This window comes from Gopherus evgoodei, chromosome 8 (genome assembly GCF_007399415.2).
Source record: "Gopherus evgoodei ecotype Sinaloan lineage chromosome 8, rGopEvg1_v1.p, whole genome shotgun sequence".
NCBI classification, from domain to species: Eukaryota; Metazoa; Chordata; order Testudines; family Testudinidae; genus Gopherus; species Gopherus evgoodei.
In genome coordinates, this window is record NC_044329.1 from 38,688,585 (window position 1) to 38,760,673 (window position 72,089).

The 72,089-nt window shown below is 41.0% G+C and overlaps 4 protein-coding genes across 4 annotated transcripts; all 4 read left to right on the plus strand.

Moving 5' to 3' along the window:
- The first annotated feature begins 251 nt into the window (after positions 1-251).
- On the plus strand, positions 252-1,734 carry LOC115655813 (protocadherin beta-15-like). The gene has a single exon (XM_030571695.1). It carries the CDS (start codon positions 294-296, stop codon positions 1,203-1,205), a length of 912 nt encoding a protein of 303 aa, XP_030427555.1. The 5' UTR covers positions 252-293; the 3' UTR covers positions 1,206-1,734.
- A 10,178-nt stretch (positions 1,735-11,912) lies between these two features.
- On the plus strand, positions 11,913-14,417 carry LOC115656169 (protocadherin beta-1-like). Its single transcript, XM_030572557.1, has one exon. The coding sequence runs from the start codon at positions 11,913-11,915 to the stop codon at positions 14,415-14,417; it is 2,505 nt and encodes an 834-aa protein (XP_030428417.1).
- A 6,808-nt stretch (positions 14,418-21,225) lies between these two features.
- On the plus strand, positions 21,226-23,667 carry LOC115656170 (protocadherin gamma-A10-like). The gene has a single exon (XM_030572558.1). It carries the CDS (start codon positions 21,226-21,228, stop codon positions 23,665-23,667), a length of 2,442 nt encoding a protein of 813 aa, XP_030428418.1.
- A 19,996-nt stretch (positions 23,668-43,663) lies between these two features.
- LOC115656172 (protocadherin gamma-B1-like) lies at positions 43,664-46,139 on the plus strand. The gene is given in 3 exon segments (XM_030572561.1): positions 43,664-45,119; positions 45,122-45,199; positions 45,202-46,139. Coding segments are annotated over 3 exon segments (2,472 nt in total).
- Positions 46,140-72,089: the final 25,950 nt, after the last annotated feature.

Sequence of the window (72,089 nt, forward strand, 5' to 3'; positions counted from 1 at the left end):
ACCGAGCTGAGGTAAGCGTTTATGATATAAATGATCATTCTCCGGTGTTCTTAAATAATGAATTTATCCTAAAGATATCGGAAAGTACTATGCCTGGAAACCGGTTTTTACTGGAGAGTGCCCAGGATTTAGATGTGAGCAACAACAGTCTCCAGAATTACAGCATTAGCTCTAATGACTTTTTTCAGATTTATACTCGGGATCGCAGTGACAGTAAAAAGTAGGCAGAGCTGGTGCTGGATAAACCCCGGGACCGTGAGGAGAAGCTGGAGATCAGTTTCACACTCATCGCTATGGATGGTGGTTCCCCACCGCGGTCGGGTACAGCCCGAATTCGAGTTATGGTTCTGGATATAAACGACAATAATCCGGTGTTTTCTCAGTTTCTTTATAAAGTCCAGATTTTGGAAAATACACTTGAAGATTATTTGCTAGCTACAGTCTCTGCTATCGATTTAGACGAAGGAATTAATGGGGAAATATCCTATTCCATTATTCAAAATTCAGAGGAAAATCGCCAAACTTTTAAGGTAAATACCGTCACCGGGGAAATTCGACTCAGGCGGCCATTGGATTTTGAAGACAGAGAAAACTATGAGATAGACATACAGGGCATGGACGGCGGGGGTCTGTCTGCAAACTGCAAAGTCCTGATGAAGTTGCTGGATATGAATGACAATGCTCCGGAGGTGACCATAACATCCCTTACCAGCCCTATCCCCGAGAACTCCCAGCAGGGGAGAGTAATGGCCCTGTTCAGTGTCAGGGACCGGGACTCCGGGGATAATGGGAAAACGGTCTGCTCCATAGAGGACGAGCTGCCCTTTACTGTCAGAAAAATATCAAAAAAATCCTACTCTCTGGTGACTGAAGGTGCACTGGATTGTGAGAGACCATCGGAGTACAACATAACAATCACTGCTCAGGATTTGGGATCTCCCAGTCTCGCTAGTGCAGTGACAATCACCGTGAAAATATCAGATATTAATGACAATTCTCCCGTGTTTAAGGAAGTGTCATACACTATTTATATAAGAGAAAACAACGGCACAGGGATAAATTTTGGCAAAGTCAGTGCTATTGATTCGGACTTAGAGCAGAATGCCAAAGTGACCTACTCTCTGTTGCCTGCTGAGGTAGGTGGCCTTCCACTTCTCTCTTATATCTCCATAAACTCGGAAAATGGGAGTGTGTATGCTCTGTGATCCATGGATTATGAACAGATAAGAGAGTTCCAAGTCACAGTGAAAGCTGCAGATGGCGGGTCCCCTCCACTAAGCTCTGAAGTCATTGTCCGGGTTGTGATAACTGATGAAAATGACAATGCCCCCTTCATTTTATACCCTCTGCAGAAGAGCAGCTCCCAGGCTAATGACCTGGTTCCCAGGTCTGCGAAGGCGAGTTACCTGGTGACAAAGGTGGTGGCTGTGGATGGAGATTCCGGTCAGAATTCCTGGCTTTTCTACTAGCTGCTGAAGGCCACAGACCCAAGTCTTTTCGTTATGGGTTTCCAAAATGGTGAAATATGGACCACTAGGCCATTAAATGAATGAGACAACTTCAAGCAGAAACGTCCCCTATCAACCACAACAACGCTAAATTTTCTTGTGGTGGATGGATTTTCAGACTCGTTTTTGCAGGTTTTTGAGGTACCCAGCAAAGAAGAGAAGGATGGCACATTGACTACATATTAAGTGTTAGCGCTGGCTATGATGTCATTCATTTTTTTATTTTCGATAGTAGTATTTGTAATTATTAAGGGATGTAAAAGGCAAAATTTTAGTGAAAAATATAACTCGGTTTGTGGAATTTTTATGGTGCTAACGACTTCCCCGGTGATTTAGTAGGTGCCAGTGGACCCAGAATCCTACCCCAGCCATGCCATATGAAATCTGTTTGACAAATGGATCGAGTAACAGTGAGTTTAAATTTCTCAGACCAATAACACTGGTCTACAATTATTGAGAAGTCATCTGCTTCAGAGATAAAATGTGCTATTTATTATGTATTTTGATGTGCTGAATTCAAATATGACAATTAAAACAACTGATTGGCTACTGTCTCTAAGGTATTTAAGTTTTTACATTTTATGTCTATGTATGTTGTGTAGATAGTAGAGTTTTAATCATAAATTGTAAACCTAGGTCTTTTCATGTGTTTATGGTTGCTTTACATGATAATATTTCACCTGTCCTGTTTATGTAACACTTTAAAAATCAGCAAAAGGGTTATATACATAAAATTTATTATGAAACAAAAGGCAAAAAACTATTATGTACATAGTTCTTGGCTTGTCTCTTTTATTCATTAAATGGAGCATCTCTTGTCACTGTCCAGCAATAGTTTGCAAGCATTGATGGGCTCCATCTGCCTGATAGCCTGCCAGGAGATTCCACTGCTGTAGTCTGGAGCCCAACAGCTCTGCCTTACTCTTGGGTAGTTTCAAATCCCTGACAAGGTCATTCAGTTCACCTTGTGTTATGAGGTGTGATTCAGAGGAGGAGGATGGGAGAAAATGTGGGTCCTGTGACATTGATGGTTCAGGACCAGAAGTTTCATCCTCTTCCTCTTCCTCATCTTACTCAAGTGAGAATGATTCTGGTGCATCAGGAACCGGCAGTCCTTCTCCGTGGGGGTAGTGGGCATATAGCTGATGGAATGTTTGGATAATGCACAGTCCACTTTTTCTTCTTTGACACACCTTTCCCAACTGGAAGCACCATGCAGAAGTAACAATTGCTGGTATGATCTGTTGGCTCTCTCCAACTCATTGGCACTGCAAAAGGCATAGATTTCCTTTTTCTGTTCAACCACTGGCGAAGATTTGTTGCACAAGTGTTGCAGCATATTTGTGGGGCCCACCTCTTATCCTGATCTCCAATTTTGCAGCCAAAATAAAAGTGATAGGCTTTATTAACCATAGTGGTTATACTGTGCTTTTGTGATGCAAAAGTCACTTCACCACAAACATAGCAGAAGTTATCTGCGCTGTTCACACAAGTACGAGGCATCTCTGCTCACTTTGGCTAAACAGAAATGTGTCCCTTTGCAAAATCAAACACTGAAAAATAAGAGAGCACGACACTGTATGATTTCTAGGGCTGATATAGGGCAATTTGTTCAGCAGAGTGAGGTAAGCTTCGTTATGATTGCATCATCCATGACTTTTAGGAATAACATGATGCAATTCATATCATGTATGATGCAATACCAGCTTCAGATTGCATCATTCATTGTTTTGCCTTAAAAGCAAGTACTGTCCAAACCCAGTCATAGATTTATTCATAGATCCAGTGAAAGATGTATTTTAGTCATTTCTGGTTTAAATTGAGATCCCTTCTCTTTATAACTCACTTATCCTCCACCATTCCCAAGTCAAGGGTTGTATATACTGACCCAATAGCATATCTTGAAAACTAGCGCCAATCAACAATTTTAAGCATCATTTTCGTTCTCAGTGACTCAGAATTAGTAAAGTTGGACTACATGTATTTCAGAAGCATTTTGGCTGTAGAGCAGTGTAATCCCTAGTTTTATTGCTCAGAATTCTGAAATAGACAAAGTCAGAGGCAATGATTTTCTTGATAGTTCCCTTGCGGGTAGTTAGATAGAATCAGTGAGTCAGGACAGAATATATGCTTGTGTTGATTAATATTTAATTTCCCAAATTTGCTTTGATGCTTATTAGTAAGAGTTTAACAGAATTTTAAGCAAATTCAGTGTACATAGTAATAATTTAGCCATATATATCCCTACTGGTCAATCTTCACACCTTTGCTTTGTGCTTATGAATATTCCTCTTCTCATAGAAATCCATTGATGATGATGATGATGATGATGATGTCCTTGTGTGTACAGATATTATTTTAGATTAGATTTTTGGTTAAATTTTCGAGAGCGACATAAATGCCTAAATCATTTTTGAAAGTGGGACTTCGTTCTAAATCACTTAGTCACTTTTGAAAATTTTAGCCTTTGTTGCAAAACTGTAGTATTGTGTGGGATGAAGAACATGGAGCTCTGTCAGCTCTACTGAAGTCTCGATAAAATTATTCCACTTTGAACTCTGCTTGATAAGGTTCATGAGGTCACTTAGTTCCATGAGTTAACATATAATGCAACATACATGTAAAATCTTTTCATGTAGAAAAAGATGAGGCAAATTCCTGACTGATTTCCTTTAGGACTGGAATGTAGGGATCGCTTTTAGCTGGAAAGACTGGAAGTGCCATTTCTTAGCTTATCCACCGGCATTGTGGAAGTCATGGAACAACACTGTTCCCCAGATATAGAATGTATCGTATATGTCTGGATCAAAATTTTCCAGATGGGGGCCTAAACACAGGCAAGAAAATGCATATTCAGGCACCTGAATAAAAGTAGGGTTTTTTTTCTGGGCTTCCATTTTCTTCAATGGGAGTTGAAAGAACGTTGTAACTTGGAAAGTTAGACCATGCCTCTAAGGTGCCTAACTTTAAACACTGATTTTGCAGACCCTTACCCTCGCCTTTAATTTCAAATTTCTTCATATTATTTTGATTAAAAACAAATCTGACCTTTAACATATGTTCTTCGATATGGGTCATACCCCTAACATGTTTATATTCACACCAGAGGTATGACCCTTTCCAGGTTTAGCTGTGGCCCTCACAATTATTCACTTTTTAACTTGGTTCATCAAACGCTGAGGGAGACTTACCCGCCAGATATCTCTAGCTAATATCATGGTCACTGACCACTAGCACTTTTAGCACTGAAATTATGGCATATAATCCCAACAATCATGTCTTGTGTGTGTGTTTATCTCTTGCTTAAATGTTGTAGTTGTTTACTTCATTATTCACTCAAATTAAACGTTTCTGTGTTAAATTAGCACATATCAGGAGTAAGATTAAGTAATTTGAAGTGAAATAACTGGAATGTATTGTGACTGCCTGTTCTGTTCCTTAAACTCAAATAAAATCTATATTTCCCTTGCTTCAAGTTAATAATACCACTACTTCTCGCTCGCTGTTTCCTGCTTAATTATGCAGCTGCTTCTATATCATATTTTTAGGGAATAATACATAGTTACCACTACTTCCCTGTCTTTTATTTTCTCTTTGCTCTGGACCTCTCTTGTTGAGGCTGATTTTCCAACCTCTGTTCATTTTCTGCTCTCCCTTGAATGCTCCACCTAAACCAAAGTGGAACCAGACTGCCGGCAGGAAACATTAAAAAGGTTGTAGAGCAGTTTTTAAACTAAGAGATGGGGGAAAGCAGACTGCTGCAGAGGAACATGTGGATCGAGCAGAGACTTCTCTTAGGGGAGAGTCTAATGATAGAGAATCTCCAGGTTATAGTCAGGAGCAGAGGATGGAAGAGGATAATGTAAGGGCTAGATCAGATGATAAACATTCACATAAAAAAGATTCTGACACATCAGAAAAGGGCAGACAAATAAACAGTGACAAGCTTTTAAAGTGCTTGTACACAAATATTAGAAGTCTAAATAATAAAATGGGTGAACTAGAGTGCCTTGTGATAAAGGAGGATATTGATATAATAGGCATCACAGAAACCTGGTGGACTGAGAGCAATCAATGGGACACAATCGTTCTGGGGTACAAAATATATTGGAAGGACAGAACAGGTCATGTAGGGGGCGGGGAGTGGCACTATATGTGAAAGAAAATGTAGAATCAAATGAAGTAAAAATCTTAAATGAATCCACATGTTCCATAGAATCTCTATGGATAGAAATTTCATACTCTAATAAGAATATAACATTAGGGATCTATTATTGACCACCTGACCAGGACATGATAATGATGATGAAATGCTAAGGGAAATTAGAGAGGCTATCAAAATTAAGAACTCAATAATAATAGGGGATTTCAATTATTCCCATATTGACTGGGAACATTTCACTTCAGGAGGAAATGCAGAGATAAAATTTATTGATATTTTAAATGACTGCTTCATGGAGCAGCTGGTACAGGAATCCACAAGGGGAAAGGCAACTCTAGATTTAGGCATGAGTGGAGCGCAGGAGCTGGTCCAAGAGGTAACTATAACAGGACCGCTTGGAAATAGTGACCATAATACAATAGCATTCAACATCCCTGTGGTGGGAAGAACATCTCAACAGCCCAACACCGTGGCATTTAACTTCAAAAGGGGGAACTATGCAAAAATGAGGAGGTTAGTTAAACAGAAGTTAAAAAGTACAGTGACTAAAGTGAAATCCCTGCAAGCTGCATGGGCGCTTTTTAAAGACACCATAATAGAGGCCCAACTTCAATGTATACCCCAAATTAAGAAACACAGTAAAAGAACTAAAAAAGAGCCACCATGGTGTAACAACTATGTAAAAGAAGCAGTGAGAGATAAAAAGACTTCCTTCTAAAAGTGGAAGTCAAATCCTAGTGAGGCAAATAGAAAGGAGCATAAACTCTGCCAAATTAAGTGCAAGAAAGTAATAAGAAAAGCCAAAGAGGAGTTTGAAGAACGGCTAGCCAAAAACTCCAAAGGTAATAGCAAAATGTTTTTTAAGTACATCAGAAGCAGCAAGCCTGCTAAACAACCAGTGGGGCTCCTTGATGATCAAGATACAAAAGGAGCGCTTAAAGATGATAAAGTCATTGCGGAGAAACTAAATTGATTCTTTGCTTTAGTCTTCATGGCTGAGGGTGTTAGGGAGATTCCCAAACCTAAGCCGGCTTTTGTAGGTGACAAATCTGAGGAACTGTCACAGATGGAAGTGTCACTAGAGGAGGTTTTGGAATTAATTGATAAACTTAACATTAACAAGTCACTGGGACCAGATGGCATTCACCCAAGAGTTCTGGAAGAACTCAAATGTGAAGTTGCAGAACTATTAACTAAGGTTTGTATCCTTTAAATTGGCTTCCCTACCCAATAACTGGAAGTTAGCTAATGTAACACCAATATTTAATAAGGGCTCTAGAGCTGTTCCTGACGATTACAGACCAGTAATTCTAACGTTGGAACCAGGCAAATTAGCTGAAATAATAATTAAGAATAAAATTGTCAGACTAGACAAACATAAACTGTTGATCAATAGTCAACATGGTTTCTGTAAAGGGAAATCATGTCTTACTAATCTATTACAGTTCTTTGAAGGGGTCAACAAACATGTGGACAAGGGGGATCCAGTGGACATAATATATTTAGATTTCCAGAAAGCCTTTGACAAGGTCTCTCACCAAAGGCTTTTATGTAAATTAAGCTGTCATGGGATAAAAGGGAAGGTCCTTTCATGGACTGAGAACTGGTTAAAAGAGAGGGAACAAAGTGTAGGAATAAATGGTAAATTTTCAGAATGGAGAGGGGTAACTAGTGGGTTCCCCAAGGGTCAGTCCTCAAACCAATCCTATTCAACTTATTCATAAATGATCTGGATAAAGGGGTAAAAGTGAGGTGTCAAAGTTTGCAGATGATACTAAACTGCTCAAGATAATTAAGACCAAAGCAGATTGTGAAGAACTTCAAAAAGATCTCACAAAACTAAGTGATTGGGCAACAAAATGGCAAATGAAATTGAATGTGGATAAATATAAAGTAATGCACATTGGAAAAAATAGCCCTAACTATACATGCAATCTGATGGGGGCTAATTTAGCTACAACAAGTCAGGAAAAAAGATCTTGAAATTATCGTGGATAGTTCTCTGAAGATGTCTACGCAATGTGCAGAGGTGGTGAAAAAAGCGAATAGGATGTTAGGAATACTTAAAAAGGGGATAGAGAATAAGACTGAGAATATATTATTGCCCTTATATAAATTGATGGTACGCCCATATCTTGAATACTGTGTACAGATGTGGTCTCCTCACCTCAAAAAAGATATACTGGCACTAGAAAAGGTTCAGAAAAGGGCACCTAACATGATTAGGGGGTTGTAACGGGTCCCATATGAGGAGAGATTAAAGAGGCTAGGACTCTACAGCTTGGAAAAGAGGAGACTAAGGGGGGATATGATAGAGGTCTATAAAATCATGAGTGAATCAAGAACTAGGGATCACCAAATGAAATTAATAGGCAGCAGGTTTAAAACAAATACAAGGAAGTTCTTCTTCATGCAGCGCACAGTCAACTTGTGGAACTCCTTACCTGAGGAGGTTGTGAAGGCTAGGACTTGAACAGCATTTAAAACAGAACTGGATAAATTCATGGTGGTTAAGTCCATTAATGGCTATTAGCCACGATGGGGAAGGAATGGTGTCCCTAGCCTCTGTAGGTCAGAGGGTGGAGATGGATGGCAGGAGATGGATCACTTGATCATTGCCTGTTAGGTCCACTCCCTCTGGGGCACCTGGCATTGGCCACTGTGGGTAGACAGGATACTGGGCTAGATGGACCTTTGATCTGACCCAGTACGGCCATTCTTATGTTATGTTCTCCAATTGATTTTTTTAAAAAAAAAACAAATGAACAATCAAAAAACCACAGTGACCAAAAATGGATATCTGAAGTCTAAGCAGGGTTGAAAATCCTTACAGATGAAAATCCCATGAATACTAACAGTATGGCACTTGCTCTATGTGTGTTGACATTACAAAAATGTCGACTGAGACTCAAGTTAATTCCTACACTAATCCAGATAGTTTTTGCTACGATGGCTAAGCTCATCCCATTTAATACTCTAATTAGATTGTTCTTCTTACCATAACCATGTTATATTTATTTTTGCTTAATACCCAATTATTGATTATTCTCCAGTTTATGAAGTTATACTATGTACTCCAAACTAGATAGGATTATGCTTAGTTATATATTATTCACACTTTTTTATTTTTTATTTATTCTTCACTTTTTCCTCCATCTCTTTCTTGAATATTATCTGAACCAGAATGCACTATGTGCAGCTCTCTCAAGACCTACTCCTAGTGGGATTATGAGCTATAAATAATTCTCTTGTGTATTTGATTATTTAAAGCAAGTCTGACTCCCGATGGCCCACATGCCTGTAGTTTATCTACAATAATATGGAGTGGAACTCTGTTAGGCACAGATTCAATAGAATGACCATCGTGCATTGACCTGATCCTGCTACCCTGACTCCACTTCCGTGGACTTTAAAGGGCCTGGTGGAGGCTTTGCTGAGGACCCACAACACATGTGGATGTCATTGCTCAGCAGCACTGAGTCATTCACACAACAAAGTGGACAATGAGATAAATGCTTCTTCAGTGGTGACAGGGTATCACATTGTTTTCACTGAATATATTAGACGTTCTAATAATAATACTGTAAACTGATAAATATACGAGAGGGGAAAATTTAGGCAACAAAAACAAAGGTCCTTTTAATTAAAGCATTTGTTCTGGTCTTTATAGTAGCAAATGGTGACACATTTAGGAAGTGGGGGACAATAAAATTATTACTATAACTTCAGAAACTCATTTATGAAAATCATGTCAAGTGATACCACTCAGAAAGGTTCAAAGTGTTAATAATAATTGTGAGTCTCCCTTTGTGGAATTTAATTTGAAATCAGTTTGAATACTAGAATTATAGACATATAGGGCTAGAAGGGACCTTGAGAAATCATGAAGTCCAACCCCCTGCACTGTGGCAGGACCAAGTAAACCTAGACCTAGACCATTCCTGATGAGTGTTTGTCCAACCTGTTCTTAAAAACCTCCAGTGACAGCATTCTACAACCTCCCTTGGAAGCCTATTCGGGAGCATAACTACCCTTGTAGTTAGAAAGTTTTTCCTAATATCTAAACTTAATCTCCTTTGCTACAAATTAAGTCCATTACCTCTTGTCCTCTCTTCAGTGGCTATGGAAAACAATAGAACACAGTCCTCTTGATAAGAGCCAATAACATATTTGAAGACCTTTATTAGGTCCCACCTCAGTCTTCTTTTCTCAACATGCCCAATTTCTCTAACCTTTCCTCAGAGATCAGGTTTTCTAAACCTTTGATCATATTTGTTTCTCTCCTCTGGACTCTGTCCAACTTCTCCACATGTCTCTTAAAGGGTGAGGCCCAGAATTGGATGCAATACTCCAGCTGAGATCTCACCAGTACCAAGCAGAGCAGGACAGTTACCTCCCATGCCTTAGATACAACACTTCTGCTAATACATCCTGTAATGATATTAGTGTTTGTTTTTTTCCAGAAAGGGATCAGATTGTTGACTTGTATTCAATGTGTGATCCACAATAACCTCCAAATCCTTTTCAGCAGTATTACCATCTAGCCAGTTATTGCCATTTTGCAGTTGGGCCAGGGATGGCACCCCAGTCCAGGGAAGTGAGCTGCAGCCTAATCAAGAATTGAAAAAAGCTTCAAAATATATTTTGTATAATTTGTATTGATAATATATACGGATTTAAGGATAATTTGTGATTTTATTTAAATGTAACAACTCACTCTCTCCAAAAGAAAAGTGCAGTGCCAGCAAGTTTGAATAATGTAATGCAGAACGAGGCTTTTGCTATAGCTAATAGTGCTTCAATAAGTTGCCTTGTTAACATGGCATTTTACATCCCTACTTATGTAAGGGCCTTGATGTGGTAACCACTGCTTGATGAGGCCATGGCAGGATTGTAGCAATTAAACCCAAGCTACACAGAGGTTGCAGGGAGTGGGAATGGAGCATGTAGCCTGTGCCTCTCCAGCCTTCTACCCGGTGAGGCAGGCCCCATGCTTGTGCATGAGCGGCTGCCCAGCTCCAAGCCTGCCTGATGCAAGGTCCCAGCCCCAACCCAGATAGCAGTGACAGTGGTGGCTCCAGCTCCAGGGTCTGACTGCTGCTTCTTCTTTACTAAAAATAAGGCAAGTTTTTTAACAGCAGTTAAATAATACATTGTGCAGGAGTAGAAATAACTGTTTTGTGATTTGTTCCTCACCTGTCCAAAAAGTCACCCTGAGTGGTGTATTTGATTTTTCCTTCTTAAAGGAGGTACTTTGCATTTGTCTTTATTGAATTTAATTTTGTTGATTTCAGACCAATTCTACAACTTTTCAAGGTCCTTTAGAATTCTAATCCTGTCCTTCAAAGTGCTTGCAATCCCTTCCAGCTTGATGTCATCCATAATTTTAAGGAAGTTAAAAGTGTTTTTAACGAAGTTAAGTTTCAGCTGACATCAGAGCTCCAAAAACAGGAACACTGACAGCAGCAACAATATTCCACAGCACTAACAACACTAGGTAGGACAAATTGGCTCAGAAAGCAACTTGCCAGACATACTATAGAGACTATTTTATTTTACTGTTTGTTTAATGCCGACAACTGTGCTATATGAAGTACAAGATAACCTCTCCCCCACAGATTTTACAGTTGAAGAAACAGTGACCAGAGCTTTAGATGTTCTGGGCAGTCTCAACTCACATTAATATCGAGGTGAACTTTGGCTGCTTTGCACCTCTGAGTTTTCGGATTAGGTACTATTTGAAAAAAATAGACTAAAATGCACATTAAATATTCAGTATGTATGTTCTTGCTTTCCGTATTAGTATGTTACCTAAATAGATTTACGTTTTATAAAAAAGTTTATTAATTCAGGATATCTAAAAAGAAAGCAATATCATAGCCATTCTGTAAAGGAGATAGAACCACCCACCATAGAACAGATTTTCCAAGCGGTTTTACAAAGACGAAGACCGCGTTCAGACGCATAGTGGCGCTGTTGGCTTAGAAGGGGAAAGATTACAACCGGCGATTCTGGTGTCACAAGGCTAGAACACAACAAGACCAGAATGCAGGATCGGAGATAGAGGTGCTTTGTCTGGTATCGCAGAGAAAAACAAAATTATAAAGGCTTTGGATTAACTGAATCCGTAGAAAGGAAATATACAGGCTAAAGTAAATCTTTTGGATATCAGAATTCTGCAATGAATTTCCACTAGTGTCATTATTTCTCGATCGATGTTTCTGTGTTCTTTCCTATTAAGAATGGCGGATAAGAAGAGGAGAACAACAATCAAAAGGCAAGTCGCTTCTCTCGTTCTATTTCTTTGCGTGTGGGCCCTCGGTTGCGAGACGGTTCACTATGCTGTGCTGGAGGAAATGGAGAGCGGGTCCTTTGTGGCTAATGTAGCAAAGGATCTATGGCTAGACCCGAAGGGACTGTCTGCTCGCAGGGCCCGTGTGGTTTCCGAAGGCAGCCGCCAGCATTTCCAGCTAAATAGCAACACCGGGAACTTGTTTATTACAGAGAAACTGGACAGAGAGGAACTGTGTGCGCAAACTGACCCCTGCATTTTGTATTTTGAAATAATCCTGGAAAATCCCTTGCAGTCCTATCGGGCTGAGGTAAGGGTTTATGATGTAAATGATCATTCTCCGGAGTTCTCAGATAATGAGCTGCTTCTGAAGATGCCCGAAAGTACTCCGCCTGGGTCCCGATTCCCCCTGGCAAGCGCCCAGGATTTAGATGTCGGTAACAACAGCTTGCAGAGCTACGCCATCAGTTCAACAGACCATTTCCGCGTATACACTCGCCATCGCAGCGACGGCAGGAAGTACGCGGAGCTGGTGTTGGAGACACCTTTGGATCGAGAGGAGCAGGCAGAAGTTAGCTTCATGCTGACTGCGACAGACGGAGGCTCCCCAGCGCTGTCGGGTGCAGCGGAGGTACGAATAACTGTTCTGGATATCAATGATAATGTTCCCGAGTTTTCCCAAACTCTTTATAGAGCACAGGTTTTGGAAAATGCCGAACAAGATTATGTGGTTCTGACAGTTTCCGCAACTGATTTAGACGAAGGAATTAATGGCGCAATATCATATTCATTTAGCCAAAAATCCAAAAAGAATGTCAGCGCATTCAGTATAAACCCGGTAACTGGGGAGATTCGACTTTTGGGACCACTAGATTTTGAGGAAACAGAAACCTTTGAAATAGACGTTCAAGCTACAGATGGCGGGGGGCTGTCAGCGCACAGCGAAGTCCTGGTGGAGGTGGTGGATGTCAATGACAATGCCCCAGAGGTGAAAGTAACATCTCTTGTTAGTCTGATACCGGAAGATTCTGCTCCTGAGACCGTGGTGGCCCTCTTCAATGTCAGAGACCGGGATTCTGGGGACAACGGGAGAACAGTCTGTTCCATAGAAGACGATCTGCCGTTTTCTGCAAAACCAACTTCAAAAAATTCCTACTCTTTAGTGACCGAAAATGCATTTGACCGAGAAAAAGTATCGGAGTATAACATAACCATCACAGCCAGGGATTTGGGGACTCCCACTCTTTCTACCGAAGAGAGAATCATCGTGAAAATATCCGACATTAATGACAATTCTCCAGAGTTCGGTCAAACATCATACACTATGTATGTCCGAGAAAATAATGGTCCGGCTGTATTGATAGGGAAAGTCAATGCTTTTGATTCAGACTCAGAGCAGAATGCCAAAGTGACATACTCTCTATGGCCCGCTGAGGTAGGCGGCCTTCCTCTGCTCTCCTATATCTCCATAAACTCGGAAAATGGGAATGTGTACGCTCTGCAATCCATGGATTATGAACAGATAAGAGAGTTCCAGGTCACAGTGAGAGCTGCAGATGGCGGGTCCCCACCACTAAGCTCTGAAGTCATTGTCCGGGTTGTGATAATTGATGAAAATGACAACGCCCCCTTCATTTTATACCCTCTGCAGAACAGCAGCGCCCCAGCTAATGACCTGGTTCCCAGATCGGCGAAGGCGGGTTACCTGGTGGCAAAGGTGGTGGCTGTGGATGGAGATTCCGGTCAGAATTCTTGGCTTTCCTATCACTTGATGAAGGCCACTGACACAGGTCTATTTACTATCGCTTCCCAAAATGGTGAAATAAGAACCACGAGGTTAATGACAGATCGAGATACGATGAAGCAGAAACTCATTGTGGTTGTTAGAGACAGCGGAGAATTGCCCCTTTCGTCATCGGCAACTTTAAACATAGCTCTAGTGGATGGGTTTTCAGACTTATACATGCGGTTTACAGATGCAGCTGTGGAAGAGGAAGACAATGGCACATTAACGATGTACTTAATAATTTCCTTGTGCTTAGTATCATTTGTTTTTTTAATTTCAATAATAGTATTTATAACTATCAAGCTTTATAGAAGACGACATTATGGAGAAAGATTCATGTCTGCTTCTGGTAATTTTTATGGTAATAGCAACTTCCAAAATAATTTGATAGATGTAAAGGGTAACGGAACTCTGTCTCACAGTTATCGTTATGAAGTTTGTTTAACAACTGGATCAGGAAACAGCGAATTCAAATTCCTCAGACCCATTATTCCCTCTCTTCCACCTCAGCATGGCATTGCTGGAATGGACTCTGGAAAAGAACAGGATCTTCTTACTAACTTCCAGCTGAACACGGACGCAGAATCAGCGAACGAGGTTAGACTGATCTTCTATAGTATTTTTATTTCATTTTCGTTAATTATTTATTTAAAGTGTACCAATCATTGAAAGATAATTTAGAAGATTTTATTTTCAAAATTATTCAGAGAGCTGTTCCTTTCCTTCTCTAATGTACATATAAATATTGCCTTTACAATTTGAAGTTAGCATTTGTCTATGTACATTTAATGTTTTGTAGTTTATGTATTTTGGTTCAGAAATATTTGGGTTATTAGGTATCTTCAGCAATGAACAGATGTGAAAAGAGTTGGAAAATATTAAAATACTAATGATGTATTGTGTATGCATGTTATAAGGACATTATTAGTCTACCTTTTTTGGAAATACTCTTGAATGTCGTAGTAGGGTGTACTGATTTGCACTTTTAAGGAGAGCTGGTGTTATTAAAAATCAGACTTTACCATAAGTATGGGTTAACGGGGAATTGGAGATGATAAATTACTGGATTTAGCCAGTTACACACTGTTATGTTGACTCACTGTTACCCAGTTAAGTTAATTGAGGCTCTCGGTATGCTCCCTATGGGGCCCCATAATCCCACTGCGAAGTGTAGCCCGACCCACTTGTATTGGCCCTATCCCTCCTCCAGCTGGGATGAGCTCTTCTTTTAGCCTAGCTGCTCTCTCGGACATTATACTATTGTTTACAGAATTTCACTTGCCTCCATAACAGCTGGATACATTTTAAATAATGTTTTAGAATCCATACCCTTCATTTTATACCTTCTTCAAAACAGCACCTCCCGTGCTAACGAACTGGTTCACAGAACAGCAGATTCGGGTTACCTTGCGATGTTAGTAGTGGAAATTGTGGTCAGAAATCTGGGCTTTCCTGCCAAACGCTGAAGGCCACTGAACCAGGTCAATGTGGAACTCTATAATGGGGAAATAAGGACCGTTAGGTAATAACAGATCCGAACAGTATAGCGCGAAGACTGGTTATTATGAGTATGGGTGCATTATCCCCAATACATTATTCTCCGTTCCTAAATCATCATTTCAATATTGATACGCAAGTTTGGAATAACCCAGATTTTCAAAAGAACTCTTTGCGAAATGAATTATTATCGATGTCCAGGTGAACTATTAGCTTATATAATTCTGTTTTTGCTGTTCTCATTTTATCGAGAAAACATGTTCTTCATGATTTTCCAGTGTTTATGTTACACTTGACGTCCGTTTTATTATGTCCTGCCAATCGATTCTATTTGTGTACTTTCCCTATATGTGACTATATAATATTTAATACATTGCTTATAGAAGCGTGTGTATATGTTTAATAGATATAGGTAAGCTATTTTGATAGACTTGTTTTCAAATTTTAGATATTTGGTTTATGTAACTCTTTTTGTCATGAAATTGTAAACATTTTTACTCTATGATTAAGCTATTTTGCCATTTATTATTTTAATTTAATCCAGGAATTAATTTAATTCAGTTGTTAAAATGCCACTTTCTGGTTGTCTGGAGAGATGAAAAAGCATTGCTCAATTTTCTTATTAGATTCAGAAGGACGTGAGGAGACATAAAGCTTAGGTTTATCCATGTATTGGAAGCATTTCAGCCTATGAACTCTCTCGACCTGTTTAAAGAGATTTCATATATAGATTGAAAAGGGAAAGAGACAGACTGCTTTTTATTTATTTACTCTTGTGTTGACTATCTGTTGAGGCTTTTCAAACACTTAAAAAGACAATCTCTGTTATGAGGAACCCACAATCTAAGGGATCCCCTTGAAGTCTTGTAAGGAGACCTTTGAGGGAGGAGAAGTAGTTGCCTTTCATGGCTCTCTGGACTCTATAGAATGGGAACCATAGAATTATAGAATATCAGGGTTGGAAGGGACCTCAGGAAGTCATCTAGTCCAATCCCCGGCTCAAAGCAGGACTGCCAGGGCTTTGTCAAGCCTGACCTTAAAAACCTCTAAGGAAGATGATTCCACCACCTCCCTAGGTAACCCGTTCCAGTGCTTCTCCACCCTCCTAGTGAAAAAGTTTTTTTTTATATCCAACCTAAACCTCCCCCCCTGCAACTTGAGACCATTACTCCTTGTTCTGTCATCTGCCACCACTGAGAACAGTCTAGATCCATCCTCTTTGTAACCTTCTTTCAGGTAGTTGAAAGCAGCTATCAAATCCCCCCTCATTCTTCTCTTCTGCAGACTAAACAATCCCAGTTCCCTCAGCCTCTCATCATAAGTCATGTGCTCCAGCCCCCTAATCATTTTTGTTGCCCGCCGCTGGACTTTTTCCATTTTTTCCACATCCTTCTTGTAGTGTGGGGCCCAAAACTGGACACATTACTCCAGATGAGACCTCACCAACAGGGCCAGTTCTAGCCATTTCGCTGCCCCAAGCACAATGGCATGCCACGGGGGGCACTCTGCCGCTCTCTAGTCCTGCGGCTCCTGTGGATCTCCCGCAGACGTGGCTGCAGAGGGTCTGCTGGTCCCACGGCTCTTGTGGACCTCCCGCAGGTGTGCCTGCGGATGCTCCACCGGAGCCGTGGGACCAGCGGACCCTCCGCACGGACGCCTGTGGGAGGTCCACCGGAGCCGCCTGCCACCCTCCCAGCAGCCGGCAGAGCGCCCCTGGCAGCATGCCACCCCAAGCACGTGCTTGGCATGCTGGAGCCTGGAGCTGGCCCTGCTCACCAATGTCGAACAGAGGGGAATGATCACAGCCCTCGATCTGCTGGCAGTGCCCCTACTTATACAGCCCAAAATGCCATTAGCCTTCTTGGCAACAAGGGCACACTGCTGACTCATATCCAGCTTCTTGTCCACTGTAACCCCTAGGTCCTTTTTTGCACAACTGCTGCCTAGCCATTCGGTCCCTGGTCTGTAGCAGTGCATGGGATTCTTCAGTCCTTAGTGCAGGACTCTGCACTTGTCCTTGTTGAACCTCATCATATTTCTTTTGGCCCAATCCTCTAATTTGTCTAGGTCCCTCTGTATCCTATCCCTACCCTCCAGCGTATCTACCACTCCTCTCAGTTTAGTGTCATCTGCAAAATTGCTGAGGGTGTCTCTGCAAACTTGCTGAGGGTGCAGTCCATGCCATCCTCCAGATCACTAATGAAGATATTGAACATTAATCCTTGACTTTCTTCTTGTTCCCTCTCTAGTCATGCTCCGTTTTGAAGTGTGACAGCACTTTGTTTTGATCATTGATCCCCAGGGGAGCTGATAGGGCTGAAAATATAAGCCTTGAGTGTTTGTCTATTGTCATTCCTGAGGTGGTTTCCCATCATCATCAGCATTGCTGTGTGAACTGAGTTTGAACTGGGAAAAGTCCAGCAGGTCAGGTTGGTTATACCCAGTGAAGTTTGGATAAAGAAAAATGGGGAAGATTATTGACATCCCGTGATTATTTCCTGAGAGTCAAACTGATTAAGGCCCATTTCAGAGTGCTTGGGAGAGTGCCTAGATCCAGTTCGTGGCCAGCTTTGTGTATAGTTTCAGTGACCACTTCGGAAAATTATCTTGCTTCTTTGGTGAATATAAGGGTTTGAACCAGGGTTTTTTGTGCTGTTGTCTATGTGGGTATTTAAAACCACGATTAATCTATTTTGATTCATAGATGTGTGGTTTCAAATTGTTTTATTCTCTTCTACACCTGAGATTGGATTAATGCAGTGTAGCTTCGCATCCTCATTTCTTGACTCTGATTTCTGGTTGAAATGCGCATTTGGTAGGAATTAGCTGTTTCACCAAAATCCTGGCAGTGCTTTCCAGCCACTTCTCCTTGCTGCAGGAAAGTCTGGAGCCTCATATCCATTATTAGGTCATGCCTGGTGATGGCCGAAATGGGGACATAACAACAGAATGAACTAGTGCCATGTTACGTATTTGTAAAACGGGTGAGGAAAAGAGAAATTCAGCACTCTTTTTACTCCTCTTGCTAAATACAGCTAATAAATGTGATATCTCGGAGATGATGGAGGGGAAGGGCAGAATTTTCACATAACATAACATAAGAATGGCCATACTAGGTCAGACCAAAGGTCCATCCAGCCCAGTATCCTGTCTACGGACAGTGACCAACACCAGGTGTCCCAGAGGGAGTGAACCTAACAGATAATGATCAAGTGATCTCTCTCCTGCCATCCATCTCCACCCTCTGACAAACAGAGGCTAGGGACACCATTTCTTACCCATACTGGTTAATAGCCATTAATGGACTTAACCTACAGGAATTTATCTAGCTCTCTTTTAAACCCTGTTACTGCCCTAGCCTTCACAACGTCCTCAGGCAAGGAGTTCAACATACACTCATAAACAGGCTTTAATAAAACAGCACAAATACTGTTATTTGTGAAAATATACTCCTTGATTTATTCTTTCTTACTTTTAAAAGATCAGCGGCCACTAAAGTGGGCAAAGACATTTTGCAAAGTATTATTTATGTAATAACTTTTAGCTTTATTGAAAACAAATTAATATAAATTAAGAAAAATATATAAAAATGAACACTCTCCTTAAAAATAATTGCAGCTTCCAGTATTTCGCAGTTGATGCTCTGAGCGCCGCCGTTCGTGCTTTTAAGGAGACAAATGAAAATCCAGTTCAAGCAACTCTTTCGTCTTATACTCACTGCAGAAGCAGAGATGGATCAACCACACATAAGTGTTTGGTTATGAAAAGGGAATATGGGGACTGTATTTTGCCTTTGAACTGTTTTTACATTTTTCCAAACTTTTTGTGAGATATGCATTAAATAATAAACATAATCTCGATTACTACAGTATTCGCCTAAACAGAAGTCAGAGGCATCTTCACTCCTATGGCAGACAAAATGTCTGGAATTGCAAAGGGCTAGTTCTGCTTTATTTTCTTATTATTACAATTCTGGAGACAGTTTCTGGGAAGATTCATTATTAGATTATTGAAAAAATTCAGAAAGACTCTTTCGTGGGAATTTAACCTCAGTTGCTTAAAATTAGATTACATGATATACAGAAATAAACCCAAACTCATATGAGAGTAGAAAGAACATTGGCTAATCACAAAACATTTAAAATTACTAATGTTACAAGATGTAACTGTATGTGCATAGGTCTAAAATGTTCATTTTTAATTTAATAACAAAATACACTCTAAATCGTCATTAGTACAAAATATACACATGCGAGGGACTAATCCGATTAATTAAATGTTCTTCGTTAGATTTCTTCAAACTTTTCTCAGACTTGTTTGAATCCGTTTGATCATTTTCTTGGGGTTTTTTTAGGGAATTGTTTGAGGTACTTGCCTCGGCCAAACTAAACTGAACCATTTTAAATTAGCCAGTTACAGACTCATCAGGATCATAATTAGTGTGAAGAAAAGCTCTGACTCCCTCTATACCATTCACTGGGACATGGGAACTCCAGTAAAAGTTACACTGGAGGTTAAATTAAAAAGTGTATTTATTGATTAACAAACTCTTCATTTGTCCTTTCTTTTATTTCTTGGTGACACCTCTCCCATTATCTAATTTATTCCAGTTAATTTATTAATCTGTAGGCACATTTTAAGAAGTGAAATATTTCTATTACTTCAAAATGTTACTGCCAAACTTTGTGAAGTATGATAAATGACAGTATTTAAAGAATAATAATGCCAAATATAATACTAAAGTGCATTTGTAAGATCTATATTCAAAAGATGGTAATGGAAGTAATACTTTTACAAATGTATGTAATTATAATGAAGCATCTTTTCATTCTAAAACACAGTGGTGTTTCAACTGTATTGAAAAATCTGTATTCCCTCAGAATATGGGCTCATATGTGACATGACTTTACAGAGACAAATTCATTCATCGATGCAATTTATTTTAGCTCAAGAGTTCTAGGAGATTAATTAAATTGTCATTGGTATGGCCTAGTAAATAGAACACTGGGGTTTACTCTCAGATCTGCCCTTGGCCATCTGGGTGACCGTGGGCAAATAGCTTCGTCTCTGTGTGCCTCAATTTCCTCATCTGTAAAGTGGGAATAATTACACTAAACCCAACTGTAAAGTCCTTTGAAATCTACTTATTAAAAGCCCTATATAAGAGCTAGGAATTAAGACTATTTTAATATTGTGTCTGTTGTTGTTTTTTTGATGTGTAGTATCCCAATAATCTCATGCTTCAACATATGTCCATATTAGTCTATGTAATTTATGGAAGAAATCCTCATTTCTTATTTCTGGCTATTAATATATGAACTTATGTAGGCATTCTATTGTTGGAAGTGTTTTTAAGACAAAATTCAAATTAAAGGATTTATACTTCACATTTTAATAGATATCATGTAGAGAGTAATTTTATTAAGTGACATATATGTCAACAAAAAGCATTATGTATATCATATTTCATTATACACGTTCCCCTCACACTGAGATTTGTTGTCTTTCTGAAAGATATATTCTGATTCAGTCATAATCAGACTGCAGCGTGTTCCATTATATTGTAGAGTAATATATATATGCATAGCAGTTCATATAGCATAATATAACAATACGTTTAGTTACATATCTAGCGCTTTAAAATGACTGAACAATTGAAATGGCAGTATTAAAAAACAAAACAAACCGTTCACAATGGAGTATTCTGCAGTCATTGATATAGACTCTGAGTGTCGCTGTTCGCTAACTATGCACAGACAGACTAATAGGAGATCGAGCAAACCCATTTAACAGCAAAGACAGACAAGCCGCAGGATTCAAGGTCTGAATAGAAACAGAGGACCTTGCTCATTGAATCTAGACCTTACATAGGATGCCGTAAGGAAGATTTAGTCCGAGACAACAACGTACAAATTCCTGATTGCTAATCACTGCAGATATCGGTAAGAGAACTGGAAGGCCGCTCTTCATCCCCCTTGAAATGGCGGACACACAAAGCAGACAGGATTGCAAAAGGCGAGCCTTGTTTTGCTGTATCTTGGTCACCGTTTGGGAGAAAGTTTCGGGACAGATTCGCTATTCGATTCCTGAGGAAATGGAGATAGGATCCTTCGTAGGGAACATCGTAAAGGACCTGGGACTGGATCTAAAGGAGCTCTCAGACCGCGGAGTCAGCCTTGTTGCCAGAGGTAGGACACAATATTTTGGTTTGAATTTGAAAAACGGCCATTTATTTGTCAACGAAAGGATGGACAGAGAGCAGATCTGTGGTCATATTGCAAAATGTGTGTTAAATGTTGAGGTTCTTGCGGAAAACCCAGTGAAGCTTTACAGAGGCGAAGTGGAAATAAAGGATATAAATGATAACTCGCCCAGTTTCCCAGAAAATGAAAGCGTGTTAGAAATCAGTGAGTATACTGTAAGAGGCACACGTTTCCCATTAGAAAAAGCTCATGACCCTGATGTAGGACTAAATTCTTTACAAAATTACAAATGTAGCCAAGACAGCTATTTTATCCTGAATGTAGAAACCGGAGATGACGGTGTAAAATACCCGGAATTAATATTGGAGACATCTTTGGATCGAGAACATCAAGCAGTTCATAATTTGATCCTCACCGCCACTGACGGCGGGGATCCTGTAAAATCAGGATCATCAGTAATCCGTATTGTAGTTTTGGATGGAAATGACAATGCCCCAGAATTTACGCAATCGGTATATAAAGTGAGTGTAAAGGAAGACATTCCTGTGGATAGTGTGGTGCTCAGGGTAACAGCTTCGGACAGGGATGAAGGCATAAATGCACAGATCAAGTATTCATTTCTCAAAATCTCAGAAAGATTTGACAAAAAATTTAAATTGGATTCTGAAACTGGGGACATCCAAGTAACAGCAAAGCTTGATTTTGAAGAGTTCGCATTTTATGAACTCGACATACAAGCGAGGGACGAAGGCGGGCTATCAGCCCACAGCAAAGTTCTGATAGAGATTGCTGACGTTAATAATCATATCCCTGAGATCACTATCACATCTTCTTTCAGTCCCATTGCCGAAGATTCCCTCATAGGTGCAGTAATTGCTATTCTTAATGTGCATGATCGAGATTCTGGGGAGAATGGTGAGGTCACGTGTTCTATAATTCCAGAAAGCCTCCCATTCAAATTAGAGAGGTCATTTGATAATTTTTACACTGTGGTGACTGATAGAGCTTTGGACAGGGAGCAAGTCTCCGAATACAATATCACTGTTATAGCCACAGACCGAGGGATTCCTCCTCTTAGCTCAAACAAAACTTTCTTTGTAGAAGTTTTGGATAAAAATGACAACCGGCCTGTCTTCGATCAAAAACATTACACGGTTTATATCCCAGAAAATAGCACCCCAGGTGTTTCTGTATTTCATATGAAGGCAAATGATGTGGACTGGAAGGAGAACGTCAGAGTCACTTACTCCATTATTGAAGGAGACAGAAGCGAAGTTCCTTTGTCCTCCTACATCTCCATTAACTCCGAGACTGGGACTCTCTACGCTCTGCGCTCCTTCGATTACGAACAGTTCCGGGAGATTTGGTTCCAAGTGCAGGCTCAGGATGGGGGTTCCCCACCTCTCAGCAGTAATGTCTCCGTCACTCTCTTTATACTGGATCAGAATGACAACAGTCCGCACATCTTACACCCCTCCTTTCCCACCGACGGCTCCACGGGAGTGGAGTTGGCCCCTCGCTCCTCCGAGCCGGGTTACCTGGTCACTAAGGTGGTGGCGGTGGATGCAGACTCCGGGCAGAACGCCTGGCTCTCCTACCAGCTGCTGAAGGCTACAGAGCCGGGGCTCTTCTCTGTGGGACTCCACAGCGGCGAGATCAGGACGGCGCGCTACTTTCTCGACAAAGATACTCTCAAGCAAAGTCTGGTGGTTTTAGTGAAGGACAACGGGCAGCCCCCTCTCTCTGCCACGGCCACTGTCACGGTGGTGGTGGCTGACAGCATCCCCAAAATCCTCTCCGATTTAAGCAGCCTCTCAGCTCATGTAGACCCCCAGTCCAGCCTCACCTTGTATTTGGTGATCGCTGTGGCTTCCGTTTCCTGCTTGTTCTTTACCTTTCTCATAGTGTTAGTGGCCCTGAGGCTCCGCCGCTGGAGAAACTCGCAGCTGTTTGACTCCTCGAGTGTGACTTTCAGTGGAGTTCCCGTCTCGCAGTTTGTGGGGCTCGATGGAGTCAGAGCTTTTCTTCACACTTCTGCTCAGGAGGCTGTCCTATTTAAGAACAGTGGGTTAAAGGAATTCTGCTTTCAAGAGGGAAGTGTTTCAGACACTCTTACGGGTATTAATCCTGCCGTCAACAAGGAGATTGAACCGTTTGATGAAGAAACAAGTACCAGAAATGCTCTCGACATCTTCTTGGAGGTGAGTGCACTCGGCTGAATTAAATATTTCTTTGATCTCTGAGTAAAACACTTCAATTAATATTTTCCCATTATATATGATAGTCTTTTTATTTAATCGTATTTGTAGTGATATTTTAAAAGGAAGAAAGAGCGTTTTATTGAGTACACATGTTAAAAATAAATTTATGAAAACAAATATTTCAAATCAAATTCTGTTTACAGAAAAATGTCACTTAATATTTAAAAATGGAGGCGGGTTGGATTGATTGCCTCTCAGAGAAAAATTGATAAAACAATTAGTGGCCATTTCTTCCTAGTGATATATTTTCTGTTAAAGAGTTCAGAATTTCCATTCTTAATTTTTCCACAAATACCTCACATACGCATTCGTTGATTTCTATATTATTATATCCTAGCTGTGTTGTTAAACGGCCAATCACAGTAGCCTTATCACTAAATTAGTCGATATCAAAAATTCAAGAAATTGATGCCTAAAGTTGGGATTGTCTATATGTAGGAAATGGCTAAACTCGTGCCCATTTATTGTTTAGAATCAGGTTACTTGTGAAGATATGTAAATTTGTATATAAGAGACAAACTGTGGGCATTCATTTTAAAATCCTTGCCCACGACAATTAAACACCATCTGGGGATTTCTTTCCTCATAAGTTCTTCATCTCTAGAACTTAAACCCTAAACCTATTCCCGATAAGCAGTTTCTAATCAGAAGGAAGACCTGTGAAGAGTTTAAGGATCTCTCTAAATCTTTACTTTGACAATGAAAAATCGTCAGTGATCCGTGCAGAAGATATCTGCTTTTCAGAAATGAAATGTACCTGAATAATTTACACTGACAGCCCTCAATAAAATGAATGGCCCTTATTACCATTACAATCTGTAATGAAAAGGTTATTCTAGTATATTATAAATCTAATTTACATTAGCCATTGCTATAGGTTTGCAATCATAAATTCTTATTCCCCAAATAGCCTAGATATAATAGGTACCCCACAACTAATGTCACTTTAGCAAGTCACATTTTGAAAACAGACTGCCTTATAAATATGATGGCATTGTTCTCTATTTGATGTCTAGCTAGACTAGAGTAAAAATCTTTTATGAGATTACTAATTTGGTTGATAAAAGTAACTGTGTTGACCTAGTATATTTAGATTAATGTCAGGCATTTAACTTAATACCACTTGATATTCATATTGAAATCTAATACTATAAAAAAAAGTTACATTTTAACTTGAGTATAAACTATTTCAGTCATGAAAATCTATTTGCTATGTCAAGATAATCAGATGATGGTGTTCCTAATGAGACTCAGCAAAGTTGAAATCAAAGCCCAATTTTATTCAGTACTACTATCTATGATTTGGAAGAAACTACAATCATTAACATTTGCAGATGCCATAAATATCAATGGGGTAGTTAATTACAGAGGTCGAATCAACCATGCAGAGAGGTCTGTAGGCTGGGAGCAGTAAAAACATACATTTTAATATAATCAAATACAAGGTCATGCATTTAGGAGCCATACATTCAGGATGGGAGGCTGTACCTGGGAAAGTAGTTACTCTGGAAAGGACATAGGGGCCGTAGAGTAGATAATTCACTGAATATGAACTCCCAGTGCAGTGTTATGGCTTTATTCTTGCAACCTGATTATTTGATGTATTAAAGGGCAATGTAAAATAGAAGTAATGGAGTCACAGAGCCACCAGTTTTAGTGACAGAAGGGACCACTAGATCATCTAGTCTGATCTCCTGTATATCACAGGTATCTAACACCCCCCAGCACCAACACCCTAAACCCAATAAACAAAATGAAACCAAAGTATTACAGCACACAGGAAACTAGTCTATTATGTACCACAGGCAGAGAACAGGAGGGACTGAGATGCACTGTACTCAGGCTCCCTGAAATGGAAGGGAAATGATTAAGTGAGAAATACCCAGATAATCCTGGCAAGTGACCAGCACCCACACACTTGCAGAGGAAGGCAAAAAATCTCCAAGGTCATTGCCTATCTGATCTGGGGGATAATTTCTTCCTGATGCCACATATGACATCAGAGAATCATAGAATTGTAGGACTGGAAGGGACCTTGAAAGGTCATCTGGTCCAGTCCCCAGCACTCATGGCAAGGTTAAGTATTATCTAAAGTATCCATGACAGGTGTTTGTCTAAGCCTACTCTTAAAAATCTCCAATGATGGAGATTCCACAACCTCCCTAGGCAATTTATTTCAGTGCTTAACCACACTGACAGTTAGGAAGTTTTTTCTAATGTCCAGCCTAAACTGCCCTTGCTGCAATTTAAGCCCCTTGCTTCTTGTCCTATTCTCAGATGTTAAGAATTTTCTCCCTCCTCCTTGCAACAGCCTTTTATGTACTTGGAAACTGGTGTTATGTCCCTTCTCAGTCTTCTCTTCTCCAGACTAAACGAATCAAATTTTTTCAATCTTCCTTCATAGGTCATGTTTCCTAGACCTTTAATCATTTTTGTTGCTCTTCTCTGGGTGTTCTCCAATTTGTCCACATCTTTCCTGAAATGTGGCACCCAGAACTGGACACAATACTCCAGTTGAGGCCTAATCAGCGCAGGGTAGATTGGAAGAATTACTTCTCATGTCTTGCTTACAGCACTCTTGCTAATACTTTCCAGAATGATGTTGCTTTTTTTGCAATAGTGTTACACTGTTGACTCATTTTTAGCTTCCTATCCACTATGACTCCCAGTACTCTTCTGCAGTACTCTTTCCTAGGCGCTTATTTTCCATTTTGTATGTGTGCAGTTAGACACTGAACATATGAGCAAGAACCAGCCAGCCAAGCAGCTGAGAGAGGGAATGTTTGTTTCCAACTCAGAGTCCTGGCCCTCCCCACCCGGTGTACCATCTTCAGCCATGTCTATCCCTCCCTTCATCAAAGGAAGGACATTTTAAAAAAAAACCTCCCAGAATACCTATGTGGGGAATCTCTTTCTGACTCCCTGCTAGTGGCTGGCTGAAAGCCTGAAGCATGAGCTTCAGGAACATAAGAAATAAACTGGAGTTGAGCCCCAAGACTGTTAAGCCCTGACCTCTAACTCCCTGACCTCAATCACAAGCAATCCCATCAGACAACTGCACTCATTAATTTGTCCAGCTCTGTCTCTTAAAACTAATTAAATTATTTGCCCCCAAAACTCCTATAAGGAGACTTTTCCAGAACCTCTCCCCTCTCATGGTTGGAAACCTTCTTCCAGTTTCTAGCCTGAATTTGTTCATGGCCAGTTTTTATCCATTTGTTCCTGTCCCAACATTGTGGTTTAGCTTCATAAGAACTTAAGAATATCCATACTGGGTCAGACTCAGACCAATGTTCCATCTAGCCCAGTATCCTGTCTTCCAACAGTGGCCAGTGCTGGGTGCCCTGAAGGAATGAACAGAACAGGTAATCATCAAGTGATCCATTCCCTGTCGCCCATTCTAAAGCTCTCTAACCTTTCTGTCATTTCTCCAGGCCACATGTATTTATAAAGAGAGCAATCATATCCCCTTTCAGACTTATTTTGCTAGACTAAACTAGCCAAGAGCTTCCAGACTTCTATGATAAGCCCCTCCCCCATTCCCATAAACATCCTTGTAGCTCTTCTCTACACATGTTCCAGTTTAAATTCAGCTATCTAGAACCTGGGTGACCAGAATTGTACATGGAATTTTATATGAGGTCTTTCCAGTGCCTTGTACAAAGGATAATACTTCTCTACCTATGGGATACAATGGACGAGAAGATGGATATGAATCAACAGTGTGCCCTTGCTGCCAAGAAGGCTAACGACATTTTGGGCTGTACAAGTAAGGGCATTGCCAGCAGATAGAGGGACATGATCATTCCCCTCTATTTGGCACTCGTGGGGCCTCATCTGGAGTACTGTGTCCAGTTTTGGGCTCCACACTACAAGAAGGATGTGGAAAAATTGGAAAGAGTCTGGCAGAGGGCAACAAAAATGATTAGGAGGCTGGAGCACATGACTTATGAGGAGAGGCTGAGGGAACTGGGATTGTTTAGTTTGCAGAAGAGAAGAATGAGGGGGGATTTTATAGCTGCTTTCAGCTACCTGAAAGGGAGTTCCAAAGAGGATGGATCTAGACTGTTCTCAGTGGCGGTAGATGACAGAACAAGGAGTAATGGTCTCAAGTTGCAGTGGGGGAGGTTTAGGTTGGATATTTGGAAAAACTTTTTCACTAAGAGGGTGGTGAAGCACTGGAATGGGTTACCTAGGGAGGTGGTGGAATCTCCTTCCATAGAGGTTTTTAAGATCAGGCTTGACAAAGCTGTGGCTGGGATGATTTAGCTGGGGATTGGTCCTGGTTTGAGCAGGGGGTTGGATTAAATGACCTCCTGAGGTCCCTTCCAATGTTCCCTCTAATTTTTGACCGACCGTGTGTGCAAAAAAATTCTTCTGTACAAATTTTTGTATTTCTGTGCAAATTTTTGTGCACATGGTGTTTCACCATGTGCATGATGTTTAGGATCTGTGTGCATGTGCACAGGCACACAGCATAGAGGGAACAGTACTTCCATCCCTGATATTCTATGATTCTATATTACCTCTGTATATGGCACTGGTGATATCAGTCGTGGAATAGCGAGTGTAGTTTTGTGTAATCAAATTAAAATGGATGTTGAAGAGAAACTCTGGAGCACTTCAAGAAAGACCTACAAGAGTTTCCTGAAGTAGAAAACATGGAGACTTAAGGAGATCAGTCTATTCATGTAATAGAAGAGAAGGTTAGTAAGCAACCTGGTCAAGATCTTAAAGTACCTATATAGGGAGAAGATATATAATACTAGATGGTTCTTTTAGCTAGCAGACAGAGTCTTAACAAGACCCAGTGCCTGGAAGTTGAAGTTAGACACATTCAAACTGGAAATAAGGTGCACATTTTAAATAGTGAGTGTAATTAACTATTAGAAAGTTTGCCAAAATCATAGATTATCTATCATTTGGCATCTTTAAATAGAAATGGGATATTTTTCTAAAATATGTGCTCTAGTTCAACCAGAAATTATTGGGCATTGTTCAGGAATTAATGGGTGAAATTCTGGAGGTCAGAGTATGTGACCCTCTGATTTTATAGTCTATGAATTTATGAAAATGTCTAACTAAGGAAGAGTATGCATGGATCCTTTAGTTAGAATCTATGTTTCTTTTCTTCATGGTTGTACGTTTGTGTTTCTGTTTGCTTTGTTTTTGTTCAGATAGTGATTCCTCAGAATTTTAGAATGCCTGCTGATTTTTTAAACGACCCAAGACAATTACATATTTAAAAAGTTTTAAATAGCATAACATATGTTATTGAAATTGTTCAGCCAAAACAGTATGAGCGCTGTGAGCAAACGCTTTTCCTGCATTCCTTTGAAAAAGTACTGGCAGTGTTTTCCCAGATCATTTTGAGCAATTGTCTACAACTGGAGAAAAGTAAAGAAAGAAAGAAAGAAAGAAAAAGAAAGAAAGAAAGAAAGAAAGAAAGAAAGAAAGAAAGAAAGAAAGAAAGAAAGAAAGAAAGAAAGAAATCTGTTCCACATTTTCCCGCTCTTTGAGTGTTTTATTTATTTATGAGATAGCGTACCAAAATATGGAGAGATAAAGCTAAGGCATTACATTGACCTTTTCTTATATTCAGAATTTTATATTCAAAACGTACATTTTTTAATACTCCAGAGTTTTCATCTTGAATTTTTTCACTTGTCTGGTGTATGCTTTGGGGATAGAGGCATCAGAAAGCTCCACATTCATTTTTCTACATTTAGTGAAACAAAAAAATGCGACATTAAATCTCTGAATGTGACAAAAGACCAGCGTGATAAATATATTTACAATCTCATAGTTAAAGTGAAATGTCACTCGCAGATTAAACCAATTTATAATTTTGTTTCAGAATGTGTTGTAGATTAATTAGAGAGGAATATGACAATGCAAAAACAATAACGTTATCTAATAACATTCCGGGAGGAATCAACCACTTCAAGTTTATTGTTGATTTTCATTAAAATTCCCTATTTTCCCTCTCTTTTATATCTTGTAATAATCATCTCAGTTATTAAAAATACTAGGAAGCTTCTATTTTTCTCGGTGCACTGAGTGCCTCGGGTACTTCTTGGGTTTTCTTGAGTTTGCTGTGATATTTTCCAATTTTTTTCAGATAACTTTTGGCCAATCTGAAAGCTTCCTCAGCTCCTTCTCTTGGAAAATATGAAAGTCTTCATCCCTTTTCCAAAGAAGTGAAGTATTTTAAGGATAAATCTAGAATTTGATATGGATTTTATATTACGAAGGCAGAACAAATTTTGTTAAAAAGTAAACGTAAGCCAGTATACTGCAGTTTATGATTGAAAATGTGAGAGTCGCTGTTTACCACTGTGAATAAGAAGTTCTGGAGCAGAATCGGCAGATTTTCTTGGCAATTTACATAGCACAAAACAATTCTTCTGAATGACTTAGGTATAAAAGAGATCTCTTGCGCTGGCAATTTATTTCCGACTCCAGGCAGAGTATTTCTCAGTTTAAATAACTCTTATTCTTGCTTATGATATCACTGCATAAGAGTCTTGAATAAGAATCGGAGATAATTCCTCAGATATATGAGCATTTAATCCCATTATGGAGGATGGGGATTTATATGAGATGAGATGCTATATAGAGAATAAATGCAAGGTAAAATATATTACTTTTTAATGTATAGATTGAGAATGGAAAGTCTGAGCTCGAGTTTTGCTTTGGTATTTTGTGTGCTCTTTTGAAAAACATTTTTTCAACCAGGAGCGGATTTAGCGATACAAGCACAAAGTTAAAATAAACTGTAAAGTGCTCCTATTAACCGGAAGATGTTAGTTAAAAGTTAGCGACGGGTTCTAACTACAGTTCTTCACCCTGGAAATATTATCTGTAGAAAAGGTTTTTTTTATAAGAAGTGTGCTGATTGCATAGTGAGAAGCTCATGCAGATGGATATAAATTAAAGGCGGTTAGTGAGATTTCTCATCTAAACGTTCATGTCCAGATGTGGAAGCTTTGTATAATTAGATATTTAGGTACTTTCAGAGATACGCGCGGAGTCATCTGGAGTGATGGTGGCACACACGAAGGAAAATTAGTGAAAAATGAAACCAGTTTCGCTCTTCATATATTTTAAGATTCATTTGATATGACTGTTTAAAGGCTTGCTCTACAATAGGAAAATTACATGCATAGCTATGCAGATATAATTGTAATATAGTATTATATAAGTATATATAATTTTTGATTGTTAATTATAACGTTATAATTTATAACAGCATAGCTATGATGGTAAAATCGTTTTATGGACACACTTATCCTGGAACAACAACAACAATAATAAATAATAAATACATTAATAATGAGATCGTAGCCATATAGAAAAGAGATTTAAAATTGAAAGTGACTGCAGAAGGATTGAAAATAAAATCCAGGGCTGAACTAAAGATTTTGAAGAAAAACCTTAATGAATATAAGAATGGTGACAAATCATGAATAGAAATAATTGTCCACTCTCACTGATAAGGAAGACTTTGGTGTTGATTTTTAAGAACAGGAAGAAATGTGGGGGGTTATATCAACTGCCTTGACTGGGGGAGTGTTCCCGTTATATATAAGTCAAATTCACACTTGGGATTGTGTTGAGTGCTCAGTATTGCTGTACGTACAGGTATCAACAATGGACGGGTCAGGGGGAGGGATTGCTTGTTTGCATGTGGCAAGAAGTTTGAAGGTTTTTTTTTTCATTTGACGATCTCACCAGAGTTAGATATACTTTTATCAGCTCCACATTTCATTATTTCAATGCACGGTGTCCATGGGGCTACCTTTGAGGACCACGGGGACACTTCATTGAGTGCAAAATGCGGATATACATATATTTCCTGACACTTCTGGTAAGGAACAGATTGCAGATGTGCTCATTACTCTGCACTGGAATAGAGGTGGTTTCTAGATGAAGTTTAAAGTATTGGTTTTGGCCTATAAAAGCTATGAGTTACTCTGAGTGTGGTTATTTCCCCTGATGTGCTGCTGTGACGATTGGGATCAGTGGAGTCACTTCAGCTAAAGTTTAACAGGATAGTTTGTATAATAAATGAAAACAAGAGGGACAAATCTGAAGGCATTTTGAAGAGTTCTGTATTCTGAACCTTATTCTTCTTCTTAGTTTGACAGAGCATGGATTTATAAGAAGTTGCATGACCTGTCTATGTTGTTAGGGTTCCCCTAGGAAGGTAGTTCGAATGGACACCTGAATGAGATGAAGGGCGAGAGTGTTAGTGTGGTGAACTGGAAGGGTCTATTTTTTGGTTATTGAACCACAAGAACTCTCTTGTATGAGCTTTTAAAAGATGTCTGTAAATGCCTAGAGTTTAGACAAGTTCTTTTGGATAAATATAAATAAATAAGGCCAAATCCTGAAGTCTTCACTCTAGCAAAATTCCTAATGACTCCAAGTGACACTTTCCATTGGAAAAGATCTGCAAACTCAGGAATTAATTATTCACTAGAGACTATATATTTATATGTTCGTGGTACTATACTTTAATGTTGTTTTCTCTTTTGGGCACTATACAGAGAGTTGCAAAATTAACTTTATATTTCCCTCTGACATATAAACAAGAAAAGTTGTTTACTTACATCTTATGAGCCACAGCCACTAAACGTCTGATGAATGTGTTAATTTTTGCTGAGACTCCAATGCAGTTTTACAGAGCAGAAGAGGAAATTCTGGATATAAATGATAATGCTCCCAGGTTCCCCAAATAAAAAAAAAACTATGTTAAAAATAAGTGAGATGATAGCACCCGGAGCGCTGTTCCTGCTAGATGACGCGTAGGATCCTTATGTGGGAATTAAGCTTTCTCCAAAGCTTTGATCTCAGTGACAATAAACGCTTCATACTGGATGTGCAGACTGTCTGAGACTCGATATGCAGAACTCGTGTTGGAGAAAGCTCTGAACCAGAAGGACCAGATTGTTCATTATTTAGCCCTCACAGCCACTGACCGTGGGGATCTGGTCACAGGATTTACATAGATAAATCCATGTCAAATGACGAGAAGCCAACTTTTAGTCAACCTGAATATAAAAAGGCAGAGATGCTTAATGACTTCTTTGTTTTGGTTTTCACTAAGAAGGTTGGTGGTGATTGGATGTCTAATATAGTGAATACCAGTGAAAATGAGGTAGGATCAGAAGAGGCTAAAATAGGGAAAGAACAAGTTAAAAGTTACTTGGACAAATTTGATGTCTTCAAGTTACCAGGGCTTGATGAAATACATCCTCGAATACTCAAGGAGCTGACTGAGGAGATATCTGAGCCATTAGCAATTATCTTTGAGAAGTCATGGAAGATGGGAGAGATTCCAGAAGACTGGAAAATGGCAAATATAGTGCCCATCTATAAAGAGGGAAATAAGGACAACGCAGGAAATTACAGACCAGTCAGCTTAACTTCTGTACCCAGAAAGATAATGGAGCAAATAATTAAGCAATCAATTTGCAAACATCTAGAAGATAATATGGTGATAAATAACAATCAGCATGGATTTGTCAAAAACAAATCACGTCAAATCAACCTGATAGCTTTCTTTGACAGGGTAACAAGCCTTGTGGATGGGGGGAAGCAGGAGACATGGTATATGTTGACTTTAGTAAAGTTTTTGATACTGTCTTGCATGACTATCTCATAAACAAACTAGGGAAATGAAACCTAGATGGAGTTACTATAAGGTGGGTGCAAAACTGGTTGGAAAACCATTCCTAGAGAGTAATTATCAGTGGTTCACAATCATGCTGGAAGGCCATAATGAGTGGGGTCCTGCAGGGATCGGTTCTGTGTCTGGCTCTGTTCAATACCTTCATCGATGATTTAGATAATGGCATAGAGAGTACACTTATAAAGTTTGCAGCCAATACCAAGTTGGGAAGAGTTGCAAGTGCTTTGAAGGATAGGATTAAAATTCAAAATGACCTGGACAAACTGGAGAAATAGTCTGAAGTAAATGGGATGAAATTCAATAAGGACAAATGCAAAGTACTCCATTTAGGAAGGAACAATCAGTTGCACACATACAAAATGGGAAATGACTGCCTAGGAAGGAGTACTGCGGAAAGGGATCTGAGGGTCATAGTGGACCAGAAGCTAAATATGAGTCAACAGTGTAGTGCTGTTGCAAAAAAACCAAACATCATTTTGGGATCTATTAGCAGGAGTGTTGTAAGCAAGATATGAGAAGTAATTCTTCTGTTCTGATTAGGCCTCAACTGGAGTATTATGTCCAGTTCTGGGTGCCACATTTCAGGAAGGATGTGAACAAATTGGAGAGAGTCCAGAGAAGAGCGACAAAAATGATTAAAGATCTAGAAAGCATGATCTATGAGGGAAGATTGAAAAAATTGGGTTTGCTTAGTCTGGAAAAGAGAAGACTGAGAGGGTACATGATACCATTTTTCAAGTATGAATCAGAGAATCATAGAACATCAGGGTTGGAAAGGACCTCAGAAGGTCATCTAGTCCAACCCCCTGCTCAAAGCAGGACTAATCCCCAACTAAATCATCCCAGCCAGAGCTTCGTCAAGCCTGACCTTAAAAACCTGTAAGGAAGGTGTCATAAACATACAGCTAAGGGTAGCATAAAATCCCTCCTTTACCTGTAAGGGGTTAAGAAGCTCAAATAACCTGGTTGGCACCTGACCAAAAGGACCAATAAGGGAAGAAGATACTTTCAAATCTGTGGAGGGAGGTTTTGTTTGCACTCTCATTGTTGTTCTCTCCAGGACAGAGAGGGACCAGGGCAGGAAAAAAAACATCTCCTAAAACCCTGCCTGAAATAAGCATCCAAGATTATAAAAATTATAAGTAATAGCAAGGAAATGCATTTGCTTATCTTTTGTTTTAGCTTGTAAATTTTCCCTATGCTAAGAGGGAGGTTTATTCCTGTTTTTTATAACTTTGAAGTTTTGCCTAAAGGGGAATCCCCTGTGTTTTAAATCTTATTACCCTGTAAAATTACCTTCCATTTTGATTTTACAGAGGTGCTTCTTTTACCATTTTTTATAATAAAGTTCTGCTTTTAAGAACCTGATTGGTTTTTAGTGTCCTAAAAACCCAAGGGTCTCGTTTGTGCTCACCTTGTTTACCTATTTGGTTGGTATATTATTCTCAAGCCTCCCCAGGAAAGAGGGTGAAGGGAATTGGGGGGTATTTTGGGGACACAGGAACTCCAAGTGGTCCTTTTTCTGAATTTTTGTCTAATTCACTTGGTGGTGGCAGTGATACCATCCAAGGACAAGGAAGAATTTGTGCCTTGGGGAAGTTTTTAACCTAAGCTGGTAGAAATAAGCTTAGGAGGTCTTTCATGCAGGTCCCCACATCTGTACCCCAGAGTTCAGAGTGGGGAGGGAACCTTGACAGAAGGAGATTCCACCATCTCCCTAGGGAACCCATTCCAATGCTTCACCATCCTCCTAGTGAAAAAGTTTGTCCTAATATTCAACCTAAATCTCCCCCATAAAAGAACACCCGAGTCAGGCAGGAGTCACATATACAATCTTCTGATTGTACAATCTTATGTAAAAGATTGTTAAAATGAGGAGGAAGAAAAGTTGTTTTTCTTAATCTCTGAGGATAGGACAAGAAGCAATGGGCTTAAATTGCAGCAGGGAGGCTTAGGTTGGTGTGATTGGTCTGCTGCCTCTCACTGGTAGATAAGGGGTTAAAACCACCCTGGGGAGGCTATGCAGGAGGCAGCCAATGAGGAAAAGTCTTATAGTGCCAACCAATCAGGAGAAGTTTTATTGGAACAGCCAAACATGGTCAGGCTGACCCATATAAGAAGGGGATGCTGAGCAGAGGAGGAGAGGGTCACTCCCTGAAGGGTGAGGGAGGAGGAGTGACTGCTTAGAAGGTTGGAGAACCATGGACAGAGCAGTGCTGGGCAGGGTCAACAGAGTAGGAGAAAGCTCCAGGCTGACGACTGCCAGACTGAGGCCCTCATACCAGAGCGGAGAAGGTGCTAGGGCTGTGGGCAAGCAGCCTAGAGAAGGAGATATCAGAGTTGGAGGAAGAGCAGTACATGGCTGCCAGCTATAGAGTCCCTGTGTCAGGACCCAGAGTAGCAGGCACCGAGAGTAGTGGCCAGTGAATGGACTGCAGATTGCCATTGAGACGAACAGCTAGAATCAGGACTGCAGTTTGCCACTGTGGCAAGTGATTGGACTAAGGATTGTTGGTCCCCCGGAAGGGGGGAAAGAACCAAGTGGAGCAGAGCCGGAGGCCTGTGTCCAGAAGAGGATGATGTAGTCCAGGGTGTGATGTGGGTCCTCGATGTGGAGACAGGAATGATGATGGGCGAGACACCACTAAATGAGGGCGCTCTGGTGAAACGAGAGCTAATTCCCAGGACAGCCAGCAGGAGGCACTGTGGTGGTGAGTCACGCCTTTTACAGTTGGACATTAAGAAAGACTGCCTAACTGTCAGGGTGGTGAAGCACTGGAAAAAATTGCTTAGGGAAGTTGTGGAATCTTCATCATTGGAGATTTTTAAGAGCAGGTTAGACTAACCCCTTTCAGCAATGGTCTAGATAATTAGTCCTGCCATGAGTGCAGGGGACTGGACTAGATGACCTCTTGAGGTCGCTTCCAGTTCTATGATTCTATAAAAATGAGAGTGGTGGGAAACCTGCCAGAAGGTACAGTAGTAGTTTCAGTAATGCCACAGACCCTGATGAGAATTTACATTCAGAGGTAATATACTCACTTATTAAAATACCTCAGAAAGCTTCCCAAATATTAATTATTAATTCTATAACATGAGAGATTAAAACTAAAGGACAATACCAAATTCTATTAAATGAAAGTCCAAGCACAAGCCAGTGGAGGCTAGTTCAGTGGGTGCAGAATTCTGTTACAAATTACTGATGTTATTAATAACACACCAGAAGTTGCAATAAATACCTTGTCAGCTCCATAGGGACAGTTATAGCCCCTTTTAGTGTGCATGATCATGATACTGGGCAGAATGGTCAAGTCACATGCCATCACAGAAAATATCGCATGTCACTTGAGAAGTCAGTTGACAATTATTACAGTTTAGTGAATGACAGAACATTGGACAGGGAACTGGTGTCTGAATATGATGTAACTAATTTTAGATAAAAATAATGCCAGAATTGCATTCTTAAGGAAGGTCAAATCCACAAAGGTCATATCTACACTACAAGTAATGTCAGCCTAAGTTATGTCTGCATACAGTTGCTGCAGTTATTACATGTGCAAAGTATGCTCCTTGTGTCGATGGTGCGTGTCATCACCAGGAGCACTTGTATGAATGCAAAGTCCACTGCATCCTGGGTAGCTATCCCACAGTGCAATGTGTCACCATCCAGTGCAGGGTGTTTTGGAAATTTTTGCAATGCCTCATGGAGCTGAAACGCGTGGCACAGGGTTGACTGGGAGCATGGGTTCAACTTCCCATAATGCAGTGTTCTCCATCCCATAATTACATCAGCACCTCTGAAATATTTTGTGCCTCTTTTCAAAATCCTCACAAACACATGCATCCCTTCTTACTGTCCACTATCTGTGACAGAAGCATGGAGCCTGCATATCTCTGCACTATTGTCATGAGCCAGCTCTTCAGTATTTGCAAAGCTGCAAGAGGACCCACAGGAAACATGACAATTTCTTAGAGGCTAGTTTGCTGTGGGACATAGAAAGAAACAATTAAAGGTTGTTGGTTGCATTCACAGAACAGCTGCAAATGGTGGAGCACCACTTCTGGGCCTGAGAAACAACTACTGACTGGTGGGATCACATTGTCATGCAGGTTTGGGATGATGAACAGTGGCTTGCAGAAAGTTTGAAAGCAAAAGGTCACATTCCTGGATCTGTCCAGCCCCCTAGCACAGGGACAGCAAAATGAGAGCCATGTTGACAGTTGAGAAGCAAGTGGTGATTGCAGTGTGGAAACTTGGAACACCAGTTCGCTGCTGATCAGTCAGGAATGAATTTGGAGTCAGGAAATCCATGGCAGCAGCATTTGTTATGCAGGACTGTGACTCTGGGCAATGTACAGGACATAGTAGATGGCTTTGCAGCAATGGGGTTTCCAAACTGTGGTGCAGTGATAAATGGCATGCATATTTCTATTTTAGCACCAGCTCATCTTGCCACAAAGTACATTGACAGAAAAGGATACTTTTCTATGGTAAGACAAGCACTGGTGGATTACCCAGCATACATGATACACTGACATCAACGTGGGCTGATCAAGGAAGGTGCATGACACACATCTTCAAGTACACAGGACTTTTCAGAAAGCTGTAAGCAGGGACTTTCTTTCCTGACCACGGGATTACCATTGGGAATGTTAAAATGTCAATAATGACCCTGAGAGACCCTACCTACTCCTTGCTCCAAAGGCTCATGAAGCCATATACCAGCCCCCTTGACAGCATCAAGAAGCATTTCAACTACAGGCTTAGCGGATGAAGTATGACAGTTAAATGTGTCTATGGTAATTTGAAGGGTCGCTGGTGTTGTCTACTTATGATAGTGGACCTCACTGGAAAAAATATTCTAATGGTTATGGCTTCCTGCTGTGTCCTACCAGAATATCTGTGAAGAAAAGGAGGGAAAGTTTCCACTGCAATGGAGAGTGGAGGTGGAGCAGCTGTCTGCTGAATTTGAACAGCCAAATATAAGGGCTATAAGAGCTCAGTGCGGAGCTATGTAGCTCAGGGAGGCTTTGAAAGACCATTTAAATAGTGAGTCACAGTAGTGTGTATTGCTGTAGTGCACTCTATCCGAGCTTGCTCTTTTGCAGCCCAGTATGAATTCTGAAGTGAGTATTGTATGCATAAGAATATAACATTATCAATGAACTTATTAATATTGTCTGATAAACATGTTATGGTTATGGACAAAATGAACTAACAGGAAATGTTGGGGTGTCAGACGTGCTCATCACCAGCCTGCATATGTTGTTAACTAATTAAGACAAATGTTGTTCCAAAAAATAGAATTTTATTCTGTGACATGAACCAGGTAAATAAAAAAAACATTTAAAACATTATAAAACTTAATAAATTAAGGGAACTCAATTTAAAAGGGAAAAGATCAGTCATTTCTTTTTCATGTACACATACACCAACCATGTTTTTCACAGGTCAGTGTATTTGCAGCTGTGATTTTCTTTAATGTCTCCTGAGGAGGAGTGGTAGGGGTAGTGCAGCAGCCCCTGACGTCATGTGGAATGTTGAAGGGGGATTTAAGAAGTGCCCAACATTGAGTTGTCTATGGGCTGCAGAGGGAGGCAAACATGGGATTCTTGGAGCTGCAGGTCTACCAGTGTCCACAGCATCTCTGTTTGCTGCCTGAGAAACCCCATTGTGTCCAGGTGCATCCCCCTCTCCTTTTCCTGTTTGGAATCCTGGGCCTTTTTCCTCTCCATTCTTACTTTAAATAAAATAAATGGAGATATGCCTAGCTCATAGAGCTGGAACGGACCCTGAAAGATCATTGAATCCAGACCCCACCTTCAGTAGCAGGACCAAGTACTGATTTTTTTCCCAGATCCCTAAGTGGCCCCCTCAAGGACTGAGCTCACAGCACTGACTTTAGCAAGCTAATGCTCAAACCACTGAGCTGTCTCTCCCCTTCCTTTCACCAAGCTGTCCACAAGGGTCAGCCTCCAGGCCCCGGTCATATTCTCTGATGCAGCACAGCCTTGGAGCATCTCCTGAAACATGTCATCCCAAGTCCTTTTCTTTCTCCTTCTTATCTGGCTCTGGCCTTCTGCTGGTGTGGAAAGGGAGACCCTCCGTGCCACAATACCAGCAGCTGCAGATACAACACACGGAGGTACCATTGTCAGGGTATTTGAGACAGAAATTGAAACTTATGATACTGAACTCACTCTCCTTGAACATCATACATTTTAAGCACTAAATTCTCACTTCTCCTTGGGATTGATACAGCATGGCACCAGTCACAGCACCATTCATGGTGAGTGTGGCACTCCAGGGGGAAGTGTTGTGGAAATGAGAGGGGGATATCTCACAGGCATGACTATATGTGTATAGGGCAATGTAACTGAATAATGGCACCATTTTCCACAGGCAGTGATCATGGGCAGCGGGTGAACCACTGGCTTGAGGAGGCTAGTGCCCCACTCCTTCTGCCCAAGACCTCCCCCTTCTGCACCCCCTTCTGGAGCCCAGAGCCCTCACACACTCCTATGGCCACTGGCTCCTGCTCAGGTTAGCACCCAAGGCCCTGGACTGCTTGGGACAGCACTGCTCAGCCTCCCTGGACAGCGCTGAAAGGCTGAGCAGCATGACCCCAGCCTTCCCAGACCCAGAGTGCCGGGAGACCCGGTCCCAGCCTCCCCAGCCCTGGAGCACTGGGTGGCCAGGCGGCATGGCCCCAGTCCCCACAGCCCTCTAGTGCCAGGAGGCCTAGCAGTGCCCTGCAGTGCCAGGAGGCTGTGAAGTGTGGCTGCAGCCCCAAAATGCTGGGAAGCCTGGCAATGTGGGCCCAGCCTCCCCAGTCCCAGACCGCCAGGAGGCCCAGCCCCAGCCTCCCCAGTCCCGGAGCACTGGTTGGCCAGGCAGCATGGCCCAAGTGCCAGCCCCAGCTGGGGCCATGGCACAGAAGAAGAACTGCCCACGGAGCAGGAAGTAGGAGGGGAACTGGGGCAGAGTATGGGTGGGGTCACACCTGGCTGTTTGGGTAGGCTCAGCCTCCCCCAGCCTATGACACCAGCCGCTCATGGCAGTGGTGATTTTAGCTGATATTTCACTCCTGAAGGTAACAGAGACAGAGAGAGCACAGCAGCTGCTGGTGGCCTATTGGCATCCAGGCCTGTATACTGCTAGCCTGTGTATTGCAATTGTGCCTGCTGAAGTAATTGCTGATTAGCATGGGAAACTGTCTTACAACAGCAGAAGAAATAAGGCAGCCCTCTCTTGAAGCCTTTAGCAGAGGATTGCTGGCTACCTCCATGAAAGTTTCACGGACATCTCTATCGAGGATTCATGGGACATCCCAGTGCACATAAACAAACTGTTCCACATGGCCCCCTCTAACTCTAGAAGGGAATGAAAGGAGATAGTAACTTTACTACATCTCTTAATTGTTTCATTACCTCTTCTAGCACACGTGAAAAAGAGTAGATCAACATATGTGTCCTGCTACTTTGAGGGTTCCATCCCTATATTTTCAAAGCAAACAGCATACTTACCAAAGATTCCTTCCCCTGCACCAGGCTCACCCATGCTCAGCTGTCAAGACTGGCTGGGCTGACGCTGAAAACATGTCCTGGCTTCCTGCATAGCTGAATATCCTGGTCACTTGTCCCCAATACTCCTCCTCTTTCTCATCCACCTTCTCCTCCTCCTCACTGTTCTTGGCAGGGGCCTGTGACTCTCCAAAGTATCTACAGGATTCTTGGGAGGGGGGTCTCCACCGAAGATGGCATGCAGCTCTTTGTAAAAGTGGCAGGTCTGTGGCTCTACACCAGATCATTTGTTGGCCTCCCTTTCCTTGTGATATGTCTGCCATAGCTTCTTGGCTTTAATGTGGCACTGCTGCTGGTCCCTCTTGTAATCCTTCTCCTCCATGTCCCAAGAATCTGCTCATAGATGTCAACATTTCTATGGGTGATTTGGAGCTGTACCTGCACAGCCTCTTCTCCCCACAAACACAGGAGAGCCAATTCCTCCTGTGTACTCCAGACAGGAGCGCATCTGCAGCATGGAGCCAACATGGTCAGATGGGCAGTTGCACACAATGGAAAGTTGCTAGGTGTGCTTGCCAAGCTGAGCATCCAGGAAAAGCAATTTCAAAAATTCACAGAGCTTTAATGGGGAGGGGAGGCGTCCTGTCCATGTGACCCCTGGGTAGTGGAGTTCACAACCATGACCAAAGCAGTTACTTTGGGGTTATGGAGGACATCTCCTGGAAGACAGTAACAGTCATTGTAATTAATACAGTGTCTACACCTGGAATCAGCAACCTTTGGCACACGGCCCACCAAGGTAAGCATCCTGGTGGGCTAGGCCGGTTTGTTTACCTGCTGCGTCTGCAGGTTCAGCCGATTGTGGCTCCCACTGGCCGCAGTTCGCTGCTCCAGGTCAATGGGGCCTGCAGGCCATGTGCCAAAGGTTGCCAGTCCCTGGTCTACACTGACACTGCATCAACCTAACAACATTGACCTTGACTATATGCTGCTTGAGTAGGTATTATTATTAAGTCAGTTTAGCTGGATAGTTAAGAGCATGGGTGGCACTGGGGGGAGGGCTCGTGGTGCTCTGCCCATGGCAAGTGAAGGTTCCTTGGCCCTCCACAGTGGCCTGGACTGATCCACTCTGGCCTGGGCTCCAGGGCCCTGCCCCTATCGTCACTGCTTCCTGAGGGCTCTGCTGGCTCAGAGCCGGGTCCCCCAAATTTTGCTAATAGTTATCATGATCTTCATAATGGTTACTTAAAATTTTTCATGCTGAATTTATCAATCCATGATACTTTGACAAATTTATTAGGAAGAAATATTACATAGAGTAAGTAGTTGATTGGTATAATGGATAAGAACATAAGAATGGCCATACTGGATCAGACCGATGGTCCATCTAACCCAGCATCCTCTCCAGGGTCTCCAAGAGTGGGTTCAGGCCCCAGTGAAAATTTTTTTTCAGGCCCCCCAGGAAGGGCAGACAGGCTAAACAGGACCGATGAAGCCAGGGAAGCTGGGCCCTGGGCCCCCTTCTGGACCACGGTGCCCCTGTAATTTGTACCGGTTTCCCCGCCTCTCGTCGACCCTGATCCTCTGACAGTGGCTAGTGCCAGATGCTTCAGAGGGAATGACCAGAATGGGGCAATCATTGAGTGATCTGGCAGTCAGAAGTTTAGGGACACCCAGAGCATGGGATTGCATTCCTGGCCATCTTAGCTAATAGCCATTGATAGGCATAATGTGTTTTTCAGAAGAATATATGCACAGTTATGATATATACATCTAGAAGATATTTTGTTTAGCATTATTAACTGATGTTTTTAACAGAAAATTAAAAACTATATTTCACCTTTTTAAATAAATTCATCTTCGAAGTAAACTGAAAATGTGTTTTATAGATTATCTGACAAAATGTCGAGATTTACATAGGTGTGTTCTATATATCAGTGAGAAACAATCAAATAACACCCAAAAAAACAAGAAAATACGCTCTTAGCAAGATTGTGAAAAAATCTAATCTTGAAATGTTTTGGAAATTCTTGTACCTTTGATGATCTTTTTCATACCGATTTAAAATTCTCTACCTTGTATAGAAAGCCTCTAACTCCTAAGGGCAACACCACTTCTGGTGAAATTCCAGTGACTTTAAAGAGAGAGATTTAAATAGACTCAAAGAATAATAGAATTTGATACTACATTTTTATATTGTTAGTATTAGTTTTTAAAACATTTAATAATGAATTTCGTATAGAATTAGATTTCGATTAGAAGACATGTCTTTACATATCCATCGCTCCTACATCCACGTCATGTTTAGTCAGAGATATGATTTTGATCAGTAAATAATTATAGAATAATGTTCAGGTTTTGGTACTGAAATGCATATTTTATTTTATTTGCTATTTTTTTAAATAAGTGTACACAAAAGAGAATGAGTTTCAGTTTATTAATTCTGCACGCTGCAGTTACTCGGCAAAGACTCAGCGTGTCGCCGTTGGCCGACGCGAAGAGGCGGCTGCCGATCCATTGGAGCCTCCTGCAGTGCTACGAAAATAACAGAAACAGCAGCAAGACATTCTTGCCCTGTCGCTGATAAAATACGTCATTCTTCAGGATTATTGGAGACAATTGGGTGGCAACTGTGATTTCATATGTTTGTCATTTCTGCGGATTCTTTGAGCCGAACGAGAAATTAACATACCAGAACTGTCCAGAATAAAACAAACTGGACATTCGGTAAAGATGGGCGAGGAAACCAGACACAGAGAGCCGGACTGGGGAGTCAGACAGCAAGTACTGTTCTTTCTGTTCTTATTGTCTTTGTTCGGCCGGGCCGTCTCGGAGCAGATTAGTTATTCGATTCCTGAAGAAATGGCCAAAGGTTCCCTTGTGGGGAATCTCGTCAAGGATTTGGGACTGAATGTGAGAGAACTGCCTCAGCGAAAGCTTAGTGTTGTCTCTGGTTTTGAAAAGCAATACTTCGCTGCTAACTCGGAAAATGGAAATCTGATTGTAAATGAAAGGATAGATCGAGAGGGAATATGCGGGGAAGCATCTCTTTGTGTCCTCAGTTTTCAGTCGGTTGTGCAAAATCCTTTTAATGTTTTTCACGTGAATGTTGAGGTCCGGGACATTAATGACAATGCACCGCGGTTCAATACTGAATATATTGATTTAGAAATTATTGAATCCACGCTGCCGGGTGCGCGATTTCCACTAGGAACGGGAAGAGATCCAGATGTAGGCATTAATTCACTACAAATTTACCAGCTCAGCCTCAATCGGTATTTTACCCTGGCGGTGAAAGAAAGCCCGGATGGCAGTAAACAGGCAGAGCTGTTACTGGAGAAACCTTTGGACCGGGAAAAGCGGAGATACCATCACTTAGTCCTGACGGCCGTGGATGGCGGAGATCCAGTCAGAACTGGTACAGCTCAGGTTAGAGTTAATGTCACTGATGCCAATGACAATCCCCCCGTGTTCACTGAAGAGATCTACAAAGTCAGCCTGAGGGAAAACCTACCAAAGGGCTCCTTAGTGCTTCAGGTGAAAGCTACTGATACCGACGAGGGCTTAAATGCAGAAATCATGTACTCTTTCAGCAACATCCCTGACAATGCTCGCAAATTATTCAATCTGGATCCCCGAACAGGTGAGATTACAGTGACGGGCCCTTTGGATTTCGAAGAGGTGAAATTTTATCAAGCGAACGTGGAAGCAAAGGATGGGGGAGGTCTGACAGCTCATTCTAAAGTGCAAATACAGATCCTTGACGAGAACGATAACGCCCCTGTGATTGCCTTCACAATAATTTCCAATCCGGTTCCCGAAGACTCGGCCCCTGGGACTGTCCTAGCTCTCCTCAATGTCCGTGACCGAGATTCCGGAAAAAACGGAGAGATTACCTGTGGTGTGGAAGATAATGTACCTGTAATAATAACATTTTCTTCTAGTAATTCTTTTAAACTCGTAACCGAAAATATTCTGGACAGAGAGACAGTCTCTGATTATTCTATCACAATCACAGCCACAGACAAAGGCTCTCCCCCTCTCACTACCCAGAAAACCATCCTGTTGCAGATCTCGGATATCAATGACAATGCCCCTGTCTTTCAAAAACCTTCCTACACCGCCTGTGTGTCAGAGAACAATCCCTCAGGGGCCTCTATTTTTAGTGTAGAAGCCTCAGACCGAGATCTGGCCTGAATGCCCGAGTCACTTACTCCATCCTGAGCAGCAACCTCCAGGAGGTGCCTCTCTCCCCCTACATCTCCATTGGCTCCAGACCGGAGCTATCTATGCCCAGTGCTCCTTCGACTACGAGCAATTCCGGGAGTTTGAAGTGCAAGTACAGGCCCAAGACGGCAGGTCCCCACCTCTCAGCAGCAATGTCACCGTCAGGGTGTTTATTCTGGATCAGAATGATAACGCCCCTCGCATCCTGTACCCTTCCCTGGGAGCTGATGGCTCCGCCTTGTTCGAGATGGTCCCTCGCTCAGCCGAGTCAGGTTATCTGGTGACGAAGGTGGTGGCGGTGGATGCTGACTCAGGACACAATGCCTGGCTCTCCTACCATCTGCTCCAGGCCACGGAACCAACGCTGTTCAGCATGGGGCTACACATCGGGAAGATCCGGACAGCCCGCGCCTTTGCGGACAGAGATGCTGTGAAGCACAGGCTGGTCACGCTGGTGAAGGATAACGGGCAGCCGCCTCTGTCAGCCACAGTGACTCTCAACCTGGTGTTTGCCGAGAACTTCCAAGAGGCTCTTCCGGAAATGAGCGACCAATCGGGTGACTCGGTACCTCAATCTGATTTACAGTTCTACTTGGTGCTGGCTTTAGCCTTGATCTCATTTTTGTTCCTTTTAACAATTGTAGCAGTTCTTATGATGAAATTTCGAAGATCAATGAATCCCACCGTTCTCCGGTGTTTCTCTCCTAGTTTGTACTCCAAATCCAGTGCCAGATGCCCACCAAACTATGGCGACGGGATTTTACCATATTCTTATAACCGATGTTTAGCCATAAACTCCGGAAAAAACTATCTTAAATTTCTAAAACCAAAAGACCAAACTGTAATAGCACAGAATATCATTTCGAATGACAATTCTGGAATATTATTTTTGAGCAATGACTGCAGCGAACCCAAATCAGAGATCAGTGTTCCTGATAAGGTGAGTTTTGCGTTAGATGCCTGTTTGTTATTTGGAGTATGAAATTACTGTAAACTAAAACTAGATTTTTTTTCTTTTAAAATGAACACCGTGATTAAATGGGGAATATAACAATATTCCTAGGAAAAGAACGTTTAATATATTTATTATTTATCTTATTTGACAAGTATTATTGCAGGGAGCATTTGTGAATTACTGGTTAAATATGCAAGTTAAAATTCTTATGAAATAATGGTTATATTAAAATACCCAGCAAATAGGTTTCCGACACCCATTTTTGTCTCTACTCTGGCGCCTAACTCCAAACCGTTATCGGTGATCTCTACGGTAGTCCTTTAAACTCGTTGTTAATGAATTAATTACTTTCAGTGTAGTTGGGAGCTTTTATCTGCATTGTTGTTTTAGGAGTTAGTCGAGTGAAGTCATTTTGACAAGAAGAGTTTTAGTTTTTCTTCGGTTTCTTAACCTCTTCTTTCTTTCATAGTATCTGTGTAGGGTGTTATTTCACTCAAGGAAACTCTAAGTTGTTGTATAACCGGTTGCTTTTTCTTGCTATTTTTAATGTTGCGGAGAGAGCTCTTTGGGGTAGGGATCTTCTCTATCGGTATGTTTGCATAGTGATCAGCCCCAATGGGGCCCTGACCCTGAATGAAGCCACTAAGCTGCTGCTATTACGTATATTTTGCAGTATGCATTTTGATGGAATTACGTTTTTACTTATTTTTTACTCAAGAAATAAGGTATCGTTTACAAATATTATTGAAGATTCATTTAGGATACGATGTCGCACTGATAACGTGCATGTGGAGGAATTTATGTGTTTTTAGAGTGTACTTGATGTTTACTTTCAGATGTATGGAACTGAATAGAATGCTGTGACACTGGATCCCTTAAAGATTGACTGGTTGATGCATTAGATCTTGAGTCCACTCTTCTGCCAATTTTAAATAAGGTCTTTTAGATGGTCATGTGTCCGCTATGTATATAATCCATCTCCTGTTAATTTGTTGCTTCTTTACACTATTGTTGTTAAAAGGCAAACACAGGTTCACGAACACTTTTCATAAAGCAATCACTCCAAATTTGATCTTTCAATACTGATCCTCAAAGGAAACCTGCACAACACCTCTCAGTTTCCTACTTGACTGTAACCATACTTCCTTTCTAGCCACACCGGCTGCAATAGAAGCACCATTCCAGAGTTGTCAGGATACATAACCACTGCAGAAACAGGTTTATCTATGTAATGTTAAGAGACAGGGTGCATAATACCAGCATTTGTACATATTTACGTCCACTATAATAACCTTTGATTTTCCTACACTTCAGAATTACCTCCCTTCTTATGTGTTGTCATCTAATTTGAGATTCTGGACTGCATCCCCATTTACTACTATCACTTTGCCTCCGAGAAGGATTTATACAAGATGCCAGCATTTAGGGAAGTGGTCGGATGATGTCATGTGTGGTACCAAAAGCTCATCCTGATACATTTTATTTGCACATGCAGGAGCCAGTCCAGTGTTTGCAGGGCAAGTACAGTTTTGGCAGGAATTCTGTGATCAGTAGATATCCTATTTCTGCCTTCAAAATTAATCATGATATTGTCTCCTGTGGTTCTTCCTAGTCATTGTGTCTCTGTGTAGCTGCTATTGATATTCCATAAACCCGTGTTTGTTCGTTTCCTTTGTTGCTCTAACTCTAGTTGCCACAGAGTTGTACATGGTAGGATTTAACTCTCTCACGTCTATTTCATTCAGAGGTAACTAGATAGAACATAGGGCAAAGGAGTATGCTTTCTGGCCACATACCCTTTCCCGGAGCCAGTCTAACTTTTGCTGTGCCATGGAGTTCAGCAGGTATGGAGCAATACTCTGTACCCACGGAATTAAGGGGAAATATTCCAAAGTGTCAGATTTTTTTTCTTTTCTTTTGTTATTTGAGAAGATTTGCATCCGAATCAGATTTTGCACCATTTATTGTCATTCGGGCACGCTGGGGATGGAGTAATAATCTCCCATTGTATACAAACTAAGCATTCTGAAGCAATTCACCAGACTTCAGAGATTTCAGAGAAAAACTTTCTTTCCATTTGTAAACTGATACGACATTAGGGCAAGTCGTTACCTCATCAAAAATTATTGTACATCAGAAGTACAGTTCCAGTTTACATCATGATGTATTATATATTATATAAATGCCTTTAGCAAAATAACTATTTTTCCTGTAGGAAATATTTTCCATTTCTATCTTTCCAAATGATAAAAGATATCGTTTATTCTCACATACAGATGAAAGTTAGGATTTATTAGAAAGTGGGTGGATATACATCACGCTCAAACTTGGTATTATTCAGCGTTGAAAATAACTTGTTTGTGTTTTTCTTTTCAATAAAAAGAGCTGTATCTCTCAAGGAGGAATAGAAAAAATATTTTGCGTGCTGAATTTCGAGTGAGCATTCAGAAAGATTTTCTATGATTTTGTATTCTTTCCTAATTCTCTAAGAGGAATAATTTTGTTTCACTAAAAAATCAGAGACTCTAAACTTCATGCTGAAATTATGAAAATATTTTTCCTTCATTTATACTACGATATATTCTACATTTCAAACATAATTATTTAATCTTGATTGCAGTGCATGTGTCAGTGGGCATTTGGGTATACAACTAAGGCATACAGAGTGAGAGGAAAATTATTAGCACACGTAGAAAGCCTCAAAATCTTTCGCAATTACTCCGAGTATGTGCAGTTATTGGTTGACACTGATGCTTTATCAGAGAAAGAAAGGCAAAAAGAGATTCATCATCCTTTCCTCCGCAAGTAGGTAAATAGACATACAACTTCAATGGAAGAACTGAACCCATAATTTCTTTAAATTAAGTGTTTGCGATTTCTGAATAATTCCTATGCACAGAGCTCTATATAAAGCAAATGTAAAGAAAAATTGAGTAGGAATATCTGGGAGTTCCATGGGAGCCGGGAATGGTATTTCCACTAGTCTGTTCCTGGAGAAAAAACTTTCTCTCTTTTGTAGAAAATATTGCAAAGAACCTGGCCGAGGATAAATGGGAATTATGAATCCCAGGGATCGTGTTTTCTCCAGACAGTAAAGTAGATATTTTCTTTTGGTCATATAAGTATCACAGGAGGAGTAGATCGAGAGCAGTGCTGTGGCAGAATACCGAAGAGCCTGTTCAGTTGTGAAGTGCTTGTGCAGAATAAAATGAAACTTTATGCACCTGGAGTTGCTATAACATGTTAATGACAGTTCTCCCATATACTATATAATTTTAAAATAACAAAATTTCTGCCCAGGAGTACACTTTATTCTGCTGGGCTGGTAGGAGTTAACGCTCTTACCGGCTATTCCTTTAGCATTTAACGTTACAGTTCAGGTGTGAAAAACAGAGCAGATCATACAAAATATTCAGAAATGGTACTTGAATAAAGTCCGGTTAGAGGAAAAATAGCATATTCTCAAAGTATTCTTCTAGTCAGGTCTGGCTCGGCAAATATTCGCCTTACTTTGCTGGAAGCAAAGGATCCCTTTTAAAAATAAATATTTCTACAAAATTAATTCTTGTGAAAATGAGCGCAATGAGTCCCTGTTGGTCATAGCAAGCAACGCTTTTATGGATGAACATTACATAGAGATATCATATTCATACAGTAACTCACCAAGGCTTCATAAATCTTCCATATGAAAACAAGAAGGGAAGAAATATGAGATACAGGGAATCTGTATTTTTGGGAATCCAAATTACATGAAATGGAAATGCAACCCAGAGAGAATTATCTGCTCTGGGCAAGGGGGCTGAAGAACAAGATAACGATCATATCCTTAAAAGCAGCAAAGAATCCTGTGGCACCTTATAGACTAACAGACGTTTTGGAGCATGAGCTTTCGTGGGTGAATACCCACTTCGTCAGATGCAGGTAGTGGAAATGTCCAGGGGCAGATATATATATGCAGGCAAGCTAGAGATAATGAGGTAGTTCAATTAGGGAGGATGAAGCCCTGTTCTAGCAGTTGAGGTGTGAAAACCAAGGAAGGAGAAACTGGTTTTGTAATTGACAAGCCATTCACAGTCTTTGTTTAATCCTGAGCTGATGGTGTCAAATTTGCAGATGAACTGAAGCTGAGCAGTTTCTCTTTGAAGTCTGGTCCTGAAGTTTTTTTGCTGCAGGATGGCCACCTTAAGGTCTGCTATATTGTGGCCAGGGAGATTGAAGTGTTCTCCTACAGGTTTTTGTATATTGCCATTCCTAATATCTGATTTGTGTCCGTTTATCCTTTTCCATAGCAACTGTCCAGTTTGGCCAATGTAGATAGCAGAGGGGCATTGCTGGCATATGATGGCATATATTACATTGGTGGACGTGCAGGTGAATGAACCGGTGATGGTGTGGCTGATCTTGTTAGGTCCTGTGATGGTGTCGCTGGTGTAGATATGTGGGCACGTTGTGATCACGTTTCTCTCGTTCCATCCCCGACTATTCTTCTTTGGCGACAGTAATCCCTCTGTCAGGGCTGTCCAGAGGATTCAGGGGGCCTGGGGCAAAGCCAGGGAGCTGCGGTGCTTGTACTCACCCGGCGGTCCGGGTCTTCAGCGGCGGGGGGGCCCTTCAGTCACTCAGCGTCTTTGGCAGCACTGAAGGGCCCCTGCCGCCGAAATGCCGCCAAAGACCCGGACCCACCCCCGGGCCAGGGATCCCTGGGCCCCTGCGGGCCCGGCCCGGGGCAAATTGCTCCACTTGATCCCCGCCCCCTCTGGGGCCCTGCCCTGAACAGGGAGCAGGTCTCGGATTATAATGTAACTATCACAAACGTACACTTGAAATGCGTTGATAGCAATAAACCTGACCTGTACTAATTTTATATATGTAAAATTAATAAAAAATGATCATCTAAGCTATCAAATAATATATTTATAAAACTTAAAAAAATGTGTAAGGCAAAGGCACTTTTTTAAAAAGGATAATTGGAAAAAATGATTTAACATGTATATGTCCAAAATAGCAATTCTGTAACAACCCACATAACTTTAAATTATTGTTGTCTAATATCCACTGTGTCTCCAATGCTCTGTGGCGATGAAAGCATAAGTCTACATTTGCAGACAAACATCTAAAATGTATTTAATATAACTTTATATGATTAAACTTCGAAATAATATTTTATAAACATAATTGTATATATACTTTGCTCACAAAACAATATTCCCCTTAAGGGAAAATAAAATTTACTCCCTTTCCACAATCTCCCACGGAAATTAATTCCTCAGATTGTTGGTTGATGGATTGGTTTTCATTAGTACTGTAGAAGAAACACAATGCTGTGGTTAATAAGGTATTTTGATAATTTATTGCCACGTAGAAAGGGGCAGCAGAAATTCTGAGCCTATATCTGATCTCGTTTACTACACCAGCAGTCAATGGAGTAACATGAGTATAAAGCTGCCTTAAATTAAATCAGAATGAAATCTCACTTTTCATTGACAACGATTTTTTTTATCTTCTGGACTGTTTACACAAACTACATTTAGAAAAATGGGAATATGTTTTGAAATGTTAGACATTTCTGGAGTCCGAACACACACACACACACACACACACACACACACACACACACACACACACACACACACACACTTTTTTTTTCAGATGGAGACTTTTGAGTCAATTATTGAATCGGGAAAATTAAAATATTTACCTCGGCTCAGTGTACGTTTTCCATCTTCTGCTTTCAAACAATAATCGAATCATAAAAGTGTAGGGCTGAAAGGTATCTCGCGGTGTCAGCTCAGGGGGCTAGACTAGATGACCTCGCCGCAGGGTCATCTAGTCTAGCCCCCTGAGCTGAGGGTTTTCACTTTTCGCAGTTCACTTTTCGGAACCTCTCAAGTCTGTCACTTGGAGCTCCAGAGTATGATACCTTTAAAAGTGTAATGCAAATTAGGACACACAGTGAGACAAAGATTAAATTAGCACACAAACTAGATATTCAGTTAATGTAGCATCTGAGTTGGTGCAATTATTGGTTGAGACTCTGAGCGCCGCTGTTAGCCCAATAAGACAGAGAACTGGAAAGAGAGATCCAGCCAGCCCAGCCCCGCTGTTACAAAGCACAGCACAGGAGATCAGATCTGCACTGATTGCGGTTGAGTGGAAAAGAGGAAGATAGGTGAGTGCTTCTAGTTCTTCGCTGATTTGGACTGATTTGAACTTTATACTTGTAGCTTCCGAACCATCTCTATATATCTGGGGAAATATATATAATCAATAGGATCGGAAACTATCCCGGTGCTTTGGAAATGGCGGATAAAGAAAGGAGCTGGGATTGCAAAATAAGACTTTCGCTTTTCTTGATAATTGTGACAGTCTGGGGTACAATTTCTGAACAGATTCGTTATTCAATTCCTGAAGAAATGCAGAAAGGCTCTTTTGTGGGGGATACAGCAAAGGATCTGGGACTGGATATAAAGGAGCTCTCAGACCGCGGAGTCAGGATAATTTCCAGAGGTATGAAGCAATATTTTGCTCTCAGTTTGAACAGTGGACATTTATATATTAGCGAAAGAATAGACAGAGAAGAGATCTGTGGCCGGCTAGAGAATTGTTTATTAAATTTTGAGATTTTTGTTCTGGATAAAGTGAAGCTTTTTGCGGTTGAAGTCGAAATAACAGATATTAATGATAATGCGCCGAGTTTCCCAGTGGAGGAAGTGGAGTTAAAAATAACTGAAACCACGGGAAAGGGGGAGCATTTTCTTTTGCCGGAGGCTTGGGATCCAGATAAGGGACTCAATTCCCTCCAAAGCTACCAAATTAGTAAAAGTAAACACTTCTCTCTGGATGTGCAAACGGGAGTTGATGGTGGCAAGTACGCAGAGCTGGTTCTTGAAAAATTATTGGACAGGGAAGAAGAAAAAATTCACCAGTTAATCCTTACAGCTGCAGACGGCGGAGATCCAGTCAAATCTGGCACTGTGAAAATCAGAATTATTGTTATGGATGTAAATGACAATGCACCAGTTTTCAGCCAATCTGTCTATAAAGTGGATATTATGGAAAATGTCCCTGTCGGTTTCTTGGTGCTTACAGTAAACGCCACTGACCAAGATGAAGGAATTAATTCAGAGGTAACATACTCATTTAGAAAAATAGAAGACAAAGCTGCCCATATATTCCAGTTGGATTCTGGGACGGGAGACATATCAGTTGTAGGGAATCTGGACTTCGAGGACTCTGAAATACATGAAATGGAAGTGCAAGCTCAGGACGGGAGTGGATTATCGTCTCGAGCCAAAATCTTGTTAAGAGTCATTGATGCAAATGATAATGCCCCGCAGATTACTGTAACATCTCTTCGCAGAGGAATCATTGAAGACTCCCTTCCTGAAACTGTAATTGCTCTTATAAATGTACAAGACCGAGATTCCGGAGTCAATGGTGAGATCACGTGCACTATCCCGGATAATCTCCCATTTCGATTACAGAAGTCATTTGATAATTATTACAGTTTGGAGACTACCAGAGCCCCGGACAGGGAGCAGATCTCGGATTACAATATAACTATCACAGCCACGGATCAAGGCACTCCTCCCATCGCTACAACCACCTTCCTCCTACTGAAGATATTAGACAAAAACGACAACCCGCCCATTTTCAGCCAAACAACCTACGCCTCTTACATCCTGGAAAATAATCCAAAAGGTGCTTCCATAATCGTGGTAAAGGCAAATGACCTCGACCTGGGTGAGAACGCCAAAGTCACTTACTCTGTTACTGAAGGTCAGATCCAGGAAGCTCCGCTCTCCTCGTACATCTCCATTAACTCCGAGACTGGGGCTCTCTACGCTCTGCGCTCCTTCGATTACGAACAGTTCCGGGAGATTCGGTTCCAAGTGCAGGCTCAGGATGGGGGTTCCCCACCTCTCAGCAGTAATGTCTCCGTCACTCTCTTTCTACTGGATCAGAATGACAACAGCCCGCACATCTTACACCCCTCCTTTCCCACCGACGGCTCCACCGGAGTGGAGTTGGCCCCTCGCTCCTCCGAGCCGGGTTACCTGGTCACTAAGGTGGTGGCGGTGGATGCAGATTCCGGGCAGAACGCCTGGCTCTCCTACCAGCTGCTGAAGGCTACAGAGCCGGGGCTCTTCTCTGTGGGACTCCACAGCGGCGAGATCAGGACGGCGCGCTCCTTTCTCGACAAAGATGCGCTCAAGCAAAGTCTGGTGGTTTTAGTGAAGGACAACGGGCAGCCCCCTCTCTCTGCCACGGCCACTGTCACGGTGGTGGTGGCTGACAGCATCCCCGAAATCCTCTCCGATTTAAGCAGCCTCTCAGCTCCTGTAGACCCCCAGTCCAGCCTCACCTTGTATTTGGTGATCTCTGTAGCTTCCGTTTCTTGCTTGTTCTTCACCTTTATCATAGTGTTAGTGGCCCTGAGGCTCCGCCGGTGGAGAAGCTCGCAGCTGTTTGACTCCTCAAGTGTGACTTTCAGTGGAGTTCCCGTCTCGCAGTTTGTGGGGCTCGATGGAGTCAGAGCTTTTCTTCACTCCTACTCACGTGAGGTTTCTCTAACCACAGACTCCAGAAAAAGTCAGTGGAAATTTCCTAGTGGAAGTTGTTCAAATACTCTGATAGATCAGCATCCTTCTGAGAAATCAGGGCCTCTTTTAATTGCAGATGATTCAAATATTAATAAAGAAGGTCAAGTCATCAGCCAGGTAGGTTTCATGGTTTTGTTTTGAATTTTGATTTCTGTTGAAATCTTAGCTTTCAATGTACTAAAATACTAATACTAATACTACACGTTTTTGTGTGTAAATCTCAAGTGTGATTCTGTGAGTGCGCTTCCCAAAATACTGGCTGCCATTCTAGGAAGTTGTGTCAAGCATTAATTTTTAAATTTAAAAACTGTAATCGGACATAAATCATATTTTTAACTAAACAGTCTTTCTCAATCTCTCTCTCTACTCGTTAAGAAAAATCAGTCAATCAAATAGTTGTTATTAATAACTAATAATAATAATATTAATTAATTTCCTTAGAATGAGTCTGCTCTTGACATCCTGTTGTATACATTTCCTTCCTTCCTCATCATCATTTTCCTGTTATTGTGGATATGCATTTGCAAAAATCTTTGATTTACACCATAATCTAGGGCCCCATTTCGGGAGAGAATTTAGTGTTTAAACACATTTGTAAATCCCATCAGTATAAAATTAACAGGTGCTTTCCTGAATTCTAGAATAGAAAAGTAAAACTAAGTGTGTTTCTGATCTCTCCTTGTGGTATCTTGTATAGTAGTCTCTTACCTAGCACAGAAATTGCTTTGCGTCTAACTTCTGGAAAGTTCTCCCTAATTATCCTTTGGGTCATAGATGAAGAGATGGGCTCTGATGCAAGGCAGTGAGGTGACTCAGAAAGGTATGGAAACATATGCCTACTTTTTAGTATGTTCAGATGCTTCAAGTAGGCACCCTTAGGGATGGTGCTGAATTTGGGCCTGAGAGTATTTAGATTAGGGGCTAAATTCACAAAATGATTTAGGCACCTAACGTCCACTCTAGTTGCCTACATCCCAGAATCAGGCCACATTGGGATTCACAAAGCTCCCACTCAACTTCCTCCAAACCTTGTAGGTGCTTAAAATTGTTGAGCATCTAAATGTTTTCAGTAAAATCTCCCCAGGTGCTTCTAACTTCTAACTATGCACACTTCAGCCCCACAAGAGATGTCTGGGTGCCTAAGCCTCAGAGCACTGGGAAAAGATAGGCATTCTTCTGCTTAACTTGCCTGCAGGGTGCAATTCGGTAGGCAGGCTCCAAGAGCATGTACCAGACCAGGGTCTCATGGAAAAGTTTACACACACACGGGGAGGACTTCTCTGAGTGCTTGAAGCCCAGTAGTTGAAGTACTCACCTAGTATAGAGGAGATTCCTGGTTCATGTCCCCCCTCTGGCTGATAGGGAGAAAATATTTGTATATGTATGTGCTACCTCTGTGTTGAGTGCTTTAGCCACTGGGCTGTAGGCCATTCTGATTTGGGGCTCCTTCAGTCTCCCTTGTTGGATCTTTTTCACTGTGGATTAAATAATGAAATAATTGCTGGGCTAGAGCAAGCATGCAAATGGGGCCAAAGCCTGGTAGTTAAAGCACTCATCTGTGAAGAGGAAGACCCAGAAGCTAGTCCCCTTACTCCAATGATTTTTTTAAATTATTTACTCACAGTGACACAGCTTCACCAGGAGAAACTGAGGGAGACCCACCTCTGAATGTCCTATAGCTCAGTGGCTAGGGCACTTACCTGAAAGATAATAGATCTCAATTCAACCCCTCTGCTGGAAGGAGAACTTGACCTGGGCATCTCCGATATCCCAGCTGACTACCTTAATCACTGGGATAGAAGTTATGAGAAATGTTCAGGTTCTTCTCCTCATTTCCACTTCCTTTCCACATAGGTTCTTATTGTGGTAAAGGCCCCTAACTCCAGAGGGTTTGCAGCTAAGAATCCCAAGCAGAGGGAGGAAGCAGGGATTTAGGGCCTATCTCTAGGAGCCACCTTGCATGCTGACTTTTATGAATCCCATTCTGAGGTGCCTATCTCTCACCATTCATTGTAGAGGGAGTTAGGCATCAAACTCAGACATCCTGAATCCCAGTGATTTTCTAGGTACCTAAAAGTTAGGTGTGCTAATGCTCAGTTATCTATGCTTAAATTGTAAGAACTCCATGGAACTGACTATCTTTTATTTGCTCTGTAAAATGCATTCCACTTTTTACTACCACTACTATTGTTACTTCCAATACGTAGGATAATAATGATGGTGCACCTTACACTTTGCAAACACAGGCACAAGATAGAAGTAATTGAGTGTGTTGGAGAAAAACGAGTCCTCACTCTGAGTTTGAAGCAACAAGCCAGAGGCAGCTTTATTTTCGAGCAATTGCAAATGCAGGGGAGAGTACACGGGGCGATCTCCATTAGATAAACAATTAAGCAAGCTTTTATACCTTTCCTTACCTACAATAATGAGCAACAGCTGCATTTTGTTATACATATTTCTTCCAGATATCTCTTTTCTCAATAATTTCTGCTACAGTCTACATTCCATTCTTATCTAAGACAAGGTCAAAACAGTATCTCTTACTGTCTGTTCCCATTCGCTTTCTCCCTTACCTGCCTAGGCCCTACTTTCAAGTCTCCCGTTATTAGAGTCAGTGTCAGCCGGATTTTGTTAGCTTGACTCTTGCTCTATTCCTAGAGACAAAACTAAGATCTCTGTGTCCAATTCCCTTTATCTCTTTCTCCATTTCCACAAGTGGAAAGACAGAAAATTTGCAAGCAATTTTGGAAGAGTCCCAAATGGAGACAATTTTTAGCCCAGATCTGCAAGACTATTGGCAGTTTTAGGATGAATGTGATTTTCCTACTGATTAATCCTGAGATTTTGAAATTGTTGTGCGTTATCCCTGAATTTTAAGAAAATATTTTAAATTGTGCATAGGAACTAAAAAGGATGGGAATTGGCTTGGTGTAAATCTTCAGTCTTTACTTTTTATCAGAAATAATATCCTATTTTTATTTATACATTAAAGATTGCATTATATTTTTCTTGATTGGGTACATTTAAGATTATGCCTTTCTTTCTGTTAGAGAGACAAGGTAAGTGAAATAATATCTTTTATTAGACCACAGAAGAGCTCTGTGTAAGTTGGAATGTTTGCCTGTCTTACCAACAGAAGTTGGTTCAATAAAAGATATTACCTCACTCACCTTGTCTCGCTAATATCCTGGGACCAACAGGGCTACGACAACATTTACTTTGTGTCAGTAAATTGCAGTTGGTTTCAATCTTACTCATGGGAAAGGATGTACAAAAAAGTTGTACCATAATAGGACTAATTACACTTTCCCCGTGTGCCTCATTATACTGATATTAATAAAAGAAGCTCTGTCACACCTAGGATCTGGAAGAATGGAGAATGGATGGGGCTCTGGTCTGATCTGATAAAGGTGTCTCCCTCTGTCTCTCTCTTTTTCTCTCGCATTACTTTACCTAACACTTTCCCACAGAATTCTAGAATACATGAATAACTATAGGATAAGGGACACAGTAACATAGATAAACCTCAAATTAAACACGTGAAGTACAAATCTAAGCCACCTTTTTAAAACATTTATCTGGCTTCCGAGTAAGATATTATTTTACCACAGAATGGAAAGATTCATTTGACTAAAGTTTTAAAATATTTTACATTTTAAATGTGCATAGAGAAAGACATTTTTCTTCTGTACGATCTATGATATTCACGAGCTTTGTTATTAGATCAGTCTAGCTGCAATTCTAAGGCCGAGACTCAGAGTGCCGCTGTTGGCCAGTGCCATGACAGAGCTGCTGCTGAAGATCATTTGGAGCTTCCTGCAGTGTGATTGCCAGTCACACAGCGCAGATCGGAGAAGGGACACGGCCGGCAGACATTTCACACAGTGTTGCTTAACGGAGAAATCACCCCTCTGGAAATTATGATGAAAACAGAAAGATAATTTGATTTTCAGTACTCCTCATTATCGCGGAATTTTCGTTCTCACGGAAATATACAAAATACAATATTGGATTCTCTTCAGAATACATCCGATTATAAATTCAAGCAGAGCTGTGGTGACCAGGATGGAATTACAGTGCAGAGAAAAGCCCTGCGGATTCAGATGGCAAGTACTGTTCCCCTTCTTATTCTTTTTGTTTTGCGGTGCGGTCTCAGAGCAGCTCAATTATTCAATTCTTGAAGAAATGGAAAAGGGGTCTCTTGTGGGGAATCTTGCTAAGGATCTGGGACTGAATATCAAAGAACTGCAACAAAGGAAACTGCGAGTTGTCTCTACGGCAAAAAACCAGTATTTTAGAGTCCGTACAGAAAATGGTAATTTATACGTAAACGACAGAATAGACAGAGAGGAAATGTGTGGGAAAAAATTGCTTTGTGTCCTAAATTTAGAAGCCTTGGTCGAAAATCCATTAAATATTTTTCATGTGAACATCGCAATCAAGGATATAAATGATAATGCACCTCGCTTCGGCAAAAATTCTGTTGATTTAGAAATAAGTGAGTCCACCTTGCCAGGAGCAACATTCCCCCTAGGAAATGCTCTGGATTCGGATGTTGGGAGTAATTCGCTACAGAATTACGAGCTCAGCTCCAACCATTATTTTATCTTGGCAGTTAAAGAGAACAAGGATGGAAATAAATACGCTGAGTTAGAGTTGGAGAAACTTTTAGATCGCGAAAAGCAAAGTTCCCACCTCTTGATCCTGACAGCTGTGGATGGGGGAGATCCAGTGAGAACTGGGACGGTTCAGATTCGGATTAATGTTACTGACGCCAATGACAATCCTCCCACATTCACTGAAAAAGTGTACAAAATCCGACTGCGGGAAAATCTACCGAAGGGCTCGTTATTTCTTCAGGTGAAAGCTACTGATATGGATGAAGGTTTCAATGCACAAATCACATATTCTTTCAGCAACATACCAGACAGTGTTCGTCAGTTGTTCTCACTGGATCCCGGAAACGGAAGCATTACAACTACAGGTATTATTGATTATGAAGAGGCAAATAGTTATATACTTAGCGTGGAAGCCAAAGATGGAGGAGGACTGGTTGGTCATAGCAAAATTGAAGTCGATATTACAGATGAAAATGACAATTCCCCCAAGCTGACACTTACATCTGTGTCCAGTCCCATTCCCGAAGATTCTTTGCCTGGGACAGTGATAGCTCTGATGAATGCATACGATAAGGATGCTGGGGAAAATGGCAAGATCAACTGTCGCATTAAAGAGGAATCGCCTTTTAAAATAATCTCGTCTTCTAAAAATTACTACAAGATCCTCACAGACAGCACCCTGGACAGGGAAAGGACCCCGGAGTACAATATCACAATCACAGCCACAGACAAAGGCTCTCCTCCCCTCTCCACACAGAAAACCATCCTGTTACAAATCTCGGATATCAATGACAACGCCCCTGTCTTTCAAAAACCTTCCTACACCGCCTATGTGCCAGAGAACAATCCCTCGGGGGCCTCTGTTTTCAGTGTAAAAGCCTCAGACCGGGATCTGGACCGGAACGCTCGAGTCACTTACTCCATCCTGAGCAGCAACCTCCGGGAGGTGCCTCTCTCCTCCTATATCTCCATTAACTCCCAGACTGGAGCTATCTATGCCCAGCGCTCCTTCGACTACGAGCAATTCCGGGAGTTTGAAGTGCAAGTGCAGGCCCAAGACGGCGGGTCCCCGCCTCTCAGCAGCAATGTCACCGTCAGGGTGTTTATTCTGGATCAGAATGATAACGCCCCTAGAATCCTGTACCCTTCCCTCAGAGCCGATAGCTCCGCCTTGTTCGAGATGGTCCCTCGCTCGGCCGAGTCAGGTTATCTGGTGACGAAGGTGGTGGCGGTGGATGCTGACTCAGGACACAATGCCTGGCTCTCCTACCATCTGCTCCAGGCCACGGAACCGACGCTCTTCAGCATGGGGCTACACACCGGGGAGATCCGGACAGCCCGCGCCTTTGCGGACAGAGATGCTGTGAAGCACAGGCTGGTCACGCTGGTGAAGGACAACGGGCAGCCGCCTCTGTCAGCCACAGTGACTCTCAACCTAGTGTTTGCCGAGAACTTCCAAGAGGCCCTTCCGGAAATGAGCGACCAGTCGGGTGACTCGGCATCTCAGTCTGATTTACAGTTTTACTTGGTGCTGGCTTTAGCCTTGATCTCATTTTTATTCCTTCTGACAGTTACACTGGCCATTGTGATGAAATTGCGAAGATCAAGGAATATTCCAGTTTTGCAGTGTTTCGGTTCTGATCATTACTCCAAGGCGGGTCATGGATTTCCACCAAACTACTGCGATGGGACTTTACCATATAGCTATAATCTGTGTTTAGCCGCAGATTCCGGAAGAAATTACTCTAACTTTCTAAATCCCAGTCGTCAGAATAGTGTGAGAGACACCACCCTTTCTGTTGAGAACTCTGTGATGATATTTAAGAAAAATAAGGATCCAACATCTGAGAAGGACAACACTCCTCCGGTGAGTTTGTGCACTGCGTTAAAATTTTTGCCACAGTATAATATGTTTAAATTTAAAACAAACACTTTTCTATTTATAAAAACGATTTAGGGAGGAAGTAGGGTAGTGTACGCTGCTGAAAATACTAGTTAAGACATTTTGTTTTACTTTGTCAACTTTTTTCTCATCATCTTTTACATTCATCAACTCTAGAGGTCTTTATGGTACAAAGAGGCACAGAGTTATGTAAATATGGATACGAACAAATAATTCAAAGTAATGGGAAAGACGTTGTGAATTTGTTTCTCATGGGATTGTAATGTCTATTTGTGGCTGGATATGAGTAATAGGGTTAGCAAAAAGAGCAAAGGGGTCCTCTCGAAACTTGGTGGCGTGTCTTGTAGTTCGCCCTAAGGTGTACACTGCCAGTGTTACTAGCTCACGTTAAATCAGACTTTCCAAGGGACTCAAATAATGGCATATCTTTTTTCCTTAATTTTAGTAGTTTTTAGCTGGTAGATTTCCCCCCGCTCCATTTTCTGTGTTCCCAATGTATTTACCGCCTGGATAAATACTCATTAGCTGTCACCTCCATTTTATTGTTCCTAGGGTTGCAAAGGGTTTCCATGGCCATTCTGTGAGGACTCTGGTGCAGGAGTTTTCTCCTTCTCTCTGTCAGAGGACTGCTGCTTTCCCACCATTTGAGTGGATTGATTCATTAAGCCAAAGCCATTCACATTTGCTAGAATGAATTACATCCCAGCAGGTTTATGCATACATTTGAAAGCACTTTTGATTTCACCAGTGGCATTGCCCCTTGTGAAACCCTCGGTGTGAATTGGAACCTGTGTAGAAGAGAGCAAAAATGTTGTTAGACTACAATAATCTCTAATTTCACCAACGTTGGTTCCTTTTCCCCTTTGATAGTAATTCATGAAACTGTTGGGTATGATCAGACTGAATATTTTAGGTAGAAATGTGACCTATCTGTTTCCAGATAACAAGCCTCTAAAGTACCTGTTTTATCTCAGGAAGCATTTCTGGTGGGACAAAATTTCTACTATCTAAGGGGTTTACATAGCATATTCACACAATTCTGAGCAGAGCAGAAGATCTTTCCATTATCTTCACAACGCTGACTACTTTCTCTATTTAATGACATGAGTGATTCCAGTATACCTCTCACCAGGATTGTCTTGGTGGGAGCCATAATTCTCCCCACACCCTTTCACCAACCTACCAGTCAGAATGAATCCTTCTTATTGTGAGGTTCAGAAATCAAAATGAGTGTCTGGTTACAGCTTCTCAGTCAGTCAACAGTAATCGGAAATACAATTAAAGAGTTGTGGAAGTGGAAGAAGCACAGGTACAGCAAAAGAAGTGTCTGCCCTTCTTTGATTTATAATGATTGCTGTTCAGAACGCAGTTTCTGGGCAGATTCTCTATTCCATTCCCAAGGAAATGCAGAAATACTCTTTCTTGGGGAATATCACAAAGGATGTGAGATTGGGTATAATGGAGCTCTGATTTTGCAAAGTCTGAATTGTTTCCTGAGGTAGGACTCAGTATGTTACCCTCAATTTTTAAAACTACCATTTATATGGGAGATTACAGAGGCTACAACAACCCCATATTGACTGGTTACAAGTCACTTCAGGAAGGGATGCAAAGATAAAATTTGTAGACAACATTAATGACTGATTCTTGGAGCAGATAGTCCTGGAACCCACAAAGGGAAAGGCAATTCTTGATTTAATCTAAGTGTAGTACAGGATCTGGTCCCAGGGGTGAATACATCTGCACTGCTTGGTAACAGAAACTATCATGTAATTATATTTAACATCCTTGTAGGAGGGAAAATAACAAAGAAACGTACCACATTAGCATATAACTTCAAAAGAGGAAGCTAGTTAAACAGAAATGAAAAGGAACCACTGCAAGATTGAAATGTCTGGAAGAAGCATGGGAAATATCTATAAACACTGTAATAGAGGCTCAAACTAAACGTATATCCCTCTCCTCTCCCCCCCAAAAAACAGAGGACCAACAAAATACCACCATGGTTAAAGATCAGAGAAGAAGAGGCTGTTAGTGACCAAAAAGGCATCCTTTAAAAATAGGAAGTCTAATCCTACTGAGAAAAATAGAAAGGAGCATAAAGTCTGGCAAGTCAAATGTAAAAATATAACTAGTCAGGGCAAAAAAAAAAGTTAGAAGACCAACTAGAAAAAGACACAACTAATAGCAAAAAAAAAAATTAAGTCAGAAGCAGGAAGTCTGCCAAATAATCAGTGTGGCCATTGGATGATCAAAGTGCTAAAAGAGCATAAGATAAGGCCACTGTGGAAAAGCTAAGTGAATTCTTTGCATTAATCTTCATTGCAGACAATGAGAAGGAGATTCCCACACCTTTCTTTTTAGGTGATGCATCTGGGGAACCATCCCAGATTGAGGTGTCAGTATATGAGGTTTGGGAACAATTTGATTAATTAAATGTTAAGAAGTCACCAAGACCAGACCATATCCACCCAAGAAGTCTGAAGGAACTCAAATATGAAATTGCAGAACTACTAACTGTGGTATGTCACTTATCCCTTAAAGTAGCCCATGTGCCAGGTTACTGGAAGGTAACTAATGTAAGAATAATTCTTTACATTTTTAAAAAGGCAGTAGAGGTGATCCTGGCAATTGCAAGCTAAGAACCAGACAAATTGGTTAATTTAAAACACTAGTAAAGAACAGAATTATCTATCACACAGATTAACATGATATGTTGGGGAAGAGTCAACATGGCTTTTGTAAAGGAAAATCATGTCTCACCAATCTATTAGAATTCTTGAGGATGTCAACAAGCGTATTGATAAGTGTGATCCAGTTGATACAGTGTACTTGGCCTTTCAGAAAGCCTTTGTCAAGGTCTCTCACCAAAGACTCTTACACAAAGTGAGCAGTCATGGGTAAGAGGGAAGGTCCTCTCCTGGATCAGTAACTGGTTAAAAGACAGGAAATAAAGGGTAGGGATAAAAGATAAATTTTCACAGTAGAGATAGTTATATAGAGGGATCCCCCAAGGATATGTTCTGGGACCAGTGCTGTTCAAAATATTCATAAATGATCTGGAAAAGGGATAAACAGTAAGATGGCAAAGTTTGCAGACAATATAAAATTACTGGAGGTAGTTAAATCCAGTGCTGACTATGAAGAGTTACAAAGGGAACTCACAAGACTGGGTAACTGGGCAACAAAATGGCAGATAAACATCAATGCTAATAAATGCAAAGTAATGTACATTGAAAAACATAATCCAGATTATAAATACAAAATGATGGGGTCTAAATTAGCTCAAGGAAGAGATCTTGGAATCATGATGGATAGTTCCCTGAAAACATCTGCACAATGTGCAGCAGCAGTCAAAAAAGCTAACACAATGTTAGGAACCATTAAAAAAGGGATAGATAATAAGACAAAAAAATCATAATGTGACCATATAAATCCATAGTTAGCCCATGCCTGGAATACTGTGTGCAGTTCTGGTGACCCCATTTCAAAAAAGATATATTAGCATTGGAAAAGTACAGAAAAAGTCAATAATAATAATATGTGTGGAGAAACTGAAGAAGGATGTGTTATTTATCCCTTCTCATAACACATGAACCAGGAGTCATCCAATGAAATTAATAGACATCAGGTTTAAAACAAAGATAAAGAAGTATTTCTTCACATAATGCACAGTCAACCCATGGAAATTTATGCCAGGGGATGTGATCATAGAATCATAGAATATCAGGGTTGGAAGGGACCTCAGGAGGACATCTAGTCCAACCCCCTGCTCAAAGCAGGACCAATCCCCAACTAAATCATCCCAGTCTACTTATACAGCCCAAAATGCCATTAGCCTTCTTGACAACAAGGGCACACTGTTGACTCATAGCCAACTACTCATCCACTGTAACCCCTAGATCCTTTTCTGCAGAACTGCTGCTTAGTCATTTGGTGCCTAATCTGTAGCAGTGCATGGGATTCTTCTGTCCTAAGTGCAGGACTCTGCACTTGTTCTTGCTGAACCTCATCAGATTTCTTTTGGCCCAAACCTCTAATTTGTCTAGGTCCCTCTGTATCCTATCCCTACCCTCCAGCCTATCTACCACTCCTCCCAGTTTTGTGTCATCTGCAAACTTTCTGAGAGTGCAATCCATGCCATCCTCCAGATCATTAATGAAGATATTGAACAAAACTGGCCCCAGGACCAACCCTTGGGGTCCTCCTCTTGATTCCGGCTGACAACTAGATGTGAAGCCATTGATCACTACCCATTGAGCCCAATGATCTTGCCAGATTTCTATCAACCTTATAGTCCAAAAGTGTGAAGACCAAAAGTATAATTGGGTTAAACAAAGAATTAGATAAATTCATGGAGGATATGTCCATCAGTAACTATTATCCAAGCTAGTTAGGGATGCAGCTCTGTGCTCTGGGTGTCCCTAAACCTCAAATTATGAGACACTGGTAGTACATGAGAGGGAATGGATTACCTGATAAATTGTCCTGTTCTGTTCATTCCCTCTGAAGCATTTGGCACCTGCTACTGTTTGAAGACCATTGTTGCGACCCAGTGTGGCCATTCTTATGTTTTAATGGATTTACCCCATGGGGTAAATCATATGTGATCATACCATTAAACAATGAATTGACAGATAGATAGGTAAATAGATAGATTAGACAGACAAACACAAGTGGCAAAGTTAAAGTTGAATGGACAATTTAAAAAAGTATAGATAGTTAAGTATTTTGGTTTGTAATTTTAATTACCTTTTAGCCTCATTTATTGTGGAATTTATAAATTTTTATATTTAGGAAAGAAAATTTGCTGCTGTTCAAGTTTCTTAGATTCTTATAATTTCTGCTATACAATTTACAAGACTTTGTTTTCAGAGGCTCACAACCTTTTAAATCTTTCAAATTTTGTGCTCAAAACTGGAAGGCTTTGCTTTTAACTGAAACTAAAATCTTTCTAAAAAGTTAGGACAAAAACACTTGAGCCACTTTTGAAGGTGAGGATGGCAAAAAGCCCAAACCCTAATATTTCTATTATAAAAAATAATCTCAGTGCCCTTTCAAACATCTCTAGCACTGAATGAAAAGGTTAGAAAGCTGACCGCCTGCAGGCAGATTGTGTTTAGATAGATTAAATTATTTTATCCTTCTGATTAAAATCAGTTCCATTTGGTAAATTTATAAGGGTTTTAAAGTAATAGCTTGTTTATACACAGTACTGTTTGATTGTAAACATTAACACTTTTTAACAACTATGTTCCAATATTTAGACTACTGAAAATGTTCAAATAACATTAAGGTTAACAGTAAGGTAAGCACTGAAGAGTCAATAAATGCCTAAGTAAATTAAGATTGCAGCCACAATATTTACTCTGTCTTCCTTATTTATAAGCCTAATGAACAGTTTTTATTAGTAGGATCACATACAGTGATATTTGCCAGACTTCTTCCTTTTTCAGATTGTAGGTTGGAAGATGTGCATGATGCTTGGACTCTTTGAGGGACTTTAGTGCCAACCTAATATTGACTGTTAGTACTTACTGTTAAGCACGTTCAAAGGTACTAGCCACAAGCTTACAAATAAGTAGGTATGTTTCTAGGCCTTGATGATGCAGAACCTGAATAAGGGAGGCCACAGTAAATGAGGAAAGGGCCTGAGGCAAAATACTGTTTACAGATCTGTAGTAACTCCACTGAAGTTATTGTGAATTGATGGCCTACGTCAAAACTATCTAAAATCAATAGGGACTGAATCGGGCCCCAAATGAAGCAAAGGTCCTGTAGAAACAATAGTATGGGAAACTATAATTACAGACTGTATTGCACTGCAGATACGTATTGTCAGGACTGAATTAGGAATGCTAACACATTTATGGTAGAATGCAAATATATTTTTCTCAAGGTTTTTGAAGGAAAGAAAAATAGAATGAAAGATGGAAATGTTTAAAGAAAAGTAAGATACTTTCAGCCACAATTTGAACTTTGGAATCAGAGGGAAAGAGAGACAAATTTTAAGATGATTTGCACAGGATTGTCGATGAATTCTGAATGACTTAAAAGGTTTTATCTTGTTGGCTGGAGCATCAGAGGAAGATATAGGACATATTTATTAATAATTAATTTATTGTTTATTTTATTATTATGGTGGTGATAGTGGTGAAAAAGGTGCTGAACTTCTATCAACGTTTTCCTTTATTCAAAATGTTAACTAGCCATTGCTAACAAAAAAGACAATGTTATATACAGTTTAACTGAAAAATCCTTTCCCCCCTTGATAAATCTACTTTCACTTTCTTTCCTCTCATGATGTCATTCTTTACAGTAGCTCTCCTGAGTCTTACAGTGTAAGAAAGAACTGAGTTCCTAATGTAAAACAACAAAATATTACATTTCTCTTCTTCATACAGTGCCAAGAGAAAATTGTTTTCTTTTGTAGATCACCTTCCAAGTCTCATTTGGCCAGTAGATAGTTTTGGTCACTTCAGATGAGTAAACACCTGCACTTTAGAAAATACAGCACTTTAGAAAATATTGTTCTTTGTCATTTAGGAGAGATTTTCTCTTACTCTCACATTAGTCAATAATCCCATCATTTTATACTTACATATTGATTAAAATATTCAAATTTGCTGATGGGAAAGTGGGGAAAAAAATTTCTTCCTCACAGGGCCGGCCCATGACATTTTGGCACCTGAGGCAGGGAGTTCAAATGACGCCTCCATGCCCCCTCGCTTGGGCCAAAATTTTCAAAGGTCTCAATTCTGCCTTCTTCCTGTTCTACTCCTTTCATAGTACTGCTCTGCTACCTACCCCAATAAAGGAGAACTAACAACTTAATATGCCTTGTTCAAAAATTTTAAGTAACACTTAACTTTCAAATGCCTGAACAGCAAATGTAACTTTTCTTGTCTGAATAGTAAACACTGGCATTTTTATCTGTTTGAATAATCAAAGTGGTGCTTTCCATGTTAGAAGTATGCGCAGAGCAACAAAAGCATTTGGAAAGAGGGTGATCATCTTATTTGTGCACATATATTCCAGAACAGCCTTTGGAGTTGATCCTGCTGAAATGTATCTTGAAAGGGCTTCCAGTTCATTGCCTAAATCACTAGCATCAATATCGCACATGTCATCATGCTTCAACACTGTCTCTACTACCATCCATTGCTGGTGCAGGTCGTCTTCTGGTATAGTGTCGAGTTTTGGAATATCATACAACATCCCAAATATACGGCTGTGTTCCTCAACAGTTCATCAACTGACTGTATTGCATAATATAGCACCCGGGTAAAGAATTCTACTTTGAATTGTTGTTTGGGGTCTCTTATGGGATTATCCCATGCCTCATAATCAAAATGTCTTCTTCTTTAGTGACTCTTGTATTCTTGAATGGGTGGGAAAATAGCATCAGTGTGAAGTTCCTCTGCCAACTTCTGTGCACTCTTCAGAAAGTTTTGAAATCCCTCATCTGACCGGTAGGACTGTAGGTATGACTTTGCTTTGTCCAGTTGTTCCATTGCTGCAGATATATCAAGGTCAACACCTTGGAGTCTCTTGCTTACAACATTTATTTCAAACAATATGTCATGCCACAACACTGAGCCACACAGAAATTTGAAGTTATGTATGTTTCTGGTGATTCCATTTCCCTCTGCCACTGTTCTCCCGTGAACAGTTCCTGTCATAGCATTATCCTCCATAATGGCAACTGTGGCATCATCTATCTTCCCAATTTGGTGTTTGATAGGCTTTATCACCTCCACTTGACTTTCCCGTTGTGTAGCACTCAATGGTTTCAGTGCCAGAGAGGATGTTCCCAGATGTTGCTTCAAAATTTGCCATTGATGAGTTGATGCAGAGAAAAACACATCGATGCTTTGGATTATATTAAAAAATTCAGCAGCCTCATTAGAAGCTGATGCTGCATCATAGACCACCAAGTTCAATGAATCAGAACTGCATAGGACCGAAAAGCTTGAGAGTTTAACTCTTGGATCTGTGCCTGCACTCCTCTGTTCTTTCCTCTCATGTTGGCACCATTATTGTAGCCCTGACCTCTCATGTCAGCTATCACAATTCCTGTATCTTCCAGCTTTTTAAGAAGCATATTTGTCATACCAGCTCCTGTAGTATCATCAATGTCAATACATTCTAGAAAATGCTCTCCAACAGTCACCACTGCAGGGACATTTTCACTAGGTTCTGTTGTTGTTACAAAATGCACCATTAAAGTCATTTGTTCCGGATGGCTGATGTCAGGTGTGCAGCCCAAAATAACAGAGTAATATCTTGCTGACTTCAGATCTGCTACAATTTTCTGTTTGACTTTTGTTGCCAATAACTGTATGATCTCATTTTGAATTGTTGTTCCAAGATAGTGGTGTGTGTACATGTCTTGATTAGTGACTCTTCTTAGATGCTCCTGGAGTACAGCATCAAACTCAGCCATCAGCTCCACAATTTGAAGGAAGTTTCCATTGTTTGGCACATACAGCTGACCTGAAGTGCCACGTAGTGCTAGGTTTTGGGTAGCAAGCATTCTCAAAATGGCAATGAGCTTTTTCAGAACATTTTGCCAGTAAAGAGACTCTGATGCAATCTTGATGCCAATCTTGACCTTTAGCCTTAGTCTCATCTCAAGCTCTTTCCACATATGGAATGCTCTCTGGTGATTTGCTGCCTTCTCATGGCATGCCAGATTTCTAGACAGATTTTTCCAGTCCTTTGTTCCTGTAGAACCCAATGTAGCTGGAACATTAAACTGGAAGAGTTTGCAACAAAAGCAGTATGCAGCGCTATGGGTTTTTGAGTACATAAGCCATGGCCTCTCCACTTTGTCACTATTGGGGATTTCACTCCAGTAATGTGTTGGATAGAAACTTCTATTTTCATTGTCTTTGTGGAACATGAAGTTTTTCACTTGCTGTGGCCCATGCAGTACAAGGAAGTTCTTCAGATTACTGCTCAAGTGGGTCCACAGTCCTCGATCATCTAGACCAGAGATCAGCAAACTTTGGCATGCAGCCTGCCAGTGGGAGCCATGATCAGCTGAACCCATGGACGCGGCAGGTAAACAAACTATCCCAGCCTGGCCCACCAGGGTGCTTACCCTGGCGAGCCGCATGCCCATGGTTGCCGATCCCTGATCTAGACTTAAGGAACTAAATTCAGCAGCAGCTGTTTCTTGCACCTCCACCACACTCTTCTCTGATCTACACTTTTCTTCAGGAATGTGCATGGTTACATCCATTTGAGATGGAGATATGGTTGCTGCAGTAGCTGCCCGATCACCTGCACTCTGACTAACTGGAAGATCAGGCATCTCCTCACCACTCACATATTCACTGGGGCTAAAAGGCTCACTGTGAACATTTGTCTCTATGTATCTCAGGAGAGCTTCTTCCTGCTTAGAAAGAAAAGCTTCCTTTGCTTTTTTCTTTTTCTGAATACTGCCCCCAGAGGGGCATTTTCTTCTTTCACTCATGAATGATGTTCTGTGCCAGCTAGAGTGGCTCTCAACACTCAGTTGAAGGGGACAAATAAGCAGGCTGGTAGCAGAGCCTGAGTGAGGGAAGGTATCAGCATCTCTTAAGGGTCTAACTGGCTCCTACTACTTTAGTTGGCTGCCTGTTCTCTTCAAGTGGGTTCAGGGAAGCAGCAGGAAACAGGAAGCTCCCTAAGAAGCTGGTGGTAATCAGTCCAGGCTCCTGGGGGTGCTAGAAAGGTACATAACAGCTCCTCCTCCTCTCTCTCTGTCTGCAACTCTTGCTGCTTTCTGTTATTCCCTCTCATCTTTTCTCCTGCCTGCCTGTTATGTCTCTTGTGCCCTCCTTCCTCCAGCACAGCACTCAACCATCTCTGTGGATCTGGAGCAGAGAGAATACATATGCACCAGCAGTAGACACAATTTTCTACCCTCTGGGTCATAGTGGCACCCCCGCCCCTCAACAGTGTGGCACCTGAGGAGGTGGCCTCAGTTCATCTCATGGTAAAGCCAGTCCTGCTTCCACATGTAGCAATAACATTTTTATGATATAATGATTCTTTGGAAATGGAGAAGCAAAAAGTCTGCTTTAAGTATTGTGAGTGAATAATTAATGTATTTTAAGAAAAAAATGTTCCCGAATTTAATTGATTCGATGAAATGTCTAGCTCTGTTTTTGTGGAGTATTCTTTTTAAAAAATAGAGGGAGGAGCACACCTAAAAGATTAAAACAACTAGGCAAAATAAACTCAGGGAAAACAAGAGGGATATTTATCTGAGCTGGTGCAGTTATTGGTTGAGGCTCCGAGCGTCGCTGTTCACCGATCAGAGAGCGAAATGCAATGCGAGACCCAGACAGCCCATAACCGCTTACACAATGCATAACATAGAGATCAGATTCACGATCAGTCAGAGAATTTTGCTAGTGGAATAATCTCTGAAACAGTGTCGATGCAAACATCAGTTGCTGCGGAGACAAAGGACTGGATAGAATACCACAATAGTCACATCGGTGACGGGGAATCAGAATAATACTATTACTAGGGAAGGAAATGGCCGATAAACAAAGACTCCGGGATTGTAGAGGGTTGCTCTGTTGTTTTACGTTGATTTTCCTTTGTGAGGCAGTTGCTGGGCAGATTCACTATTCGATTCCTGAGGAAATGCAGAAAGGCTTTCTCGTGGGGAACATCGCAAATGTGGCTCGATACAAAAAAAATCTCAGACGGTGGAGTCCGAATTATTGCAGAAGGTAGGAGGAAATATTTTGCTCTCAATTTGCAGAACGGCTATTTATATCTTAGTGAAAAAGTAGATAGAGAAGAAATATGTGGCCGGATCTCAAAATGTTTGTTACAATTGGAGATTTTT

Excerpts from the sequence above, each read along its gene's own strand:
- LOC115655813 (XM_030571695.1), top strand. The coding sequence starts at position 294 with ATGGATGGTGGTTCCCCACCGCGGTCGGGTACAGCCCGAATTCGAGTT.
- LOC115656169 (XM_030572557.1), top strand. The coding sequence starts at position 11,913 with ATGGCGGATAAGAAGAGGAGAACAACAATCAAAAGGCAAGTCGCTTCT.
- LOC115656170 (XM_030572558.1), top strand. The coding sequence starts at position 21,226 with ATGGCGGACACACAAAGCAGACAGGATTGCAAAAGGCGAGCCTTGTTT.